This window comes from Diabrotica virgifera, chromosome 7 (genome assembly GCF_917563875.1).
Source record: "Diabrotica virgifera virgifera chromosome 7, PGI_DIABVI_V3a".
In the NCBI taxonomy this organism is placed as follows: domain Eukaryota; kingdom Metazoa; phylum Arthropoda; class Insecta; order Coleoptera; family Chrysomelidae; genus Diabrotica; species Diabrotica virgifera.
Genome location: NC_065449.1, coordinates 206,434,938 through 206,507,026, shown reverse-complemented (window position 1 = coordinate 206,507,026; position 72,089 = coordinate 206,434,938).

Here is a 72,089-nt window from a genome sequence, read left to right as displayed (position 1 = left end):
ATAGGGTGTTCCATTAAAAAAACATAACTTAGGTCTGCCACTGTGTTATCGAACACCCTGTAACATTCTAACTAATTTTTTAATGTGAAGCTCAACGGTGGCTAAAATTTTTATTATTAACTTTTATTGCTATCTATTACTATAGCGAAGCTATTGAGCTTTACCCTACTAATCAATCACCCTGTATAGTCCAATAATATTCAAATCCTGAATTCAAGTTTACTTTCATATAATAGATATTATCATGTCACTTACAACCTCCATTTCAGTAAGTATAGCTTTTATATTATAAAATAAACTGTTTAATCATTTTTTCTTTTAAAATACATAATAATTAGTACCCGTACCTACTTATTAGTAAGTAATTAATTTTTCAAGTTCAATACTCTACAATATGATTTGGTATTGCACTTGAAAAGGAAACAATAAATATTCAAAATGTAATGGTCGGAATTTTTACTTCTGCGAGGATTGTTGCATGTCAAGATTTTGGCCTGTCGGGATTCTGGCGTGTCGGGATTCTGGCGTGTCGGTGTTTTGGCCGTCGGGATATTGGCTGTCGGGATTTTGGCTGTCGGGATTTTGGGCGCCACCAATAGTAGGTATATGTATTACTGTAAAACAAACTCCTAATATTTATGTACTGGGTGTCCCAATAAGAATGGCTCTCGGCCATATCTCAGGAACCGTTTATAATACAGCTTTGAGAAAAAAATATTTATAACAAAAGTTGCCTCGGGAAAAGCCTGGAAATTATTTTCATAATTGTAGGTCCACCACTAGAGGGCGTAATTGAATATCAAATATTTAAAAATCAACATTTTTCAAAATTTACCTAATGAAAGGGCACTGAAAATCCAATCATCGTATTCTTCATAAAATTCTGCGCATATTTGATTTCACAAGTGTAAGTCTACCTTTGCAAATAAGAGGTGGGGGTGAGTGAGAACCTTCTTATGAAAAAATGGCTGTAAGTCCGGTTCTACTAAATCGAATTTTGCTTACTTGGTCTTGCTGAAAACAGCTCTTTTTCGTCAATGTAATAATCTTATTTTCGAAATAGCCTAATAACTAATATGCCAGCTAGTAGGCGTTATTTAATTATTTTCGGAAATCCAGTTTTCTTTGGAGAATATTAAATACAAGTATGCACTTTATCGCATATGTCGATACCTTTTTTCTATCTCGAGATATCTTAAGAAATGTGTAAATTTTAAACAACTGTTAATGTTACCGGTAAACGAAGTTAAGGAAAGTAGTGTGCTATGGAAAAAACAAAGAAACATTTTCCAGATTTAAACGTATATAATTAATTAAAACAACACTATGAAATATAACAAGGAAATAAAAGCAACTACTTACTTAGTGACGACCTAAATGTTCAAATTGTTGTCCATCATTTTCGATGCAAGCATTTACTCTTTCAAAAGTAGATTGAACGGCAGTGTCAATTTTTGCTTTCGCCATGTTTTGAATGACGTTTCGTATTCTCTAGCTAGATTTTATATCATGTTTTCTCGAGTAGTGGTCCTAGCGACAAAAACAAGGTCTTTAATCCGTCCCCATAAATAAAAGTCTAAAACAGTTAAATCTGTTGCTGTTCAATCTACTCTTGAAAGAGTAACATCGGAAAAGATGGGCAACAATTTGAAGATTTAGGCAGTCACTAAGACTAAGTAAGTAGTTGATTTTATTTCTTTGTTATGTGTTATAGTGTTGTTTGTCTTATTGTTGTTTTAATTAATTATATACGTTTACATCTGTAAAATGTTTATTTGTATTTTCCATAGCACACTAATTTTCCTTATCCTCGTTTACAGGTGACAGTAACAGTTATGTTTAAAATTTACAAATTTCTTAAGATATCTCGAGATATAAAAAAGGTATCGACATGCAGTTTTCGGTATTATGTTGCTAATTTGGTCTAATTTTGTAATACAGGATTAAGAATGCATACTTGTATTTAATATTTTCCAAAGAAAACTAGATTTCTGAAAATAATTAAATAACGCCTCCTAGCTTGCATATTACTTATTAGGCTATTTCTAAAATAAGACATTTACATTGACGAAAAAGAGCTGTTTTCAACAAGACCAAGTATGCAAAATTCGATTTAGCAGAACCGGACTTACAGCCATTTTTTTCATAAGAAGGTTCCCACTCACCCCCACCTCTAATTTTTAAAGGTAGACTTAAATTTGTGAAATCAAATATGCGCAGAATTTTATGACGACTACGATGATTGGATTTCCAGTGCCCTTTCATTAGGTAATTTTTGTAAAATTTTGATTTTTTGATTTTTGATATTCAATTACGCCCTCTAGCGGTGGATCTACAATTATGAAAATAATTTCCAGGCTTTTCCCGAGGCAACTTTTGTTATAAATATTTTTTTCTCAAAGCTGTACTATAAACGGTTCCTGAGATATGGCTGAGAGCCATTCTTAATGGGACACCCGGTACATCTACAATTCGAAATTTACGACATTTTCTGAAATTACTGTTTTCTTTGATAATAAAATACGATTTTTTTTTCTGAAAGCCATCTATTATAAACACAAGTCGTACTGTAGCCATTTGGCTTCTTGTATACTATCCGTTCGTTCATGATACCCATTAGAGAATTATGGAACCCTGTACCAGGTTATACAGATCTAGTGGATGGGTATCATATTGATGAAGTCCCTTGATTCTCTCCCAAAAGTATTTGCGGCCTGCAAACTAATATATATAGTATATCTAACCTCGCACTAATGCAAGATATGGTTGACTGTATAGTGTTCTATTATGCTACAGAGTCTGAAGTTTAAGTCTCCATGGAACTGCAGTTTAAGTCTGAAGTTTAAGCCTCCATGAAACAGTCCCATTGTATGCAAGTGTCTCTTGACTGGAGTATGTCCAGACTGTTACGACTGAGCTGATTACTGCTTGTTTTCCAGAGTATTTTAACCCCTTGAATCACAATTACGTCCAATAAATATTTTTCCATGCGTTTCACCAGGTATCTATTCCCAGTAAGAGTTATGTTGCCTTCGGATCCACGCTTTTTCGGATCCTGGATCGACGTATTTTGTAGCTGATGCTTTTCTGGCAAGTTTATCAGCTCGTTCATTGCCGTATATTCCCCCGTGACATAGAACCAATACCAGTGTGACATTGTTAATGTTCCGCCAGTCTGCTGAGTTAATCTCGGCATTCTCCCACTCTAGTCTAGAGTTCTCCTAGTTTATTCTCTAGAGTAGAATATTCTCCTAGTGAAACAGAAATGTTTTTCCACCACTACCGAATATTCCTCCACCCGACTTTTCTGCAGTTTTAGACCCTCTGTCTAGAAGGTATAACCCTGCAATCTAGGTCGAGTGTTTCATTCCTCTCGTGGGCTTATAAGTAGACCGAAACATATAGTGTAAGTACATAAATGAAGAAATACTTTAAGAGAACAGAACAAAGAAACATAACTTCTGTTGCATAGTCACTATCATCACAATCATGGATATTCACAAAAAAAGACTATTCCCTAAAAAGAATATAAAAATAATAATTATCCATAAAAATATAGGTTAAATTTTTTAGTAATAGACATTGTGCCCTAATAATCGATTTCTATATTATTTATTATTGTTAAGAGATTCTTGAGCAATTTCTTCCCATAACCGTGGTAATAGTTCTCCAAGTTCCTGAAGGTTCTGTGGAAAGGGTACATGATCTGTAGTACTTTTTTATAGCATTTTCCAAGCATGTTCAATGGGGAATAAAGTCTGAATAGCTCGAGGGTAATGTCAACTGAGAAATTCCATGCAAATCTCTACCTTTTCGACGAGTGAAGATCTATGTGGTCCAGCTTTATCGTCGATAAAAAACTAGTCTCCAATGGCTGCATGAAAGTTAAAAATAATATGCTCAATAATGTTCCGTCTGTACATCTCACCATTCATAGCATCCTGGCAAAGGTAGAGGTCTGTTCTTTGACCGAAACAAATTCCAGCTCAAACCATAACACCACAACCTCCAAATCGATGAACCATCTGACACGGCTCTTGATTTTTTGGTACCCGTGGTCTTGTCCATCTCCATCTTGTCTTACTCTACGGCTATCTAAAAAATAACAAAATCTGGACTCGTCTGTGAACAATACTGAATGCCTTTACTCTTTCCAATTTAAATCTGCTCTAGCGCAATCTAATCTTTGACGCCGTTATTGTAAGGTCAAGTCAAGGCACCGTAAAAGTGTTCGTGACTTAAAAAAGGCTCCCTTTGCGCAGTTAATGTAACATATCGGTCATCTCAAACCATGATAATTCTATACCGATCTGTTCTTTGCCGTTCAGCAACATATCCGGTGTTCCGAAATCTAGACTCAAGTCTAGAAATAACCCTTTGCGAAACATTGAAAATATTAGCAACTTGTAAAGCACCATTTTGAAGCTTCCCATCAGTTATGTTGGCGCCAACCAGTTTTTATGTACAACTAGGAATATTATTACTACTACTTACTTAATCACTTGGAGTGACCAAATAATGGTGAGACTAAAGAATTCGTTGATATTTTAATTTAATTATTTACTTATTTGAATAAAAAAACTTAAAACAAAAAACTAGTGTAATTGTTAATGTAGATAAGAGCATAATTTTATTGTATTATTAATTACTTAATTCTTAGCTGTACCCCTAACTTATGCATCACAGTTTATTTCATGTAAATTTGGAAAACAGTTCTCACAGTTTTATGTCTCAAATGATTTTTATTAAAGCATCGATCAGATCCATCAACTTTTTAAAAGTTTTTTAACACTTTTATTGTGGTGTTTTCATTCGACCTTTCTGGTCAAACCCGTGACGTGGAATATGCGGGATTACTACTTTTATTTCCTGTCCCATATCCAAGATAAATTTCTATTAAAGGAGAAAGCGTTATTCGTAGGGATAAAGGTAGAAAAAGCTATCAAGATGTGAGAGAAAACGTGTTTGGATAACCATACAACAGATTTCTATTACAGTACGACAAAAGGTGTCACTGACGAAATTTACCGTCCCACAAAGAGAGCAGTAGGTGGTAGAAGCTACGTAAGCATCAGATGTGGATTGAGCCAAAAAGAAAATTAGAGTCAGTGGCTAATTTTGCAATAATGAAATTATTTTAAAGTAAATAAAACAATATTACACAATAAATGTTTTGTATTTTGATAACGATTTCCGAAGTGGAAATCGAAACGTCAAATAAATTTAATATAATATAATTGTAAATATTCGAATAATTGCAAATTTATATTGGAATCAAACAACATCAGTTTTAGTAGATTGTGTGGAATGACAGGCTCTTAATATTAAAAGGCATGGATGTGTCTTGTCACCCCTGCTTTGTAACGTTTACTGCGAAACAATTTTCAGAAATGCACTTTCTGAAAAACAAGAGGGAATAATTGTGAACGGTGAAGTCATCAATAATTTGCGATATGCGAACGATACCTTAGACAAGGAAAGAGAGGGACGAGTAATCCTATGACCAAAAGTGAAGCCGATCTGCCATCAGAGATTTTGATCAGCGACGTATCTTTGGGGTATTGTTATAGATTGAGTATTTAATATGAAAAAATGAAATGTATGAAAAATTTGTGTACGGTGAATGTTTTACTAAGTTGCTCATATTACGTACATATGTTTCAATACGTACATATGTCTTTATTACGAATTTTAGATGAGGATTTATTTTATTTTTTATCACATTTTAACCCTCAACGAATACCCACCACTGGCAACCCATTGTTATATTTGACGTAACCGCCCTGTTTTTGGTGGCAAACAAACTCAAAACTGGCTTCACTTTTTGAACATGTATTAAATGAGTATTACCCGTCCTCTCTCTTTCTTTGTCTAAGAACGATACAGTACTCCTAGCTTCTAGTTAAGTAGATCTGCAAACACTACTTGATAGTGTGGTTGAGAGTTGTAGGGAAGCAGGTCTGGATCTGATCATATGGAAAACCAAAATACTCGTAATAAGCAAGCATATTGAACAAGTTGATAAAATCGTTTACCTTGGACAGCAATTAAATTGTAACGCAGAAAGTTGCGGCGAAATTAGATCTAGGATAGAGCAGGCCAAGGCCGCTTTTAGAAGGATGTCCAAGGTGTTATGTAACAGAGACCTAAAATTGGCATTGAGGATCCGCCTATTTCGCTGCTACGTGTTCTTGGTCTTACTATATGGTGTCGAGTCCTGGACTGTGAATAAATCGATCTAAATCGCCTTGAGGCTTTCAAAATGTGGTACTATAGAAGAATTTTAAAAGTTTCTTGGGTGGAGAAGATTCGAAACTTCACAATACTAGAACATCTCAGCAAGACTACTGAGATTATAAAAGCATCAAGCAGAGAAGCTGGAGTTTCTCGGACATGTAATGAGAGGTCCCAAATATAGGTTGCTACAAATATTATGTAAGGAAACGTAGCAGGCAAACGCAGTCCAGGACGAAGAAGAACCTCATGGTTGAAGAACTTGCGAGACTGGTATTGTGATGATACAAGGATGCTATTTAGGGTGGCAGTGAATAAAATTAAAATAGCTATGATAGTACCCAACGTTCTGAAAGGATATGGTACATGAAAAAGAAGAAATAAACTTCATTTCAAACTAAATTTGAGACTTATTTCCAAATAAAATATGTAGTAAATTGCATAAGAGTCCACAAGAAAATAGCACTCGAACAAAATTAAACTGAGGCTTGCTACATCCAAAATAAAGAAGCAGCAGGCATCATGAAACATAAAAAAACTCAAAAACAAAGATACAAGAGATTTAAAGTTTGAGCTGGATTTGAAATTAAAGAGTTTGGTTGACTAGGTGCTACGTTTTCTCGACTTTGTTTTATAGAATGGAAGCTTGGACATTAAATGCAGCAATGAAAAACTAGAATCATTCGAGCTGTGGGTGTACAGAAGAATTCTGAACATATCGTGGACAGAAGACGTTGCAAACAAAGAGGTTTTAAGAAAGATCAATAAATAAATGGAAATATTAAATACTATCCAAACAAGAAAATTATTATTATCTCGGACATATTACACGAGGGAGAGATACAACTTGCTCCAATTCATTATGCTGGGAATGATTCAAAGAAAAAGAAGCATAGTGAGACCTAAAATATCGTGGCTACGCAACTTGAGAGAATGTTATGGATATACATCAAATAAATTTTTCAGAACAGCCATCTCTAAAGTCCAAATAGCTATGATGATTGACGACCTCCGTCGCTGAGATGGCACTTGAAGAAGAAGATATACAGAAGAAATAAGTTCAATAATAAGAACAATAAGTTCTCTAATATGGAAACTGTGTATGATGTTTAAAAATCATGGATCACCATAGAATCATTTGATGATATGAATAACACTTTTCTTCTCCAAAATGAAGAAACTACAAAGAATGAGAGACCCGTGTTGAGCTGGCCCCCCCACTTGCAAAAATTAAAAAACAAATAGCCCTGATTTATGAGCTATTTATGAGCTCTCATATTCCGCAAACTAAAAATTTTGAGCTCGTTCCACTGAGCAGGAATTTAATACCCTAGTGGGCTGAGTCAGCCCCCCCCCCACTACTTAAAAATAGGAATATTGAATCGGTTTTTGCGGCAGAATTACGAGCTATTTATGAGCACTTGAAATTATATAGTTTCGATTTTTGAGCTCATCCCCTTCACCCCCAAACAACCCTTTAATTGATTTAACTTAAGAGAAAGATGCTGAGAAAACTTAAAATATATCGTATTGCGGATATAATTCATATAGCTTATATATTCTAAGAATAAACTATTAAATCAAGAGCATTTAGATTATTGAGCTACAACCCCTTCGCAAGAAAACCACCCTATCTTCCCGGCTTAAGAGAAAGTTGTACTTAAAATGCATTAAACTAATTATTTGGCGACTACATATCATTTAATAATTTATAAGCTTCCAAATTACGCGCATTTAGATCAGTAAATTGCAATTTATTTTGTATAGTGCAGTCACTGAAGGTAAAAATCAACGATTACCTTCAATTTCGGTGAACCTTCATCGATTTTCACGAAAATTGGTCAGTAGTTAGAGGATACGTCAAGAAACAAAGGTACCACCTTGCGCCTTTACCCTGAGGGTGGATACCGCCCCTTCTCGGGGGTGAAAATTATTTTATAAAAAATAAATGCACAAATCAATAAAAGAACAAATTAAAAGCAAAATTTATTATATAAAGTTAATAAAATAAGTCAATACTTTTTAAGTTATTAAAGATCAAAGATCTTAATTATTTGTGAAAAAAATGCATGTTTTGAAAAGGTTTTTTGTAAATCACTGAAAAACTTTAAGTTTTTACAAAAAAGTTAATAGTAGTTTAATTCGTATAGCTTATATTCTAAGAATAAACTCTTAAATCACGCGTCTTTCGATTATAGAGCTACAACCCCTTCGCAAGAAAACGACCCCATATTCCCGGCTTAAGAGAGAGTTGTTCTTAAAATAATTTAAATTAATTATTTGGCGACTACATATCGTTTAATAATTTATGAGCTTGCAAAATATACGCATCTCAATTATTGAATTGCCATTTTCTTTCTATAGTGCAGTCACTGAAGGTAAAAATCAACTATTACCTTCGATTTCGGTAAATCTCCATTTATTTTCACGAATTGACAATAACAACTTGGGGTTTTAGCCTGGGATATATGTCACCCCTTCTCGGGAATGAAAATTACTTTATTAAAAATAACCCCACAAATCGAGAGAGGGACAAATTGTAAGCAAAATTTGTTATATAATGTGATTAAAATAAATCAATACTTTTTGAGTTATTAAAGATCAAATATTTTAATTTTTGGAAAGAAAATGCATGCTTTAGAGCGATTTTTCATAAATGACTCAAAAACTGTAAGTTTTTACAAAAAAGTTTTCATCACTAAAATTGAAGCTAATAAAAAATATAATAAATTGCTTACTTGAAAAACCCTTTAATGTTAATTTAAAGTAAGTTATTGGTAATTAAATGTATATTTTTTTCCGCGACTGTTCAAATCTAAGGGTTCAAGCTTAAATAACGGGAAAGAGATGCATTTTATAACACTTAAATACTAAATACTTGTCAAAGTACTTAGAAATACCTATGAAAAATAAGATCCAGAAAAAGTTGATAGTATCAAAATCCGCTCACCAATTTTCGTGAAAATGAATGGAGATTTACCGAAATCGAAGGTCATAGTTGATTTTTACCTTCAGTGACTGCACTATAGAAAGAAAATGGCAATTCAATAATTGAGATGCGTATATTTTGCGAGCTCATAAATTATTAAACAATATATAGTCGACAAATAATTAATTTAAATTATTTTAAGTACAACCCTCTCTTAAGCCGGGAATATGGGATGGTTTTCTTGCGAAGGGGTTGTAGTTCAATAATCGAAAGGCGCGTGATTTTAGAGTTTATTCTTAGAATATAAGCTATACGAATTAAACTACTATTAACTTTTTTGTAAAAACTTACAGTTTTTCAGTGATTTACAAAAAACCTCTTCAAACATGCATTTTTTTCACAAATAATTAAAATCTTTGATCTTTAATAACTTAAAAAGTATTGACTTATTTTATTAACTTTATATAATAAATTTTGCTTTTAATTTGTTCTTTTATTGATTTGTGCAGTTATTTTTTATAAAATAATTTTCACCCCCGAGAAGGGGCGGTATCCACCCTCAGGGTAAAGGCGCAAGGTGGTACCTTTGTTTCTTGACGTATCCTCTAACTACTGACCAATTTTCGTGAAAATCGATGAAGGTTCACCGAAATTGAAGGTAATCGTTGATTTTTACCTTCAGTGACTGCACTATACAAAATAAATTGCAATTTACTGATCTAAATGCGCGTAATTTGGAAGCTTATAAATTATTAAATGATATGTAGTCGCCAAATAATTAGTTTAATGCATTTTAAGTACAACTTTCTCTTAAGCCGGGAAGATAGGGTGGTTTTCTTGCGAAGGGGTTGTAGCTCAATAATCTAAATGCTCTTGATTTAATAGTTTATTCTTAGAGTATATAAGCTATATGAATTATATCCGCAATACGATATATTTTAAGTTTTCTCAGCATCTTTCTCTTAAGTTAAATCAATTAAAAGGTTGTTTGGGGGTGAAGGGGATGAGCTCAAAAATCGAAACTATATAATTTCAAGTGCTCATAAATAGCTCGTAATTCTGCCGCAAAAACCGATTCAATATTCCTATTTTTAAATAGTGGGGGGGGCTGACTCAGCCCCCCCCCCCACTAGGGTATTAAATTCCTGCTCAGTGGAACGAGCTCAAAATTTTTAGTTTGCGGAATATGAGAGCTCATAAATAGCTCATAAATCAGGGCTATTTGTTTTTAATTTTTGCAAGTGGGGGGGGGGCAGCTCAACACGGGTGAATGAGAGAGGATGACAGGAGAAATTTTAGAGATGATCGAAAAATGCAGACAGTGTAAAATCAGATGGGACCAAGTAGGGTACCGAAATATACACATCCAAATTCGTAAACAAATTATAGCGACGAAGGAGATCTGGATGGCTATATTTTGCACCCAGGTTGAAGACCTATATAAACTCGGCGACAGTTTTTTTGAAGTTATACTTCTTTAGACACGAGGGTGAATTTTACATTCCCTGGCGCATGCGCACACCGACGCTATCTTATTAGTCGCTCAAACGTCATACGGGATCTTATTGGGTGTTAAAATCATCTGTCAATAATTGTTGGATATTATGGATAAACAAATGTTGTGTATATTAGTTTTTATTGTTGTGATGGCAGAGAAAAAAGCAAGTTTATAATTGTAGTGACTTTTTAAATACATAGTTTTTAAAAGCTACAGGTACGTACTAATTGTAAATGTTTCAGTATCCTAATAAAAAATTACACAGGTACCTAACTATTTGGAAATTTAAAATGAACATACCAAAATAGTATGTAATGCTTTGATTTACATAATTTGAATACCATCAAAATTTCTGTCAATATTCTCCTAATATATTATTTTATGACTCTATGTTTTGTTGTACCTATTTTAACATTTCAATATTCTACAAAAATCAAAATAATTTGGTTAAATTCAGAACTGTCAAAAGTTTAAACCGTTCAGTTCGTCGATCTTCCCACATAATTCATGTGCCTCCGTGGGTAAAAGTGTAAGATGAATGAATTCCAATACTAACTGCGCATAAACGGGTTCGAACCCCAATAGAAACTTTTATTTTTTATTTTTTTTATACATTTTATGATTGTAAGAATATTTATTACATATTTTTTTTTTCAGAAAATACGTATTTAGTTAAAAAAATGTCCGACAATTATTGTTCAGAAATCATTTGTGGCATTTTTCAACGTGTTTGTGTGTGTTTTATTCTTTTATTTTTTAAATTTTTGGTACTGTTTTAATAAAAATTTTTGAAAAGTAGTAAGTATTAAAATTAGTTTAATATTTAAGTAAAATATAAATAAACTGTTTAAAGGATATTCATTTCGTGTAAATTATATAATAGAAGTATAACTTCTTACGTGCGTACAAAGTACACACACATTCTTTTTTTTATAAGAACACACTGGTATAAATAATGATCAAGATGAGCTAATAATGGACTCTCGCGATTTACTTATTATTTGGAAAATGTACACAGCTAATTTGTTCAACGAGTACAGAACACAAAAGCACCACAACTGGGAGACCATTTGTATGATCCAAGTATTTTGAGATAGGAGATGGTTCCCCAGTAGAAAGACGATCAGTGGGCAGACCACTAAAACGATGGAACAACAAAATACTGGACGCACATTGAGAAAACAGACAGAGTCATGTCTATACAAAAAAAAGAGGAAAAAGAACTATTTTGAAAGCTGAGGTTATACGCGCTTTGAAACTATTAAAAAGTGACAAAGTCCCAGGACTAGATGATATTTATGCAGAAACATTTAAGATATTTCTTCTTCTTCTTCTTTTTGTATAGACATGACACTGTCTGTTTTTTCAATGTGCCTCTAGTAAGTTGTCGTTCCATCGGTTTCGTGGTCTTCCCACTGTTCGTCTTCCTATTGCGGAACCGTCTCTTGCTGTCCTGACTATCCTATTTGTTGTCATTCGGCCTATGTGGTCATTTCATTCTATTCTTCTGTTTCCTACCCAGTTATACACCTTAAACCTCCGTCGTATATCTGTACTTCTAGCTCTATCCCATAGAGTCTTATCATCGATTTTTTGAAGGGTTTTCATCTCCGCTGTTTCGAACAATCTTTTTGTCCTCTCTGTGTCGGGTCGTGTTTCTGCCGCTTATGTCATTATTGGTTTGATGACTGTTTTGTAAATTCTGCCTTTCATTTCTTTTCCGATATTTTTATTTCTCCATATTGTGTCATTCAGGCAACCCGCGGCTCTGTTTGCTCTATTCACTTGATCTTCCACTTCTGTTTTGAGCCTTCCGTAGCTAGATAGTGTGATGCCTAGGTATTTAAACTCCATCACTTGTTCTATTATCTGACCTTCCAGCTCCAATTTACATCTTATTGGATCTGCTGTTATAACTAAACGCAACAGCAAGTCACTTACTGTCACTTGCTGTTGCGTTTAGTAAATTTCAATTTCCGACTTATGATCGACTTATTTCGTATGCTTTAAATGATGTCGCACGGATAAAGATACAGGGATTCAACTGTATCTAGGGTAAGAGTGTATGAAATGTTTCGAAATGCTACTAAAGGATAATTATTCAATCCTGATTATCTGACACCTCACCTGACAATGCGATGTACGGTGGACGCCTACGCAGATATGCATGGTACCTTAAGAAGAAGAAGCAGTTAATTTCTTATTTTATTATTACTACGTATATTTATATTGGACAACATATTACTATTACATTCAAGAGTGTAGGCGCAAATATTTTACGGCTATCTCTACTTTTTCTGTCTTTACACGGCAAATTACGTACAGTAAAATTCTCACTGGTATGGATATGTAAACATTACTTGACACTGTCATCATTAACTTTAAAGAGATGGCTTTTGAATGTTCTTAGATAACTGTTATTGTATAATTGCTTAAATTATTAATTCAGTTAATTAATATGATTATTTCATTCATAGGAGATTCTGACCAATAGAAATCTACAGAAATCTAAATTAAATCGATAATTTTTGATAATTTCCCGTCGTCAAGTATATTACGTCAGATGCCCTTCGTTGCTAGGAAAAAATACATTCAGTGACATTAATGACAATGAATGTTTTAAAAATTATAAAAGTAATGACTTTTAACCGTCAAATTAATATTTATAACAACTGTTTGTTTAATTGTACTAATTGGTACTTACATAAATAAATTACAATGAAATTTTGGTTTTGAACAGTTTTATTTATGAAATAATCGCAACAAATTGCACTCTATCTCTAAAATTAATATAGAATTTTTGCCCTCGTGACACTTTAGACATAATTTCACTCGCCTTCGGCTCGTGAAATTAAAACTGTCAAAGTGTCACTCGGAAAAAAATCAATAATTTTAGAGCTCTTGTGCAATTACTACTGATAATTTTTTCACTAACTATGTATTCAGTGATTGTAATAATTTATTATACTGTACAACAAAAACTAATACTCAATCGAGAAAAGAGGAAAAGTGATAAAGTGATTTTTGAACTTGAAGAGAATTTTGAACATCTTTAACAACAAACTACTTGGATTGCAGAATTATATCCTGGTGTGTTCTCTGCTTGGATCTTCCATAAATAATAAACAATAAATTGTTCAGGTCTTAACTTTTTATTAAGTTCAGATCTTAAATCAATTATTTATCAAATAATGTCACTGTCAAATTTAAAATGTCACTGTCAAATATTTGTCATGTCAAATATTTAAAATTGTCACTGTCTTGTCACCATATTATATTCGACTCAGTGCGTTGTATGAAAAAGATAGCGAATGTTCAATTTGGAAAATATCACCACGAATATGGTGTCCATTTTTTTCAAATCCTAAAAAAACTAATAAATATTTTTACAAAATTTATACGCAAAATGAAGGACTGAATTATTATCGAGGGCCGAAAATCCCTTGAATGAGATATTTAAAATTAAAAATCACAGTACATTTTCTCTTAGTTTTTCACCCCTGTAACTTATTAAAATAAACATTATAGAATGTTTTCAGGGACTTTCTGCCCTCGGTAAAAACGTAATCTTTCATTCTGAGTTTAAATTTTTCATTTCTTATTAGTTTTCTCAGGATTCGAAAAAATTGAATCCCATTTAAATAGCATTGGAGCCGAAACTATGTACCGAACCCCTTAAGCGTATTTATTGTTCGTCCGCTATAACTTTTCCCATGCGTCACGTTTCATTTTCAAACAAATTAAGTCAAAACATAAAGTGAAACAAACGTCGATGTGTATATTATGTACATTTTATACTGTATACTACGTACTGCACATATCGGCGTACGTTACACTTTATGTTTCTACTTAATTTGTTTGAAAATGAATCGTGGCGCATGGGAAAAGTTATAGCGGACGAACAATATTAATTTAATGTCATTGGCCTATTTTATTTTTGCTACTTTCTATCTGCATCAAAAATTACTTTCTTTTTCGATATACTTGTGCCCATTTATTGGCTATTTAATTTTTCATCGCTTATTCCATCTCTGCTCGCAAGAATAACACAGCCAGGACCAACATCCACGCGTGTTGCTTCTATTGACAGAGGCGTACACCCAATGAATTTATTATAGGCAATATATCTCAGTATGTTTGGTATTTTTTGTTCGTTGATAGAGATGTCGAATTGCAAGATATTTTATCTATCAGAGCCAAGTTCACGGCAGAAAAAGTGAGCGTGTATGGATTTTGGGAGATCGTTTCTGACGTTGAGGTATAGGGTCTGGAGTAATGAAATATTAAATATTAGAGTTTGAAATAGTATTACATAATATAGTATACAGTGAGAACGTTTGGGTTGGAATAAATTCATTTTCTCAAGAATGTTCGATCTTGGCCATAAATCCCGAAACAAATAGATTTTTATTTTTTAATTATAATTTTTTGGCATATATTAATAGTGACGTCATCTACCTGGTATGATGACGTAATCGATTATTTTTTTAAATGAGAATAGGGGTTGTGTGCTAGCTCATTTGAAAAGTTATTCATTTCTCTATTTAATAAAATCAACATTGACGCAAAAAGAAGTATGTATGTAAGTTATTTAATTCTCAGTGCGATTTAACTCTTCAAACTAACCCCCTACCAATAATAAAATCATTTTTTCGTTTTTATTTTTTTGAGGTAAGATGCAATCAATTTAAAAATTTAAAAAAATTCACACGGATAGTTGAGGTTTTACAAAATATTTTTATTTTTTATAGATCCGTCGGTTAAGTGTACATAACCTCAAATTTTTTTTTTCGAACAAAGCGTGTACCCTTTTTGTAGATGGCTCCAGGTATATTTTTTTATTTTATTTGTGTTCTTTATCATAAACTATGTTTACAATTTTTTTCAGATTTTTCCATGCGGCGTTTTTGGGGAGGGGTTTGGACGTGTTTCACTCAATTTTCAAATGCCCTAAAGTCTAAAGGACTCAGTTACTTCAAATTATATATAAGCTATAACCAGGCCCGCGGTTAGGTCAATTGCCCTAGGCAGTTCTCTAGTAGCCGCCCTTCAAACATGTACCATTTTTGCGAAAAAAATTGCAGAAATTTTTATTTAAAAAAGAATACATTAAAAATGGATTTAAACTACGATGTTTATATATCTATAACAGAAAAAATTGTCATTTCAGTCCGATCACATCAGAGACTTCTTTTCAAAAAAAAAAATTTTTTTCTTGACAAAATCGACAAATTCTTAAAACGTTCTTGCGTCATACTTGATGGGAAATTATTTTTAATTACAAAAATTGAAGAAAAATCTTCTGCGTAAATGGTATATTTATAAAAAAAAAATAAATATACCTTTTACGCAGAAGATTTTTCTTGAATTTTTGTAACTAATGGTCAGCCATCTACAGGAAATTTTTCCTTGTGGATTTTATTTTTAATTCTTGAAATTTTCGAAAATGACCTTTCAGCAGACACGTCGGCAACTGGGGTGCACAAAGCAATGTCAAAATTAGGGAAAATATCTTTCAATCCACTTAGTGCCGTCACTGAAGGTTTCCACCTCCGATATCGTTGAACCTCCATCGAATTTTTATGAAAATTGGTGAGTAGTTAGAGGATACCTCAAGGAAAAAAGGTGTCATGATCCCAACTTGCGCTTTTACCGTGGTGGCGGATGCCACCCCTTCTCAAGAGTGAAAATTATTTTTTTTTTAAATAATCGATAGAGAGACAAATTCTAAGCAAAATTAAACAGAGTTATTAAAGATCAAAGAAAAAAATAACCGAGATAAAAACGTTTAAAGCTTAAATTTTGCTGCGAGAACCATGTAATCGGGGCCATATTTTTAAAAAAGTAAGTTGTTTAGAAGATTAAATTCAACGTTGTTTTAATAACCATTAAAATTGACTTTCTAATGGTTTTAAGATAAACCTGATATCCAAATTTAACCTGATAAACCAAAATTAATGGAGTTATTAAAAAAAAACAGTAACTTTTTTGGAAAAATTTATAAAAGATATATTTTGAAAACAATTTGGTGAATAAATTTTAATGCTCTCAACTTGTTCGGGGGCTCATTTGATAGATATTTCTAAGTACTTTGACAAATGTTTAATAAGGTTATGTTATAAAATGCATCATTTTCCCGTTATTTAAGCTTGAATATTTGGGCACTCGCCGAAAAAAATATATATTCAATTACCTATAATTCACTTTTGGTTAACATTAAAAGGTTTTTCCAGTAAGGAACTTATTTCATTTTTTATTAGCTAATTTTGGTAATAATAACTTTTTTGTAAAATCTTATAGTTTTTGAGTTAATTATGAAAAAGCGGTTAAAAACATGCATTTTTCTCATGAAAAATTAAAATCTTTGATCTTTATTAACTCAAAAAGTTTTGATTTATTTTAATAACTTTATTTAGGTAACAAATTTTGCTTAAAATTTGTCCCTCTATCGAAATCTGGGGATATTTTTAATAAAATAATTTTCACCCCTGAGAAGGGGTAGCATCAAGCATCCTCAGAGTAAAAGCGCAAGTTTACACCATGTCACCTTTGTTCCTTGAGATATCCTCTAACCACTCACCAATTTTCATGCAAATCGATGGAGGTTCAACGAAATCGGAGGTAATAACTCATGTCCACTTTCAGTGACTGCACTAACTCATCTTTAAATATTAAGATATATCAACTGGTGATTTTATTGTGGTATCCAAATGACCCTTTACGTGAATGCATTCATGTATGACCGATGTCTTCTTTATTATGTATCAGATTTTCAGCTTCTTTAATAATTTCTTCATTGCTTAGTTTTGGCAAGTCTGTTAATAACACGAAAACGTTGATAAATAAGTCGATAAGATTCCAAACGTCTATTCAGGTCTCTTATTAGAGTGTCGATTATAATATAGAATGTGTGGATTTTCATCTCATCACTAGCTGAAAAGTTTAGTTCATCATCGTCCCCTCGGCAAATTGAATTTTTCGTTTTCTCTTTCTTATTTCTTTATATGTTTTATTTGGGCACAATTTTTTGGCTTCCTTGCTGTAAAGTAATTTGAAAGAGCTTCTTCATACTCTTTAATGACAGAAGCTAGATCCATAATTTTGTCCATAATCCTCTCATAATGTGCCGCCCTAGGCAACTGCCTACATTGCCTAATGGATAAAGTGGCCCTGGCTATAACAAGCCCTTGATTTGATCTATTTTGACGTTTATAAAATCCCCCAAAATCCTTAAAAAACCCTATTTCTGGTTTTTGTAGATGGCGCATGTTACAGAGAAATCTGGAAAATATGAGAAGCTTTTGAATATATAAAACACACAAAACAAATAAATATACCTGCAGCCATCTCAACCTAAGGGTCATTAAAAAAATATATTTTGTAACCTTAATTTTGCCTGTAAATTTTGGAAATTTTAAGTGGATTGCATCCTAGTTAAAAAAATTAAATTAAAAAATTGACGTTTCTTGGGAAGGATGAGGGGATGGCGGGATAAAATTGTGCTGTCTTATTAATGAATCACATAAAACACGTAAGATATTGAAAAAATTAATTCAGGTTGCATCGATATTAAAAACTTTGAAAACATGGTTTGTGGGATGGGGGGTTTTTGAAGGTCTTAAAAACTGTTACTTAAAATTATAATATAATCCATAAAATAATTAAATATAAAATAATTAAATAAAAAATAATAATATTAAATATAAATATATAAAATAATTACATCTTGATTTGTTCTATTTTGAATTCTATAAAATGGGGAAAATCTCCAAAAATCACAAAAGACCAGTATTTTGTATTACGGATAATTCTGGAAAAAATTAGAAATATAGTTTTTGATAAAGTGCATAAAATAAAAGAAAAATTAAACAAAACGTGCAGCCATCTTAAAAAAAGTTATACGCTTTTTTCGGAGAAAAAAAATCCTTTCAGGGTTATGTACGCTCAACGTATGGGTCTATAAAAAGTAAAAATTTGTGTAAAAAAGATGTTTTGTAAAAATGTCAACTATACGTGTAATTTTTTTGAAATTTTTAAATTGATTGCATTCCCCCCAAAAAAGAATAACCAAATATGACGTTTTTGTGTTAGAGGGAGTTGGGAGAGGGTGACGGTGTAAAGGGTTGCGTTGATCATTTTGGGAGATCGCAACTTACCCGTCCTGGCGCCACCTGATGCGTACATATGGAGAATGCTGAAGGAGGCAGACCGATTGACCGTCTGACATCCCGGAATTACGGACTAGAATTAAAAATTTTTTCGTGTCAGGGGGTATATTTTACATCTGTTTTATCGGGATCGTCGTCGTGAATAATGTTTGCAAGGCTATACAAATTTCAATATTAATTTCAGTACTGTTTATTTTGCCGCACATTGTATAATGTAAGTTTGCTTTTATTTTGTGATCATTTTAGGGAAGTTCTTCTTTTTTCTTTATGTTTATTTAAGCTAATTAAACCTGTATTTAAATAAACCGGTGTTTACCTACAGTGAATCCTCAAATTAATAAACATTACAAAGATAACCTCCCTCTAGGAGCTCTTTCGGCTGTAGCGCACCCTTAAATTTAGTAAAATTTGCCCAAGAAAACCTCCTTGTAACAACTGACCTAGCTATATTAGTCATCTTATCCTTGCGAGGGCAAATGTCAACGAAAAAGACGAATGTATCTGTTAACATAGGACTTAAAGAGCCAGAGTTTGTTTGTGAAAGGATTTCTGAAGCCAAGAATTTGCCTACTTAAGCTGAATTGGGAAAGAGGATGGGATTGTGGAAAGCAACATGGTTAACAGGGTGAAATAACACATAAAAAGAAATATACGAATATAACATCTATTAATATTTACAGGGGAATAATAGGTGGTGATATAATTATTATGGCACAAAATATGTATACATTATTAAATGCATATATATTAAAAGTATATATTATACAGAGTGGGCCAAAGAAAAGAGTCCACCTCGATATTTGACAGTATTTATTAGATTTTAACATAAACATTTAAAAGCCATAGAACACCTTAAAAGAAATAAATCACCTGGTTGCGATGACATCACGGCAGAACTTTTACAGAACATGGTCTCCAATTAATGTGGAGACTGTGCAATCATGTATGGAGAATCGGCAAATGGCCCAGTGATTGGTGTACCGCACTATTTACTCCAATTCATAGGAAAGGCGTAACCACAAAATGTAGTAACTACCGAACCATCTCACTAATTTCACACCAAAGTAAAATTCTGTTGAGAATCATCAAGTGTCGCATGCAGACATACCTGGATAGACAAATACCCTGGATAGACAAATAGAATGGGACGTTTCGGCGTCGCCGTTTCGGCGTGGCCATTTCGGCGTGGCCGTTTGGGCGTAGAGCCGCTTCGGCGTAGGCCGTTTCGGCGTAGGCCGTTTCGGCGTCGGCCATTTCGGCGTCAGAAATTTTATTTTAGTTGACTAAATACCTACATTGAGGTTTATTGGTCAGGCAATTTTTTGGAAAAAAATCTTTTAATATAGTTATTTAAATACATTGGAGTTCATTGGTCACACAATTTTAACATTAATGGTCAAGTAGAAAAATAAACTAAATATATTTCTTTTATAAACATTTTGTTATATTTTATTCTGCAAATACCTATATTGGATTTTTTATTAATGCATATTAATAATAATTGCTGTTCTCTTAATTGTCCCAGAGCTAATTAGATGATAACTGACATTTTTCAACTTTAATTAGACATACATTATATGGTATATAGACGGAGACGGATATTGAAATTAAGAAAATACAGAGACGCAGATGATCGCATTTCACGGCTTGTGGGAAATTTTGATGCAAACGGGGATGTTTTAGAATTTTTAAGAGGACTAGCACATAATTATAATATGTAAGTAGGTACTTTATTTTAATTAATATTTCGTGAATAAGTTTTGTAGGTTAAATATAAATGTCTTGTATGTAAGTATAAATGTTTCAGAATTTTTAATTGGACTAGCACATATCTAATTATAACATGTAAATACTTTATTTTAATTAATATTTCGTGAATAAGTTTTGTAGGTTAAATATAAATGTTTTGTATGTAAATATAAATGTTTCAGGATTTTTAATTGGACTAGCACATATCTAATTATAACATGTAAATAATAACTAAAATAAAATATTCATTTTTCCAAAATCTTGTTTATTCATTTATTTATATATAATATCTACAGCTAGAAGCCAATTACAGATATTACATTAACTATGAGCTAAATAACAAGCACACACACATAAGTATAAAATTGACATATACAAATCTACCATTAATATTAAAATTTTGTGATCAATGGACTCCAATGTATCTATTTAAATAACTATATTAAAAGATTTTTTTCAAAATAATGTCTTACTAATAGACTCCAATGTAGGTATTTAGTCAACTAAAATAAAATCTCTGACGCCGAAATGGCCGACGCCGAAACGGCCTACGCCGAAACGGCTCTACGCCCAAACGGCCACGCCGAAATGGCCACGCCGAAACGGCGACGCCGAAATGTCCTAGACCCACAAATACCACAAGAACAGGCAGGCTTCGTGAAGGGTAAAAGCACAAGGGAGCAAATCCTTAATATGTGACAACTCATTCAGAAAGCACGAGAATTCAAAATTCCGATGATCATCTGCTTTCTGGATTATCAGAAGGCATTTGACTGTGTAGACTGGACAGTTTTGTGGAAAGTTCTACATGAGATGGGGGTTCCTGATCATCTGTCAGCTCTGGTGAAAAGCCTATACGAGAACAGTGAAACCAGAATAAGGATTAAAAACCATAAGTCCGATCCATTTAAAATAGGTAGAGGAGTCCTACAAGGATGTATTCTATCTCTAAGTCTTGTTTAATTTCTGTGGGGAATATATAATGAGAAAAGCACTCGACAAATGGAATGGCGGTATTTCTATCGCAGAAAAGAAGATCTCAAATCTCAGATATGCACATGATACATTATTAACTGCATCCGAAGAAGAAATGTCCAGCCTGCTGCAGCTAGTGGAAGCCGAAAGCAATAGATGTGGTCTTAAGATCAATAAACAAACAAGAATGTGTGTGTACTTTGTACGCACGTAAGAAGTTATACTTCTATATATATGATTTCATCAAAATCAATATATCTACTTTAAACAGTTTTTTTGTATTGTATTTAAATATTAACTTAGTTTTAGAAAGAACTAAAAGAATACCAAAAAAAATATGCATTGTCCGGGATTTGAACGTGGGACCTCCCGATCTCTAGGCGAATGCTCTATCGACGAGCTACCGAGGTTACCCTTACGTACGATTATTTCTCGGCCATAATAATGACAATCGCGGTGACACATAGATAGTTGAATAAACATTTTTAATAATATTTATTACCGTACTCCCAAAGACACAAAAATTATAATAAATATATTTACTAAAACACTAATATATTCTTTTCATCCACACCTTAGTTGCGCTACATAATTTAAAATATTTAGCGACTAACACCATACTGTCGTTGCGCGCATGCGCCGGGAATGTTAAAAATTCACCCTCAATCGCGTCTAAAGAAGTATAACTTCAAAAACAAAAATTATGATAGTAGATTATTCAAATTCACTTCAGATAACAGGAGCCTTAGACCAGTTTGAAGTGGTTAACGAGTTCAATTCTCTAGGATCCTACATCAGTAATACAGGGTCTTGTAAAACAGAAATACGTAGGAGAATAGGCATGGCCAAAAACGCTGTGAGTCGATTATCGAAAATTCTGGAAAGATCGCTCATTCGAAGAACACCAAAATAAGGTTAGTAGGTGCCTTAATTTTGCCCTTTTTAATTACGGATCCGAAACATGGACAATGAAATCGAACGACAGAAAAAGGATTGACGCCGTTGAAATGTGGTGCTGGAGAAGAATGCTTCGGATCTCATGGACGGAACACAGAACAAATCACTCACTCCTCCAAGAGCTTAATATTCAGACTCGACTTTCCTCTATTTGCCTCTCCACCGTCTTAAAATTTTTCGGCCATATTGCAAGAAGAAGTGATGATAATCTTGAGAGACTTATAATTTCGGGAAATGTTGAAGGGCGTAGAAGTAGAGGTCGCTCACCTACTCGATGGACGGATCAACTACAGAAAGCCAGTGGAAAAACATTCTCTGAATCCATGAGGGAAGCTCAGGACAGAAGCTGAAGGAAAGAGATAGTTGCTCATATTATAGGGAATCACGACACTCAGCAATGAGGAAACGACTGAGGAGGAGGAGGAGGAGGATTAGATTTTAAGGAAATGAAGAAACAGGTCGATTTTTGATCTTAGGGGGACACATTTGACGGTACAACCATCTGTCTTTTGTCAACACCCTCCCATTCTACTTCCCCCTCCCCTTATTTTTAAATAGGCAATAGGGGTCGTGTGCTACCTCATTTAAAAGATTATTCAATTTTCTATTCAGTAATAAAAACATTAACATAATTATTTATATAGAGTGTCCAAGAAAAAAATATTTTAATTAAATTAATTGTGACAAAAAGAAGAATGTATGTAATTTATTTAATTCAAAATACATTCTACTGCTGTCATAAAACAGAAAAAATATTTTTGATAAATAAACATTGCTTTTCGCTTAATTTCAATGTTCAAGCTGCCACCCATCTGCCTCTTGGTAGGTCGAATATTGAATTTAAGCTAGAAACAATATTTATTTGTCAAATAAACATTTTTCTCTGTTTTATGGCAGCAGTAGAATATATTTTTTCACAAGAGACACTCAAATAATTTTTCTACATAATCTCCCAACAAATTCAGGCACTTATCATAGCGGTGAACCAGCTTTAAAATACCATTGTCATAAAATTCTGCCGTCTGAGACTTCAACCATGTGTTCAACGCCGTTCTTTAGCTCCGCATAGTCATCAAAGCGCTACATTGCAAGTTAGGCATTCATTGCTACCTGGACTGGTACTCGCTAGGTGCAAGATCCGGACTATACGGCGGACGAGGAAACACCTCCCACTTAAATTGAAGAGACAAGTTCATCAGTCATAATGTCGTGCACATTAGTTCGGCTATTTTTTAATTTAATGCACCTTTGATGCACTCCAGCTTCAGTGATCACATTGTTCCCATAAATAGCACAAATTCGTTGTTTTTATCCAACAAAAAAAAATGTGTGTGTACTTTGTACGCACGTAAGAAGTTATACTTCTATTATATGATTTAAACGAAATTAATACACTTTTTATTTATATTTTGTTTAAATATTAAACTAATTTATACTTACTACTTCTCAAACATTTTTATTAGAACAGTGCCAAAAATTAAAATAATAAAAGAATAAAACACACACAAACACATTAAACAAGCCACAAATGATGTCTGAACATTAATTGTCGAAAAGTTTTTTAACTAAATACGTATTTTCTGAAAATACAATTATATAATAAATATACTTACAATCATAAAATGTATTAAAAAAAACAAAAAAGAAAGTTTCTATTGGGACTCGAACCAGCGCTGATAAGCGCGGTTGGTATTGGAATTCATTCGCCTTCAACGCTTAGCCACCGACACTATGTGTCATTATTTACGAAGATCGAGTAACTAAACGGATTAAACTTGTGATATTTTGAAAATTGATCAAATTATTTTAATTTTGAATTGAAATGATTTAGAATTGAAAAAATACAACAACACATAGAGTAAGAAAACAATATATTAGGTGAATATTGATAGAAATTTTGATGGTAATCAAATTATATAAATAAAAGTATTACATACTATGTATTTTGGCAGATCAAATAGGTAGGTTTATACACATGATACATTAACAATTATTACGTACCTGTTGCTTTTAAAAACTATTTAAAAGTCACTACAATATTATAAACTTTTTTGTTTCTGTCCTCACAACAATAAAACTAATATATTATACATTTGTTTACCTTTACCTTTACCTCCAAACCACAGCTGTCCTACAGCTGCCATATCGGATAATTTTTGACATGTCATTTGAACATCCAATCAGAACAAAGTTATAATGCGCATGCGCCGGGCTGATAGGTTTTAACATATAAAAATTCACCCTCTATCGCCGGTAAAGAAGTATAACTTCAAAAACTGTGTTATAACACCTTACAACTGGCGGGGTTGGCGATTACATTGATACATTTAAAATACCGAAAAGAGACAGTGACTTTGCGCTAGCACCATTGGACAGCTACTGAACGGAGGAACTCCTCGATGCTAAGATGGCCGCGCTAGCCCCGCCCCTAGCGACTACAGATCAAAACATAACGAAATTTCTGGATAGCTCTCGTATTTAGAATCAAAATTCTCATTTTATAGAGACAATAAAATTTTATCGATGCAGCTAGAGAACTCAATAATCACCCTCAATCAAACGTATAAGGTTATAAACAAACCAATTTTTATTGTAAAAGTAATCAATAACTGACTCCAGTTAAGCTGGCAACTTGACGAGACAGGATTATGTCTTGTCAAAAAAAAAATTAAGAACGAAAAAGGATGCCCATGAAGGAAAAACAACTTAAAATAATTTGCTATTTAGACGACGCAGTACTAATCTACAAAATTTGAAGATGATTTACAACGTATGCTGCACCAATTTAATATAACCGTCAAAACATTTAACATGATAATTTTATTCATAGGAGATTCTGCCCAATAGAAAGCTACAGAAATAAAAATTAAAGTGATTATTTTTTAATGATTTTAACTTCCAATCGTATAGTAAGATTTTTGATCACGTGTTTAATTCTGTCTAATCAGATTATTATAATACGGGGAATAATCTACCATAGAAAAAAAAAGAATGCAGGGGTAAGGTAAAAAGAACTAGGGTTGGGGTGTATAAACTTCAACAAGTTTACGTGTCAGAGTTAATATATGCCGATGACCTGGTAATTGTGGCAAAATCAGAAAAATACTTGCAAGTGAATGTGAATGTTTGGAATGAAGCCTTTAAGAAATTTAGGATGAAAATAAATATTGAAAAAACAGAAGCTTTAGTAATATCAAAAACTCAAGAAAATATAAATGTAAAGCTGAATAATGAGACCATTACACAAATAGATGACTTCAAGTATCTAGGATCAACAATGAATGGGCAAGGAAATATAGAACCAGAAATAAACAGCAGGGTAATGAGTGCAACAAAATTATATTATGCACTAAATAAAAGTTTTATTAGAAAGAAAGAAGTAAGCCTGAAAACAAAAATAAAAGTATTTCAAACTGTATACGAGCCGGTGCTACTCTAGGGTAGTGAAACGTGGACAGTGAACGACAACATCCGTAGTAAAATTCAAGCATGCGAAATGCGATATTTACGTGCGGTATTCGGGGTGACCAGACGTGATCGTAAAAGAAATGAAGACATACGTGAAAGGTGCGGTGTTGGAAGGACCTTAGACAGACTTGAAACGAAACAGTTATCGTGGTTCGGATATATGGCGAGAATGAGTGAAGGTAGAACTGTAAAGAGGGTATGGAAAGCGGCATATGACAACAAACGACGAAGAGGCAGGCCAGCAAGAACGTAGAACGCAAATATTGGAAAGGCTTGCGTAAAAAGAAATATTGGGTGGGGAGAAGCAGAAAGACTAGCTACTGACCGAAAGGCATGGAGACGTCTGATTTTTCCACTTACCTCGACACCGTAAGGTACAAGAGGACGGCTTAAGTAAGTAAGTAAGTAAGATTATTCCCAGTACAGCCAAACCCGCTTATTAGAATACCTCTTAAAGAAATATCCCGGTTTAAGGAATAGAAATTTGAGGTCTCGAAACGTTTTTACTAGCGTCCAATGATCGGATATTAGAATATCTCGGTTATAGGAATACTTTTGATTGACACGAAGGCTATTCCAATAAGCAGGTTCGACTGTATTGGGACCGTGCAAGTTCGGCAAAGCGACCTCTATTTCTACGCTCTGTACTTTTATTCGCACTTTTAATTATATTGGCCAATTATATTAGTCCTGGTTGCTGGATAATTGTCAAGACCATAGTCCAAAAAAATAATAAGAAGAAAAAATAAGATGCAGGTTATGTTTAGCAAACGTAAACAATTGTATGTAGTAATTAAAATCAGTTATTAAAATGCAGTACTGCAAGCAAAATACAATTAATTAAATTTACCTTTATATAATAATTGCATATCATATCAATATTATGGAGCAATATATAATTTTTCTGCGTCAATGACAGAAGGTATGAAATATACGTCAATTTGACAATTTCTATTGACAATATGAATTATTTAAGATAGATGCAATATTTCTCCGCGACTCGCGCACGGTCGTTTCTCGTTTCCCTTTCCAAGTACTTGCACACCGCGAATAATAATAATATGATTGGACAGAATTTTGAGAACTATCACATTTGACTTGCATACTATCCGTTCACTTTGACAAGTTGAAAAATGTGTGTCACATTAATTGAGATCAATTTAACTGACTGTTTTTATAAAAAGACTTGAATTTTTTATGTAACTTTTAAAACATAATCTTACGAATATCACACGACAGTAAGAATAAATAAGCCAATAATGCTTCATTTTTCCTCAAATTTTGGGCAGTAGCCACTCGAGCCTTGCGGGCTCTCGTGGCTATTGCCAGGCAACAAATTTTCGAAAAACTGTCGCATTATTGTCAATTTATTCTCACTCTCTTGTGATATTATACCTGATTATTTCATTCATAGGACATTCTGACTAATAGAAAGCTAGATAAATAAAAATAAACTGATTATTTTTTAATGATATTAATTTAAAATCGTATAGTAAGATATTTGATCACGTGTTTAATTCTGTCCAATCAGATTAAAATTATACTAAGAATTATCTACTGTAGAAAATTACCGATAGAATTTTTTTAAGTAGATTGTTTCTGTATAATGGCGACCAGTTTCCTAGTTTTGACAACTGTCACATTTAAGAAAATATCCATAATAAAATCCGCATTAAAAAATAATCTTACGAATATCACACGACAGTAAGAATAAATAAGAAAATAATGCTTCATTTTTACTCAAATTTGTTGTCATTGGGCAATAGCCACTCGAGCCCATCGGGCTCTCGTGTCTATTGCCATACAACAAATTTTCGAAAAACTGTCGCATTATTTTCAATTTATTCTCACTCTCTTGTGATATTATACCCGATAATTTTTGATAATATCCCGTCGTCAAGTATATTACGTCAGATGCCCTTCGTTGCTACGAAAAAATACATTCAGTGACATTAATGACAATTAATGTTTTAAAAATTATAAAAGTGATGACTTTCAACCGTCAAATATTTATAACAACTGTGTGTTTAATTGTACTAATATGTACTTACATAAATAAATTACAATAAAATTTTGGTCTTGAACAGATTTATTCATGAAATAATCGCAACAAATTGCACTCGATCTTTAAAATTATTATCGAATTTTTGTCCTCGTGACACTTTGACATAATTTCAGTCCCCTTCGGGTCGTGAAATTAAAACTGTCAAAGTGTCACTCGGGAAAAATTCGGTAATTTTAGAGCTCTTGTGCACTTACTACTGATAATTTTTGATAACATCCCGTCGTCAAGTATATTACGTCAGATGCCCTTCGTTGCTACGAAAAAATACATTCAGTGATATTAATGACAATTAATGTTTTAAAAATTATAAAAGTGATGACTTTCAACCGTCAAATATTTATAACAACTGTATATTTAATTGTACTAATTTGTACTTACATAAATAAATTACAATAAAATTTTGGTTTTGAACAGTTTTATTTATGAAATAATCGCAGCAAATTGCACTCGATCTCTAAAATTATTATCGAATTGTTTCCCTCGTGACACCTTGACATAATTTCACTCCCCTTCGGGTCGTGAAATTGAAACTGTCAAAATGTCACTCGGGAAAAATTCGATAATTTTAGAGCTCTTGTGCAATTATTACTGATAATTTTCCCAAAAAAAGACAAAATCTGTGGCTATAACAGCAAATCTACTAAGATTAGAACTAGATGGATCGGAGGGGCTTTAGAAATTGGGTTGTACTGATCTATACTGAGAGTCTCTTAGAAGGACATAGTAATTAATTCAGAGGTATTAAGATGAGACGAATGAGTAAAGAGATGGAATACGTATGGTAGAGTGGCAAATAGACGAGATATAAATATTTCTATTCATATATTCTTTGCATATTATTTTATATGTATAAATAAAATTCCAATTATTTATCTTACTTGATTTTTTTCCTTAGATACTAAACGAATAAATCATCTTTCAACGAATTCTTGAGCGAAAAACTATCAGCCGTTTATATGAGGAATCCATCTTAAGACGATGTGAAACAACATGAAGTCAATTTCTGACGTCAATAGAATTATTATCCAAACGTATGTGACGTTATTTGTATGTCAGTTTTTCGTTTCGGAGTTGGCACGTGTGTTTCCTCTTTTCTGTCTCTTTGATAAATTGATACACGTAGAAAACGGTTCAGAAAACTGAAAATCGATTACGGTCGTAATAGACCGCTCTATCGGTGTTTTCCGAACACAAGAATTTAGTCAGGGAAAAAAATCTGAATTTGCAAGATTTTAGATGAGTTCTATTAAAAACCTAAGTGGAAATATTTTAATAATTGTATTTACAGAGCTTTTAATCAAATGCTGAAATCAAAATTACTGTCAAAAAATCTAAATCTAGGAGATATAATGCTATCATAAACCAGTAGTATTATACCGGGTTGTGAGGAATTGGTGACTAATACTAAAGAAACAACAACGACTTGTTACCTTTGAAAACGAAATATTAAGATAAATTGTTAAGTTCAAGCAAGAAGTCCTGTAAGTTCCTATAGATAATTGAAAGATTCGCTTAAACGCAGAAATTATAAACCTCTCTGAATAACCTCTAATAACAAGTAGAAATGAGATCCCGGAGACTTGCATGGGTGGATTTTGCCGTTCACTTTATGGAGAAGTGGTAACGAGAAGCGTTTCCTATTGCCACTGGATACAACCACTAAACCGCTTTGTGCTTACAGTGAGCAGTTGAGGTCATCCAAATGCACCCATTGTTTTGCTTAGGAAGATACATAAAGCTGTCGGTCTCCCTGGGCCAGTATAATTTGTACATAATAAGGAAGAAAGAATTGACCTGAGGCTATGAGGGGACTGACACCAACTTCGAAATCAGATTGAGTAGGTATCTAGGGGTGTTGTTTACCAAAACACTAAACTGGAGACAAGATTTGGTCGCTATCCATAACAAAGTTAGGAGAAAAGTTGGTTTGCTCAACGCTTTACGTCCGTTGGACGCATACGAGAACACTTATATATACATATACAAGACATACATCATGCCCTTGATTGAATATAATGCTAATATATATATGTCTTGCACAATACTTACTTACTTTCCGTCTCCGGAACACCAACAACTTTAAATTCTGTATTTCCAATGGTTGGCCACATAGATGGCCCTGTCATTTGTTATAATTAAGTCTTCCTCTGTGCAGGTCTCTCTCATCTCTGTGCATGATAGTAGATGCCGGCTGGTCTGAACCGCGCCACAGTCGCAGGTATCGTCCTCCTGGTATCCCCATTTTTTCAGGTTACTAGCGCAACGTGAAACGCCGATTCTTAGTCTGTTTAGCGCTTTCCAAGTAGGATACGGTAAATTGTGTCCAGCAGCCATTTCCTCTGAGGAAGGAAAATGTGTCGCGGTAGCTGACGCTTGCCATAGGTGTATTCGGCGCATCTCTGGCGCTTAGGGGATGGATCTTGATGTTTTCAGGAAGCTTTTCCGAGATCTTAGTCTGCTTGGCTGAGTTTGGTGGTCATATAAGGGGTGTCTTCGGTCCATCTCCTGCTTTTTTCGTTCTACCTCTGACGTGACTTTCCTCCTGATAGGTGGTGGAGCAATCCCAGCTATGGGGTATACCTCTTCGATAGGTGTCGGTTTCAGTCAACCCGATATTATACGAACCGTTTCATTTAGAGCCACGTCGACGTTCTTTACGTGAGCAGAGTTTGCCCATACTGGTGCTCCAAACTCCGCGGCCGAAAAACATAATGCTAAGGCAGAAGTGCGGAGAGTGTGTGGTTGTGCTCCTCATTTTGTATTAGTTAGCTTGTGGATGATATTATTTCTGGCACTTACTTTCTTCTTGACATCTTGACAGTGGTATCGGTAAGACAGAGTTCTATCTGACCACGCCATTCCACCTCCAGCGGCCTTCGGGCATGCTTGTTTCTAAGATGGAAAGCACATACCTGTGTTTTTGTGGGATTGGGTTTCAGATGATTTTTATCGTAGTGTAGAGCTAAGTCTCCCAGGACATATGTGAGTTTCACTTCGACTTCATTGAAGGTGCTTCCCTGAGCTGCCACAGCTGTATCATCAGCGTAAATACAGTAGGAAAAATGAAAGAATACCCATGAACGAACATGTAAAACACGCTGTATTTTTCTGTCACCGTGTCACACAAAAAATTGGCCAGCGCAAGTACATGTAAAAATTATTATTACATATACTTGCACTGGACAATTTTCTTTGTGACACGGTGACAGGAAAATACAGCGTGTTTTATATGTTCGTTCATGGGTATTCTTTCATTTTTCCGACCGTAAATTGCCTTGTTTGTTGGTGTATGGGTTGGTCGTTGGTGTATATGTTGTATAGAATCGGCGCGAGGACACTTCCCTGTGGTAGCCCATTTTTTTGGTCCCTCCACCGACTGTTCTTGGAATGGAGCGTTACGTTGAAGCGTCTATTCTGGAGGAGACTTTTACTACGTTGATGGTTAACAGAGCTCTTGCACAGAACTCACAGAACTAACAGAACTCTTGCACAATAGCGACCTGTCATTGTTGAAAAGGAGTAATCTGCGTAAAGTAAATTACAATAAAACCGATTACCTCTCCCTATTACATCAGCTATCGAAGATGTGAACCATATTTGAGAGATTCACCTCACTGTATACGAGTCTTACACTAGAAAGTATCAGAGGCCAAAACTTCAGAATCTAAAACACACTCAAAACTACTTGCTTATCTTTAGGAAATGTGTTCATCAGGTACCGTAAAAGAAAACTACTTTCCTATCTACGAAACTGCTGGCCGCTCCCAGCAACAAACTTGACGATGAAAACATTTATCCCATGGAATACATCTAGGTAAATAGCTTAACAAGCTTTGCAAACGGACAGGGGGATTGGTAATCTGTGATTTTCCGATCCTATTTACACATTTACACCTATCCGTAGAAAAGTTACAGTCACAGCTACCCACAACGCGAAATAAATTTAAATTTCAAAATTGAATTATTAACGTAGTAATTTAATATGTATTCATCTCATTCACATGCAACTCAATCCAAATTAGATAAAAATAACTCTGAAAAGAACCTTTTTGGCACCCAAGCCTTTCTCCTTTGACCACCCTCTGAAGGCGACCTTCTCCGCAGGACCCCAACAAACACCACCGACCACCACAATGACAAAATCAGTATTACCACCCAAAACACACACTACGCCATGAAGTCTCATAGGAAATCCACCATTGAAGTACATTATCATCTTCACGTTCCTAGGTGGGTCTTGGCTGACCCTACAACTTTTCAATTTGTTCGGTCTTCCGTCAACCTAGGGTCAAACGGAATGTTCATTTTCCGAAAATCTGCTTGGATATTATCTCTCCATGACATTGTGGGACGTCCGAAGGTCATTAAAGTACATCCAACTCCAAAAACCATGCTACAATAACAATGATGGTCTAGTGTGAGCATCTTCAAACAGGGTTAATACTTTCAGCTCCGGACCAAGATCAGATATTTGAAAGATGCAATGTCACTGGAACAAACCGAAATCTCCACGGCAAAAATAACATATGGGTGTCCAGAGAAGATTGGTCATAAATTATACCACAGATTCTGGGGTCAAAAATAGGTTGATTGAACCTAACTTACCTTAATACAAATATGTATATAAAAAAGTTACAGCCGTTTGAAGTTAAAAAATGAAAATCAATTTTTTCCAATATATCGAAAACTATTAGAGATTTTTATTGAAAATGGACCTCATAAAAAAGAAATATAGTAAAATTTGTGCACCCCATAAAAAATCTATGGGGATTTTGTTCCCTTAAACCCTCCTAAACTTTTGTGTATGTTCCTATTAAATTTATTATTGTAGTACTATTAGTTAAACACAGTGATTTTAAAACATTTTTGCCTCTTAGAACTTTCTCGAAAAGTCAGTTTTTATCGAGATATTTTGAATATTTGTCAAATCCACCGCATATTCCTGCATGGTTAAATACGATTATAGAGACCATATGAAAATTGATTTATAATTTACATTTTTACGTATATTTTGACCCATATTAAAAAAGAAGCCACATCTCGATAAAAGGTGCCTAATCAAAAAAATACTAAGAGGCAAAAAACTTTTAAAAACACTGTGTTAAACTAATGGCACTCCAATAATAATTTAATTGAAACGTACACAAACATTTGGAGGGTTTAAAGGAACGAAACCCCCATAAAACTTTCTGTAAACATGTTAAAAAGAAGCTGTATCTCGATAAAAACTGGCTTATCGAAAAAATATTAAGAGTTTGGGGGGATTTAAGGGAACAAAACCCCATAAAATTTTTATGGGGTGTACAAATTTCACTGTTGTTTTTTTAAATGTCCCTACCATAAGAATGCCACTTGTCCATTTTCAATAAAAAATCTCGAAGGGTTTTCGTTATATGAAAAAAAATCGATTTTCATATTGTAACTTCAAAGGGCTGTAACTTTTTTTGTGTGCACTATTGTATATAAATAAGTGAGGTTCAATCAACCTATTTTTGATCCCAGAATCTGTGGCATAATTTATGACCAATCTTTTCGGTACCTTGTACCATTGTTATTAATATTATTATTTTATAAACTTACGTGCATAGAAATCGGCCCACTTAAAAATTTGGTCATTTTTGATGTCTAATATTTCCTAAACCTGTTGGCCGATTTGAGTGATTTTTTAAAAATGTTATAGGCTGATTCTTTAACAATACCAGTGTAATAATATTGTTGCTAAACAGGTAAATTTTCATTGTATACCGGGTGTACCAATCAAACTGTGTTTTTTTCTCAAAGTTCGCATCACCCTGTGGAAAATTCTAGCATTTATAAAATACTGAAATTAAAACCCACCTATAGCCTCAGGTTTTCTTAACATTCTGTTTTTTGATTCATTTATTTATGTTGGATAATAAAAACGTTAGGTACTTTAATGCCTGCACATGTTCTTCATCAATACACGGTGTTTCTAAATAAGTGCGACAAACTTTAAGGGACAATTCTGCATGAAAAAATAATGACAGTTGGCTTTACAAACGTATAACCGCAAATGTTTCGTTTTCGAAATACGGGATGTTGAATTTTTCTTACAAACTGACGATTTATTTTATTGCTTTAAAACCGGTTGAGATAAGGAAATTAAATTTGGTGAGTTTTAAGACGTAGTTATTGCACATTTTTTGACATACAACTAAGAATTTAATAGTCACCATTAGGGCGCATACGTGTAATATGACAGATCATATTACCGGTATGCACGCTAATGGTGAATATAAAATTCTTAGTTTTATATAAAAAAATCCGCAATAACGATCTCTTAAAACCTACCAAATTCCATTTGCATATCTCACCTGGCTTTAAAGCAATAAATAAATCGTCAGTTTGTAAGAAAAAATTCAACATCCCTTTACCCCTTACCCCTTACCCCTTACCCCTTAAAGTTTGTCGCACTTATTTAAAAACACCGTGTATTGATGAAGAACATGTCTAGTTGTTAAAGAACCTAACTTTTTTATTACCGAACAGAAACGAATGGATCAAAAAACATAATGTTGAAAACCTGAGGCTATAGTTGGGTTTTAATTTCAGTATTTTATAAATGCTAGAATATTCCAAAGGATGATGCGAACTTTGAGAAAAAACACAGTTTGATTGGTACACCCGGTATACAATGAAAATTTACCTGTTTAGCAACAATATTATTCCAGTGGCATTTTTAAAGAATCATGCTATAACACGTTCAAAATATCACTTAAATCGGCCAACAGATTTAGGAAATATGAGACATCAAAAATGACCAAATTTTTAAGTGGGCCGATTTCTATGCACCTAAGTTTAGTTATAAGGCAAAAAGTAAACTATTTTTACTATTTATAATAGTCAAAATATTAACAATAGAGGTGCTCTCACCTCTTTGGTCTGGCCCACGCCAGGTCCCTTAAGGGTTTGCTCACTACGGAGAGCAATGGATTGTATTCTCGCTCCGACCCTTGCTCCCTGGTATTTATATTCGTGAATTTACGCATTTAAAATAATGTATTTATTTTAAACCCTATTCCACGAACATATGCCTGTTTTGGATTACTTCGACAACGAATATTTTACTGTGCAAAATAAGAAGAACGAAAGTAAATTGGAAATTACATTGTTGTTTATTGGAATAATTATTAGCGCCATTTACTTTCGTACTTCTTATGTTGCACAGTAAAATATTCTTTGTCGAAGTAATCCAAAACAGGCGTATGTTCGTGGAATGGCCCATACATAGCGATCGAAACTATGTATATTATCGATCGCTATGTAAAATAAATACATTATTTTAAATGCGAGAATTCACGAATATAACGAGTATAAATACCAGGGAGCAAGGGTCGGAGCGAGGATACAATCCATTGCTCTCCGTAGTGAGCACAACTTTTTACATCGTCGGGCCCCGGTAAAAGCTACCGGCGGCTGTACCGATTTTTTGACGGACTGTCTGCGAAACTATATTCAGGGGATTGTTTAGTCAGGAGTAATTTTAGAAGATTATAAAAATAATATTTCACACATATTTTTTAATATCTCTCAATTTATTTGCATTTTTCCATCTTTTACAATCTTAAAACTAAATTACCTTTACTACGGCAGCTTAACATTTTTTATATATTATTTCTTATTTTATGTCTGGTACAAGATAATATAGAATATATTATCTACTATACCGAAACTTTAATGGAACAAGCTGCATTTTACTGCTATAATAAAACTAATATATGTTTATTTACTAAATAATATTTTATTAATGGTATGCTAATATGTCAGAATATTACCCTACGTAGATAACTTATTATATTTTACACCTGGAGCCATCATATAAAATTTTAATTGAAGAAAGCTTTTAATTTTGAATTATATTCTGAATTATCTTTGAATTATATTTTAACATTTAACAAGCTAACCTCTTTAACTTATATTGACTCTTAACTGAGCAATGAGCAAAGGTAGAAATGTGCGTGTTTTGTGTTTTATTGGCACTGGTTTTCACAAGCAACTAGCCAGTCAATTTAATAACAATGTTTTAGACCATAACAATTTTTTAGACCATCACAATTTTTTAGACCATAACTTATCACTAACTCAGGGGAGTAATGTGTAGTGTGTGTTACTTTAGTAAAGTTGACTTCATAATCTTTACTAAGAGACCGCTCCCACAAGGATAGAAATTATTTTATTTTATTAAATTTTTAATAAAGAAAAATTTCGGGTCTACCCCAAAATCCCGACAGCCAAAATCCCGACAGTCAAAATCCCGACGGCCAAAATACCGACACGCCAGAATCCCGACAGGCCAAAATCCCGACACGCCAGAATCTCGACAGGTTTGATAAGTTCCTTTTTAACATATAATTACATTTATTTCTGGTTTTTGGTGTAGGGCCATCTGTTTTTTATTTTTTGTTACTAAACAAAAGTATTTACCATTTAATATAAACTGATTTTCTTAATAAAATTTCTAACATGGGTATATTAATTAAATAATTTTTTTGCCAATATATATTCCAATAATATATATGTATAATCAAATCCTGAATTCAAGTTTACTTTCATATTATCATCTCACTTACAACCTTCCATTTCAGTAAGTATAGCTTTGATATTATAAAATAAAGTGTTTAATGATTTTTTTCTTTTAAAATACATAATAATTAGTACCCGTACTTATTAGTAAGTAATAATGTTTCAATTTCAATGCTCTATAATATGATTTGGTTTTGCATTTGAAAAGGAAACAATAAATATTCAAAATGTATTGGTCGGAATTTTTACTTATGCGAGGATTGTTGCATGTCGGGATTTTGGCCTGTCGGGATTCTGGCGTGTCGGGATTCTGGCGTGTCGGTGTTTTGGCTGTCGGGATTTTGGCTGTCGGGATTTTGGCTGTCGGGATTTTGGGCGCCACCGAAAAATTTCCTACCCAGTTGAGATTCGAACTCACAACTTTTAGGTCGAAAGTCAGGCTCTCTTACCACTGAGCCACGGAGGGTGAACAAATGTAGAAAAGATGATAAAAAACAAAATACCAAAATGCTGATTTAGGCCTGGATCCTGCGTAAAAAATATTGATTAATAGCAAGCTAAAAATTTGTTAATAGCTTAACAGTGTCTAGTCGGACAAACTTTGATGTATGGGAACACTGGAACAGGGGAAGATTTAATTGTGGAACAGGTTAAAAATTTGGAACGTCAGACTACGAAAACGTTCCATGTATTTTGTCGGACAGAACTTTCAATTGATTTGTTACCCTTTTATTATACTCTTATGCAAAAATCAGACTAGTATTGACCACCAATATAATTTCTGTCATTTGATATGTTCTACGTGTCGGACTTATTAAAATGTCCAACATATTTGTCGGACAAACATTTTTTCATATATTATATAAAGTTTGCTATTGAATAAACTTGAAAACAACCTGCTAGTTTTCACAATCATAAACTTGTCAGGATGATACGTTCCATAATTAAAATAACGTTCCACAATTAAAAATTACCCTGTTTCAGTGTTGCCATACATAAAAGTTTGTCTGACTAGACACCGTTAAGCTATTAACAAATTTTCAGCATGCTATTAATCAACTCATTTTTGGTACGCGGGATCCAGTTTTATTATTTGTCACATAAAATTGAATGAAAACGCGGCTCAAGGAATTTTCAATTTGAAAAGAAAATACAGTACATCTACAAATTTTATTACATCACAACTAAAATGAACGGAATCTTTTTAGTTACATGTTAGACTGTACTACGACATGTAAGAATTGAAGTAAAATCCTTTTTCGTTGAAATATTGAGCTAAATTTTATGTTCGGATAGATGGAATAAGAAAAGAATTGAAATAGAATTTGCAATGAGCACCTATTTTTCTTATACTATTGTACAGTTATACAATTTTCAACTCACTATTTCGTTTTATGTTCTTTGTGTTTTCTATGCAACATTATAGAAAATTCCTGTATGTTTGTTTTCATTTTTTATTTATTTCTCCTGCTTTAAGAGGCAGATGCCTATTTTATTGTAAGTTTATTGTCGTGTTGATTATTTTTCTTAATTTTTTTTGTAATGTTGTGTTAATGTTATATTTTTGTAGTATACAATGTACTACTGCATCGCGTGAATTATTAATTGTTTAGTTTGACCTTAAATATTTTAGTATAAATTATGTTTTCATGTCCATCAAACCATGTCGTTCATGACATGGAAAGTTTATAGAAATACTGATTTAACTCTACACACATATTGAGTTGCTGTTGGCATTTATTTTATACACTGTTCAACAAGAAGATAAAGTGGATATTAGAAAAATATTTAGACAACGAACGTCAAAGTTCGAAATAAATCAAAGTTAATAACGTTAAATCAAAACTTTATTCTTATACCGTGTTTGGCTGTTAACACAAGATAAAATACTTTCCAATAAAATAAAAAAATAATATAAAATCGTTGAAAAATTCAAGAAAAGTCGGAATAACACAATTGTTTGATTGCCACGTTTATAAACAATTTAATATATTATAGGACCGTCTCTCGCTTTGATAATTCTGTCAGTATGTTTGGGAGTGTTAATTAAATTATCAGTAGTAACTGCACGAGAGCTCTAAAATTATCGATTTGTTTCCAGTGTGACATTTTAACAGTTTTAATTTCACGATCCGCAGAATTCGCTGAGATTATTTTATTAATAAAACTGTCTATTTAAATCATTTTAACTAATATTATATTGATATCTTCACCTGAATATTTGCTAAACCCGTTTCTTGGCGTTCTCTATAAACAAGTTGTAAAACATTAATTGTCACTAATGTCACTGAATGTTCATTGTTTCGTAGCAACGAGTGGAATCTGACGTAATAATTGACGACGGAATATTATCCAAAAATTGTCAGTAGTAATTGCACAAGAGCTCTAAAATTATCGAATTTTTCCCGAGTGACACTTTGACAGTTTTAATGTAACGACCCGAAGGGGAGTGAAATTATGTCAAAGTGTCACGAGGGCAAAAATTCGATAATAATTTTAGAGATCGAGTGCAATTTGTTGCGATTATTTCATGAATAAAACTGTTCAAAACAAAAATTTTATTGTAATTTATTTATGTAAGTACAAATTAGTACAATTAAACACATAGTTGTTATAAATATTTGACGGTTGAAAGTCATCACTTTTATAACTTTTAAAACATTAATTGTCATTAATGTCAGCGAAAGTATTTTTTCGTAGCAACGAAGGGCATCTGACGTAATATACTTGACGACGCGCGACGGGATCTTATCAAAAATTATCGGGTATAATATCACAAGAGAGTGAGAATAACTTGAAAATAATGGGACAGTTTTTCGAAAATTTGTTGTCTGGCAATAGACACGAGTACCCGCAGGGCTCGAGTGGCTATTGTCCAATGACAACAAATTTGAGTAACATTGAAGTATTATTTTCTTAAAAGACTAAGTTTTCACTCTAATGGCATATAGAACAACATAATGCTATTCTACATCCCACCAGAATGAAAACAATGGGAACCTTCTCTGGTTACACTTCCGAGGCTTCTACAATTTGCAAGCCATGCGGATGCTGAGACTAAGGAAGATGAGGGAATTCTACAATTTACAATTCACGTCCCATCTGCTCAGCGCGGTAAAGTTCCAACGAGAATGGTTCCCTTCATACTCCACACAGAGTAAATTTAAATCAAAAATGAATAACCATTTTCAATTTCGTTGCAAAACGAAAACATAGCCGAGCCATATTCTAATCCAATCAGAGAGTGCTGCAAGCATCCCTACCGGTTTCTAAACTTATTAGTCTCTCATCAGGAGGCACATATGTTGCTCTCCCCGATCCAACCAAAACAAACCCCAGCGTGCAGTCCCGGATTGCAACGAACGAAATGGCATAGATGCCCTAGCGGCAACTGCTACCAAAAAGACTAAGTTTTCACTTATTATTTTTTTTACTATTTTTTTTTATTATTTTCTTATTTATTCTTACTGTCGTGTGATATTTGTAAAATTATTTTTTAATACGTATATTATGGATATTTTCTTAAATATGACAGTTGTTAAAACTAGGAAACTGGTTGCCATTAAACAGAAACAATCTACTTAAAAAAATGCTATCGGTAATTTTCTACAGTAGATAATTCTCAGTATAATTTTAATCTGATTGGACAGAATTAAACACGTGATCAAATATCTTACTATACGATTGGAAGTTAAAATCATCAAAAAATAATCAGTTAAATTTTTATTTCTGTAGCTTTCTATTGGTCAGGATCTCCTATCAATGAAATAATCAGGTATAATATCACAAGAGAGTGAGAATAAATTGACAATAATGCGAAAGTTTTTCGAAAATTTGTTGTCTGGCAATAGACACGAGAGCCCGCAGGGCTCGAGTGGCTATTGCCCAATGACAACAAATTTGAGAAAAAATGAAGCATTATTTTCTTATTTATTAGTCTTTATATAAAGACTTTATATAAAAACAGTCAGTGGCATTGATCCCAATTAATGTAACACACATTGTTTAACTTGCCAAAGTGAAAAGCACAGTTTATCAAATATTTAGATGAAGATATTAATAAAATATTAGTGAATTTATTTATAAATACAGTTTTATTAATGAAATAATCTTACCGAAGTAAATCGAGCGCTTTGGCTATTTGTGTTCTCCTCGCGACAATTTGACATTAGATGCAGAACTAAAAGTATATTTTCATTGTTTATATAGGGACAGTCACCAGATGTCCCCACCATTTCTGTCAGGGTCGCAACGTCAAAATGCATAGACAACAAGTTGGATACGATCCTATTCATAACACCCCAACACGCATACATATTAAGAAAAATAAATATATATGGAAGAATTTATTTAGAAATTAAATTAATGATGTCATGCTATTATATATATAATGTATAGTAGCATGACATCATTAATTCAATTTCTAAATATACTCTTCTATATATTTATTTTTTTTAATATAATGTATGCGAGTTGGGGTGTTTGAATATGATCGTATCCAACTTGGTGTCTATGCATTTTGACGTTGCGACCCTGACAGAAATTGTGGGGACCTCTGGTGACTGTCTCAATTTGAATCAAACATATTTACCTATTGGGCTGACCAACTATCTCCTTATATAAACAATGATATTATGGATATTTTCTTAAATGTGACAGTTGTCAAAACTAGAAAACTGGTTGCAATTAAACAGAAACAATCTACTTAAAAAAATTCTCACTGTAATTTTCTACAGTAGAAAATTACCAATGTAACAATAATCTGATTGGACAAAATTAAACACGTGATCAAAAATCTTACTATACGATTGGAAGTTAAAATCATTAAAAAATAATCGTTGTAATTTCTATTTCTGTAGCTTTCTATTGATGAATGAAATAATCAGTAGTAATTACATGAGATCTCTAAAATTATCGATTTGTATCCCGAGTGACACTTTGACAGTTTTAATTTTACGACCCGAAGGGAAGTGAAATTATAAACAAATCGATAATTTTTAAGAGCTCGAATGTAATTCGGTAAGATTATTTCATGAATAAAACTGTTTTTTAAATCATTTTAATTAATATTTTATTGATATCTTCGCCTGAATATTTGCTAAACCTGTTCATGCTGTTCTATTTGACAAGGTGTAAAACATTAATTGTAATTAATGTCAGTGAATGTTCATTTTTGCGTAGCATCGAAGGGCATCTAACGCAATATTTTACGACGGGAAATTATCGAAAAAAATTACCGCTGTAATTTCTATTCTTGTACCTTTCTATTGGTCAGAATCTCTATGAATGAAATAATCAATAACATTTTGAGGTTTCCCAAAATGTTTTCAATTAATTAGCTAATTGTTGGTAAGTTTGAGGTGACTGTAAGAGTCGGTTTGAACGCCCGGGCATTTCCACTCAAATGTACCAGATGCAATTCATGTTCAACGAACAAGGTGGATACACTGTTATTATGATTCCATGTTAATCTATCGATTTGTTCGCAATATCGCGTGGTGGAGATAGCAATTATTATCGTCGATAAAACAAATTTGTAACCTATTGTACCTACCTAGCAAATTGCAATCTTATCTGCTATATTACCAGTGCGTACCTACATTATAGCATACCATCCAGACATAGGCGTAACCAGGATGATCCTAAGGGGGGGTTACAACTACTGGAAAGGGGGGATTACAACTACTGGAAGGTCTCTGAGGGGTATGGTGTTAAGCTTATAGAGCTCAAAGTCCATCCCAATGGGGGGGGGGTTATAACCCCCCTGGTCACGCCTATGAATCCAGATAAAACTTATTCGGCCTACAAAGAGAGTAGTTGAACTCATTAAAGGTTCCTTATATAATTATTCTCTTTCTAATTATCTTATAATTATACAAAAACTAGTTTATCTTTGTTAGAGGCCTACGGAAAGTGCTATAATTTTAAATCGCCACATTTATTCTAAGCATAATATTTGTTGATGTAGATATCTTCCATACCTAGTATGGTCATACGTATCTTTCATATGAGCGGCATATGCAACAGGAATTGCTCATTCAGCTAAATTAAGCTTAGAAAAAAAATCTAAAAAAAACCTTCATTTCTTGGGATTATGGTATACACTGAATAAATAATCGACGTCAATACAATACGCTAAATTGCCTTTTGCTGCAAACAATAATTGTTGTAAATCTTGATCCCATCTATTATGCAAAAAAATCTTGTTCCCTTCTCAGAGATTCGTTTATCTTGGCGCTAACAATTTTGCTTAGTTCTTTGGCAAATCTAAGTAACTATTATTGCAAATAAACAAAGTAACTGTAGTTAAGTAAATTAAACACATGGTGCAGTTTCACTCCCCACGTATACGTATATACTCCTTAAAGCTAGAAAGGGTACTGGTTTAATGTAAAGTACAAGACGAAGGCAACTCTAGAGTTCTTGTATTAATAAACTTTGACGAATATAATCGACTTATTTTGCGCACAAATAATTAAAATTAAATTTATTATCATACTTTCGGAATATTGTTGTTTGTTTTTGTTTGAAGGTCAGTTAATAGTTCAGAAATTGGATAGTGCACAATTTTATGGCTAATTAGAAACTTCTCATACGTTGTACGTTATAATATACGTTATAATATTTAACGTTTAACTTATCTAATTTTTTTCACTACATTCACAGGGCCATAAGTACGATGTTAGGGGCCCCGGGGCAGACGTAATCTAGGGACCCCCTACCGAGGGGTCTGGGGGGTTTACCCCCAGCGGAAAGGGGGATCTGAAAAATGTTTGATATACAGGGTGTCCAGAAACTCTACCGACAAACGAAGACAGGAGATTCCTCAGATAATTTTAAGATAATTTAACCCAATTCACCTAGTCCGAAAATGCTTCCTAAGGTAGCTAGAGCTCTTTGAAGATGGCGTCATGTAATTAGTTTTTCTTAAATACCTCCAGAACGCTTCTATTTAGAAAAACGAAAATTGGTATACATATTTACTTTCCAGAAATGAATCGATTTCATCCATTGCGAATTTCAAGTACAGGCCATAGGCGTCCGTTTTGGGTAGGGCAACGGTTATTTTATCGCCTAACTTTTTTGTCTTTAATTTTTTAGCATTTTTGACTCTGAATTATTTAATTCTGAGTTATTCTAGTACTAAAAGGTCCTCTTAGTTTAAGTCGATAGGATACACCGTTTTTTAGAAAAATCGATTTGAAAATTTTTCGTTCCTTGAATTTAAAAAAAAAAGATTAAAAAAAAAACTATTTAGAAAGATGAAAACTGGTACATTTATTTATATTCCAGAGATTAATCGATTTCATTAATGGCAAATTTACAGTACCGGTCATAGGCGTCCGTTTTGGGTAGGTCAACAGTTCTTTTATAGCATACCTTTATTGTCTTTAATTTTTAAGTATTTTTGACACTAGATTATTCAATTATAAGATATTCGAGTACTAAAAGTTACTCTTGCTTTAAGTTGGTAAAATACACCGTTTTTTTTTAGTTTTTGTAACTTTTTTTTTTCAAATTCCCAAAACTAAAAACTTTCAAATCGATTTTTCTAGAAAACGGTGTATCCTATCGACTTAAAGTAAGAGTACCTTTTAGTACTAGAATACCTCACAATTTATTAATCCAGTATCAGAAATGCTTAAAAGTTAAAGACAAAAAAGTTATGCGATAAAATAACCGTTGCCCTACCCAAAACGTACGCCTATGTCCGGTACTAGAAATTCGCAATGAATGGAATCGATTCATTTCAGGAAAGTAAATATGTATACCAATTTTAGTTTTTCTAAATAGAAGCGTTCTGGAGGTATTTAAGAAAAACTAATTACATGGTGCCATCTTCAAAGAGCTCTAGCTCCCTTAGGAAGCATTTTCGGACTAGGTGAATTGGGTTAAATTGTCATAAAATTATCTGAGGAATCTCCTGTCCTCGTTTGTCGGTAGAGTTTCTGGACACCCTGTATATTGAGAACGCATTTTAATGCATTCCATGACTGAAGCTCCTTACACAAAAAAACTTTGAAATCACCTTATTAAGCTAAATAATTTTGCAAGTATGTGTATGCATTTACGAAATTAAAGAAAAAAATGAACAGATGATAAAACAAAATGAGATAATATAATGAAACAGTAAGAAGAAAATTTCTTGAAACTTCAAAACCTAATGGAAAATATGAAGATATGAAGGTTTATTTAGAGCAAATGCCGGAAGAGGTAAACCAGATTGCTGAGGAGATATAGAGAATTGAATTGAAAATTGAAGGAGCTAGGAAAATGTCAAAAAGAAGTAGACCGTCGGGAAGTTATTTTTATACAGCTCCAATGAGAGCAGAATACAATTTGCGGAGGTATTAAAAAACGACATCCGGTACCTCTCTCTGGCAGTGACACTCTCGAAGGCGATACGCGATTACTGCTGTTAGATTTATTATGCTGTGGTACTGGTGGTACTGATTTTAGTGTGCTCATTCCATCTTACCCTTTCCTTTCTTTTCAATATGTGGTACCATATGGTTCCTTTAACCTACCACGATTTGGTCTCTGGTAAATTGGTTACAACAAAGTAGCTGGAACCAGGGGCCCCGACTCCGGTTGCATTTTAGTTTTTATTTCGCCAAAATAACTAATTTTCTCAGTAACAATTTATATCTTTACGAAAGGTCTCGGAGGCCGCTAGCCTAGCCCGGCCCCCTCTTTCAATGGCATTTTAGGTTTTATTACGCCGAAATAACTAACTTCCTAAGCAGTAATTTAAATTAATTTTCCTCATTAAAATCTATGAACGGCCAACCAAAAGGGGCCTCTGCGGGGCCCTCCTTAGCCGGGGACCCCGGGGCACTGCCCAGGTTGCCCCAATAGTAGTTACGGCCCTGTACATTCAGCTTTTGTATTCTGGATTTTTATCTTTTTTTCGGTCCCGTGATTTTTATACTTAGTGCGATTAACGTTTGGAACCTACTTTGAGCCGTTATCGAAAGACACCTTACCATCTGTATCTGTAGAGTAGGGAGGGCGAGTCAAGTCCCAGCGCACTTATGCTACATTTGATCCATTGTGCATCCTTTCAAGGGGTTGTCGTCCTTAGCTCATTGTCCATCTTGGCATTTCCAGGAAGGTGGACAAATCACCAGGGGACATCTCCTGGAAATTCACCGTCAGGTGAAGGCTCGACAAATGCATACTCTCGTATCGACGATAACTCCAGACATTTACATGGGACATGCTTGACAGTTTCGTCATCTCGTTCATACTTCCTACACAGAGGTGTGTCTACTAGCCCCAGTGTGTGAAGGTGTTTGCTTAGTTGACAATGGTCAGTTAAAAAACTAATTGTCAAATACTTAACGAAAAAGGTACGTAATATTAATAAAAATGTTAATTCAGACAACAAAAGCAATACTTTAAATTTGTCCAATTCTTGGTTTTATTGGAACAACAAAGCGATGTTCATGAATTCATAATTTTTGTTAGTTGATCCAATGTATTACGTTTATTGAATGGATGAAAATCCATTTATTAAAATATAATACTTTCATTATGTATACCATAATATCACTTTATTGATATCACGAACACTGTTCACTGAGTCAACGAACACTATTCATTGAAACAACAACGTCGTTAATTAACCAACGAACTATTACTTATTGGCTTTTGTCATTCGATTAATTATAAAAATATAAATTCGAAAATACATAGTACAAAAATTGGGCTATATTATTTCATAGAAAATTGTTGTCACACTAAATGTCCGTATTCTCTTAAAGAATCACTTTCTCAATAATTTACAGTCCAGTAAATGTTCAATATCCGTAAACCCTAGATTTTATCAAGCCATAACCCTAAGAAATGGTTCGTAATAAAAGAGATTTTCTAAAAAAAGACCTCCTCAACAATATTACTACTATAAAGATATTGTCAACTTAACATCGCCTGTTGCCTATGTTTTTCTCGTTTCCAAATTCATCAGCTTTATCGCGCCTGCCATTTTTTCGATAAAAAAGACATTGCTTCCACCCCGAAACTCTGATAGGGAAAATACTGTGGGGGATTATCGCCCGAAAACTCCAAAAGTCAACAGATATTGTACTCGTTAACATGGTTTTGTAGTTCTGATTTCACGAGAGAATAATTAATGAACAATAAGGGGTGCTCTAAGCGTAGCGATATTCGATGAATATTAAATAGATATTAGTATCAGCTGTTTATACGCCATACCTTATTTATTACAAATGGGAGGTATCAAGCATGATAATAGTCCATTATATGAGCCGCTTCCGTATGAAAAAAATTCTGATTTTTTTTCTTTTCGGATTCCTGTTCAAAAATTTAATCCTTAACTGAGAAGCAGACTTTCAAATCGCACTTTGTCCAGTTTTTACATTTTCCGGAAATGAGAAAAACTGCCACTCCGTTATTAATAAAGTTAAAAAAACGCACAAGGTATGAAAAGATGTACTTTTTTATTATCCTGTTTATAAGTAACAACAGACTATTAGTTCTTTCAAAAAAAATCTTTCAACTTTTTTTGATGGACAAACTGCCATTTGATTGTCTTCAACGGACAAAATGTAGTTTGATTGTCCCTAAATGATTAAAAAAATGAACTAAAGATGCATTTCTGCGTGTTTATTTCTTTCTGCGCATTTCTTTCATCCCTTATTGCTACTTCCTGTATCCACTGAGGTGTCAGCCTGAATGTGATCATAATTATCAATAGACTCATTTCACATGCCAAACTCCATATTACTGATGACGATGATTTTTCGGCTCTAGCTCTTAGACTATTATTTTGCTCTCAAGTGTAGTATCCTGCTGCGTTCCACCGATATTCATATATTTGGTTTTTCCTATGTTGATCTCTAGTCCCCATTTTCTGTATTCCTCTATTAGCTTTCTTGTCACGTAACAGATATCATCGTAGTTTTGTGCTATTAGCACAGATTAACCCAACACAGATGCGAAACTCTGGCGATAACTCTGGTACCGAGTTTTGGTAAACTCCTCCCACTTTGAGTTAACAAAAGGGTAGTCGCTTTGTAGCTCGCTTAGTATGTAGGCTTAAGCTTATTGTCAGTTCCTGAATAACCTCGACAGTACATGCGCTTATTGTAGTGTTAAATTGACGGGCTGATTATTGGGAATTTTTTCTATTTATCAAGTGTGTTTAAATAGTTTTGTTATATTTTTAAAAATGGTTGGATATACGTGTATTTGTGAAGGGTGTTCATTTAAGACGGGTCAAGGAATATCATTTTTTAGATTGCCAAAAGATGAAGTAAGGTATGTAGTGTCATTAATAAATTGATTAAATTTCTAAATACTGATTAAGCGGCATATTACTTATATCATATGAATTATATTAATCTCAAAACTTACATAAAATGGTTATTCAAGGTATGTGTGTTAGAAATAGTTCCAATAGTATTTTTTCAAGAAATATTTTGATGTGTGAAGTGCGAAAAAAATCCTGTCTTGAAAACAGTAAATTTTAGTTACTAGTAAGAATGACGACCTGTTATTGAAGATAGTCAAAATTATATTAAAATATAAAAGAGATATTAACAAGACATTAAATTTTTATTAAAAAACATCTTATCTTATAGGAGTGAGCTATGGTTAAAAGCTACTAAAAGACAAGATTTGTTAGAGGAGGACTTAACTAGATACTTGCTACTAGAATTTTTATGCACATCTTCACGACGAAAACTCTTGTATGACAATGCTTTGCCGTCAGTTTTTACCGAATCTAAAGATATCTGCGCGAATACGTCTGAGGAGCCGTCGAAAAAAGTTCAAATATTGTCATGTAAAAAATTAGGTAAATATCAATAATTTCAATAATAAAAAGAAATGATTTTTCAGATAATAGAATAACGCCTGCGGCGGAAAATTTACAGGTAATATCCTCTAAACAAGTTTCTATCAGCCCCAGTAAGGAAAAAGGTGGACACATTTCTACAAGAATTACAAAATATGTTTCCCAGTTATCACCTTCAGTATCATTACAAACACCAGCATCTTTTATGTGTAACTTGCCACGTGAATCTAAACTGAAATGTAAAATCAGGTTTTTAAAAAGAAAACTTTTGAATAGAAAAATATGTAAAAAATAAAACGGTACAAAACAAGAGTTGGAGCAGTTTAAAAAATTATGTGACTTTCGTAATAAATCATTGGCCGAATTTGTAAAAACTCAGGCACTGTTGCAGAAAAAGTCCCAAAGGCCAGAAGATATTCTCAGGAATACAAACAATTCGCTCTCGCATTATACTTTTTTGGACCCAAAACTTATCACTTTTTGAAAAAAATTCTTTATTGACCAATTAATCGTTGTTTATATAATTAAATTTGATTAGATAATTAAATAACCTGAAACTTGAAAATTATTATATTAACAACACTTTATCTGGTTTTGTTCTCGAAAGCGGTACCTGGAATTCCCAAATTTCTGTCACCAAACGACTGTCACTTTTTTAATACCTAGTTTACTTTCTCTTGTTTTGTTAAGGACAAAACTTTGTTTTGTTTTGTAGCTAGTTTACTTTCTCTTGTTTTGTACCTACCTAGAATTCCCAAATTACCCTATTATATTTATATCATGTTCACTTTCAAGCAACTTTTTATTATTTTTCAATATACACAGAAATTTAATAAATGACCATTTATATATAAATCTTTAACCATTGTCACTTTTCTAACAGTTAGTTAACTTTCTCTTGTTTTGTTAAGGATATACCTAGAATTCCCAAATTACCTATTGTATTTTTATTTCCATTTCGTTTAACCCATAAATTTTTTAAATGACCAATGTTTTGTTAAGTTTTGTTTTGTCTTAATTTTTAGTGTAAATATAGTAAATTTCAAATCAGGTGTAAAAGTAAGTATTATAGACCAAATGAACTATTTTGTAAGTTATCAATTGTATTGGTGCAAACACCGGCACAACAACTGTGCTCCTTAGTTTCAAGGTTACCAATTTTTGTACCGGCATCATAGCATAGCTTTCGCATCTGTGTTGGGTTAATCTGTGCTATTAGTATTTGGTCGTCTTCGAAGCAAAGAGTATAGTGTATGTTCATTTAGTGGGAGTCCCATGTTCATGCATTTCCGTTTCCAATTTTTAAGAGCTTGATCCAAATATATTTTAAAAAGCGTTGGAGAGAGGCAGCATCCTTGTTTGAGCCCTTTATTTGTCAGAAATTCTTCGGTGAGTTTGTTTCTTTGTTTAATTCTCGTGGTCGTGTTGTTATAAAAATGTTTAATTATTTTTATGATTTCTATGTTTATATTTGTATTCTCCATTGCCTCCCATAACTTTGCTAAAGGTACACTGTCATATGCCGTTTTATTTTTCAGATCAAAATATACGAAATGAATCTCTTGGTTAACCGCTGTTTTCTTTTCTTTTACTTAAAAGGAAGTATCCATAGTTTACAAATGTGGTCTAGAGGTAACAAAGAGAGTCACAAACATTCTTAGAGTCAAGTATTTTGAAATATCAAATATTTTTTGGCAATTTTTCGCCTAAGTACGAACAGGGTTATTCACTATATTTTGAACCCCCCAGTAAACTGATTTATTTACAGAATTAGGAAAAAATGTAAAATACAAAAGTTACACGATTTTTATGCAGTTTTAGAAAAATAGTTGTAAAACCATCCGGAGTGTAATTTTTGAGTTTGTTTAAAAAAATTGTTTAAAAAATGTCTGCCCAAAAATTTCTCCTGGTGTCTTTTTGATTTGTTTAAAGGGGACATTTTTTAATAGGAATCCGCAAAGAAACTGTATCAAAATATTTTTCATACAGGAGTGGCCTCACAACATTGACTATAAATAATTGATTGACTTGTTAAAGCCCAGAGCACTAGATAATACAGATATTCAGTTGGTTAATCCAGGTAGCTTTAGTGTAAGTACATAACAGTAGGTACATCGGTGCATACTCAATGAAATAATAATTAACACCTTATACCATATTTAATACCTGAAATACCTCATAGCGCGTAGGCTTTATTTTGTACTTAAAATGGAAATGATCTCACCCATAATGATCCCTTTAAATACACAAGCAAATACTAAAATTCTATATTAAAAGCAGATTACGTCTACATTACGTGACACACAATTTATGCTAAAATGATAAACATTGCAAACAGAGCCCAGGTGAAGCTGCTAATTTATTATTAAGTAACTTGCCTAAACTTGGCACAAGCAAGTAGACGTGTAAAGGCCCCGTCTCACCATCAAATAATTGACAGTTATTTGATCAAACTTGACAGTCAAACTTGACTAGTGACACAAACTATACATACTAACTGTCACTTTGTGTCACTAACTGTCAAGTTTGATCAAATTAACTGTCAATTATTTGATGGTGAGACGGGGCCTTAAGGGATCGCTTTGTTGTTGAGTCAGAATTTTGGAAAATAACAACTGAAGTACGTTAGTTTAATGGGCTAAAGGGCCAGTTTTTCAGTGCTGGAGTAACCTAATTAATTTTCGGCCACCCAAATATTTATGGTAAATCAGTTTTTTAGTAGTACATAGTATGGTAAATCAGAGGAAGTTAAGATAAAATGTGAAGAAAAGAATAAAGCCTTGTTACAATACAGCACGAAACAAACACAACAGGCATACACCCATAACAAACGAATCAGAAACGAAACGAATACTTTAGTGAGGCAAATAAAAAATGAGCACTGGCAGACTTTCTTAAAACAGATGAAACACGACTTCTACGGAACACAAAAAGAAGTATGGAAAATTATCAGAGGGCAAAGAAAGGAGATGAACGAATTAATAAAAGCGAAACACATTCAGAAGGAAACATGAGCAGACTACTTCCGATCTCTATTTGCTAAAGGCGACGATAATGAACCACCAACACCTGAAGTTACAACAAACGAAGAAATAAACATCGAGGAGGGAGAGGTAAAGGAACCATTAAGAAAATTAAAAAATAGGAAATCTCCAGGAGAGGACAGAATATCGAACGAACTTCTAAAGTACGGAGGACAAGATCTAACTAAACAACTATTAAAACTAATACAAAAAATAATAGAATAGAACAGAATACCACAAAAATGGAGATCAAGCATCCTAATACCTCTCTTCAAAAAAGGAGACAAATCGGACCCGGAGAATTACAAAGTGTCCAATGTCAAATATTCAGTATTCATATCCGAAATTGGACAGTATCATTTTATCACCCAGTAGATCGAATGCATTTATTTGTTATTAAACACACACACGTAATTAATTAAATTACATACACATTTGGTCAATTATCAATAATATAATTTGGACATCAGCCAAAAGTTGCTGACATAAGATAAACAATTTACCTTAATTAGATACACAAAATCACGCGGGGCCCGTGTTTACATTGACCCAATTTAAACTTATATAAAACTAAGATCTCTTGTCTAGAAATTCAATTATTATTAATTCATTAACGAGAGTGATTGTCTTCAACGATCATCATTTAAGTCTTTACTCAAAGTACCCCGGGTCAACATCGATAGTGTAAGTCTCATCAATAAACTCTGCTACTATTATTTGGTGTTTCCATCACAACTTAAAGACCACCTACACTGAGCCAACGAAGGGATTTGTTCATGGTCCTTCGAGCCGGATGTATTGTTGAGTCCTCCGAGATTGAGAATCCTTTTTAGTATTAGAAACTAGTTTCGCTAATTCTGCTCCTATCTCCGCTTGCTTAACGTATACACTTTCCATGGTTATTTTTATAAAATTTTAAATTCAGCGGTAAATATATTAAACAATATGAACTGTATTTTTTTACTCCTAGTAGTAAGTCTATTTTCCCTACCTTGTAATATCTTGGATCTGCCAGTATTGCATTTTTCTCGTTATAGTCCGGTAGAATTATATCCTGTTCCGGTAAATTCCTTGTTATCTTCGGTAATACTAGTGCTTCTATTTCCATCTCGAAGTCACTTTCGTAATGAGTTTCGATTAAAAGTTTCATACTCCAATTGGCTGTTTTTTCTCCTGACGAGCCTATCCCGGATATGGTCGCCTGTATGGGCTTCCTTGTTGTTCCTAGCGTCGTCGCAGCTTGTTCCGTTATAAATGCGCATTGTGACCCTTGGTCGATTAATGCTCTCATTATGTGTGAATCTCCTTTCGCATCTCTTATGCGTACAACAGCTGTCGCTAGTAATGCTTCACCTTCCTTACGGCTTGCACAGTTTACTGAATTCTGTCCTCTTTGGTGGTCGTTGATATTCCTATGCCCATTGGTATCTTGTGTATTTTCTCGCCTTCCGTTATTTTGTTCTCTGGCGTTGTATGGATTATTATTTCCTCCTCTGTACCTATTAGCTTGATACCCGTTTCTTCTATTATTCGAATCTCTTCCATTTCTTTCTTGTGTTTGTTCTCCTTTCGTTTAATTGGAGTTTCTTTTGTTGCCTGTGGTTCCTTTCTCATAATGCAACATATGGTGATGGTCTCCGCCACAGTGTCTGCACCTATATTGTACATAACATTGTTTTTCTTTCTTATGTGCTAGGCAGTTTGCACACAATCCTTTTTCTTTTATCATCCTGTTTCGGTCTCTTACATTGAGTTCCTGAAATTCTCTGCAGTTCGGTACTCCGTGATCTCCGTTGCATATCACGCAACGTGTTCTTGGTTTCCTCCCAGATCCTCCTTGCTTCTCTTGTCTTTTTTCTGACTCCAGCAGTTCCAGTGTCTGGAATCTTCGCTGTAAGAATGTTTGTGTCGATTTGTACGTCGGTATCTCTCTACTGTCTCCAACGTGGTTTTCGTACAGCCTCCTGGTTTCATTGTCCCATTTCGTTATGATAATTCGGGCTACCAATGGGCTCCACGCTTCCGTGTCTGTTCCTAACCCTCCTATGGCTTCCAGACTTTCGTGGAAGGTGTCATGTAGTGATTTCAATGCTCTAGCAGAAGATTCCTTTACTTCCTGTGCTAGTAGCATCCTGTCTATCAATTTAAACAATATCATCCTTGGATTCTCATATCTATCTTTTAGCATGTTCCAGGCCACTTCGTAGTTGGCCTCGGATATATTTAAGTGTTGTATCATTCTGTTGGCTTCCCCTCTTAGTTGAGTTTTTAGGTACTGCATTTTTTCTGCGTTTGATAACTGGTCGTTTTCATGTATTACTTTTGTAAACAGATCGTGGAAAGTTCTCCACGTTTCATACCTGCCTTCATACACAGGGATTTTTACCTGCGGTAATGTCACACCGTCCCTCCTCTGTGTGCTTTCTGGCCGTTGCATTCCTGGCCTTATTTTCTTCAAGGTTTCCCTGACTCTCCTCTTTAGTTGATTTATTCTCTCTACTTCTCCATTATCTCCTTACAATTCACGATTTTTATATCCTGACACAGGAATTAACTTATTAAACACAACATTAAAATTAACAACCCAAGTGATAACAAACAAATTGAATGAAATTATAACTTTAGCAGAAGAACAACAAGGTTTTAGGTCGGGAAGGTCATGCACTGACGCTATATTTATAATGAGGCAAGTTCAAGAGAAATCGTTGGAATATAACAAACCGGCATATTTATGTTTCATGGACATTAAGAAAGCATTTGACAGGGTCACATTAAAGGACGTTATCCATTTGTTATACTCGATGGAATACTCTAGGAATGTTATACTCTAGGAATAATTAAAACGATCGAAAACATCTACCAGAACAACACAATAAAAGTAAAAGTGGATGATGAATTAACTTACCCAATTGAAGCCGGCAATGGGATAAGGCAGGGGGTTTCCTTGAGTCCTTTATTGTTCAACCTGATCATGGACGAAATAATAACAAAGTAAGAACTACTATGCGGACGATGCAATACTAATCTCTCAAAGTGAAGATGATTTACAACGTATGCTGCACCAATTCAACATAATTGCCAGAAAATGCATGGTTATAACAGCAGATCCAATAAGATGTAAATTGGAGCTGGAAGGTCAGATAATAGAACAAGTGATGGAGTTTAAATACCTAGGCATCACACTATCTAGCTACGGAAGGCTCGCTCGAAACAGAAGTGGAAGATCAAGTAATTAGAGCAAACAGAGCCGTAGTTTGCCTGAATGACACAATATGAGGAAATAAAAATATCGGAAAAGAAATGAAAGGCAGAATTTACAAAACACTCATCAGACCAATAACGATATACGCGGCAAAAAAACACGACCCGACACAGAGAGGACAAAAAGATTGCTCGAGACAGCGGAGATGAAAACCCTTCGAAAAATCGATGGTAAGACTCTATGGGACAGAGCTAGAAGTACAGATATACGACGGAGATACAAGGTGTATAACATTGATAACTGGGTAAGAAACAGAAGAATAGAATGGAATGACAGCGAGAGACGGTTCCCCAATAGGAAGACGATCAGTGGGAAGACCACGAAAACGATGGAACGACAACTTGTTAGAGGCACATTGAAAAAACAGAGAGAGTCATGTCTATACAAAAAGAAGAAGAAGAATTTGACCAAGATTTTAACCTATACACTTTAGATGGGTTGACTCAGCATTTTGCGGTGTTTATGCGCCTTGCGCATAGGCGCAGTGAATGCATCAGAGTCATAGAATTATATGCCTATGTTCAGAGTATTACCTGACAGTACAGGTTAGTTAGGTTAGAGAACCTCGTTACTATATATAAAATATAATCTACACCATCCAGATTTAGCCATACGGCTCTCTCCCTCTAGTGGAAAAATTTAAGAATCAGAGATACGTACGGTATCAAAATAATTCAGCTCTGGTGGGACACTTTCCATGTTATTGATCCCTAGGCTAGGTGAATTTGTATGCTGGAGTGTCTCCCAAAAATGTTCGCACACATCTGGCCGTCGAGTGTAGTACAGCTTTCTGCATGGTCTTTTAGAGATGTTCATTCAGATCCAGCTCTTTTAAGTTTTCTAGGAGGTTTTCGGAATAATTATAGTAATAGAGAGATTAATAGCAATAGATATTGTCTGGGTACTTTGCATTTTCCATTGTCCTCTTATTTGAATTTCTAGATTTCTGTACTTGGCGATCTTTTCAGTGTATTTAGCACGAAGGTTATTGTTGTTAGGTAGCGCCATACCAATTAGTGTTATTTTTCTCATTAATTTATTAACCCATTTAGCGCCAAAGGTGCGAAAACGCACCATTTTCTTGTAGAATTTTTTTTGACAATTCGTTAATTTTTTTTTAAATCTTTGTATTTTTTAAGTAACCACAAGATATAAGTGTAACTAAATTTAATTTTGTTTAATTTCCAAACTCGTGCTTTCATCACAAAAATATTTTCTAAATGTCCGACATTTTCAATCCTTCGACACAACTTTATTTTTACTGTAGTAATTTTATTGGCATAACACTTTTATGGTCAAATAAATTAAAACATTATTTTTTTAACCTATTTGTACACCAATTGTTATAAAAATACAAAAAAAATATTTTCTGAGTCATCAAATCTCGTGTTTGAAAATAATGGTTCGATAACGAACCATTGGCGGAAGTCGACATATAAATCCTGTCTGATCAGGAATAAGTCAAGGTGATGCACAGGCAGTAATTTGTTGGGATATTTCTTTATTATGTGTAAAAACACGTATCCACTAGGCTTGCGCTCCGAGCTCCTTCAACTGCTCCACATAGTGGACACGCTTGGCGCTCCCCGACTGTGCAATTGTGCGCACTCTGCCTCGGCGCTCCAATCTGTGGACAATTTATATGTAAGGGAGCACATACCGTATCGACTGGAGCAGTTGCAGGGAGCGCGGAGCGCAAGAAGTTCGTGAACATAGTGGATGGTTGGCGCTCTCGGACCATGCAACAGTGTGCGCTCCTCCTCAACGGTCCAATAGGTGGCGGTTTATATGTAGAGGAGCGCATGCATGTAGATGGGAGCAGTTGCAGGGAGCGCGGAGCGCAAGAAGTTTGTGAACATAGTGGATGGTTGGCGCTCCCGGACCGTGAAACAGTGCGCGCTCCGCCTCGGCGTTCCAATTGGTGTCGGTTTATATGTAGAGGAGCGCATACCGTATCGATTGGAGCAGTTGCAGGGAGCGCGGAGTGCAAGAGGTTCGTGAATATATTGGATGGTTGGCGCTCCCGGACCGTGCAACAGTGCGCCAACGACCGTGCGGCAGTGCCTCGGTGGTCCAATATTACGAACGTAGTGGATACGTACCTTTAGAAAGACGGGTAGTCTGGTATTCAGTTTTGTTATAATCTAGGGTGGGGGAGGGGGCTACATAAGGGAGGCTGTGTAGTGTTGTAGACAATAAGTCGATTTGTCGAATTTATGCAACTGGCACAGTGCAAGATACAGGATTGGAAAGTGTAAACTGGAAATATCTAAAATAATTTCTAAAAAAGATAGAGGGCCGTTCGACTTCGTTTTTGAGAAAGAAGCTGAAGAAGGTGTAGGCAATGTTCTAACCATACTATTTTTGTTTATCAAAACTTCCAGGTCCATTTACACTCTAAATGTTTTGAGACTTTTCACAAAAAATAAAATTGTGTATTTCAATTTTTATATCTCATTTCCGCCAAAGGTTCGAAAACGAACCATTTTGTTGTTGTGACACCTGCCATTATCAAAGTGTAAAATAATTTTTTTACGAATGTTTAAGTTTATTTTACTCTAGTTAATCAAATATATTACATATTATTGCAGTATTTCTTTGCTTGGCGGTTAATGGGTTAACTAACACGAGATCTGGTCTATTATGTGCCACTGTTTGGTCTGTTGGTACAGTGCGGTCTTAGTACTACTTGTGGTTGTCATTCTCGAGCATAGCTACTCTGTGAACCGTACTGATAGTATAAGAGAGGTTTTTTTTGAGAAGCCCCAGTTTCATTTTTTCTTTTAAAGAAAGAAAAATGACGACAAAAATATAAAAGAATGAAAGAAATGGTAAATAAATAACAGTATAGTTCACTCAGTATCTGCAAAAATAAGTGAAGGTAAAAAAGTGAGAAAAATAAATCAAATATTAATTAATGAATATTTTGACCATATAAAAATTTTAAGTTAATAAAAAAATACGACTTTTATAGCCCCTCAAAATTATCCAGGCTAAACTAATTAACCATTTTAATTTTTCATATTGGCTTTGGCAGCTTGTTTTGTTTACTCTTATATACGTAAAAAAGGATCAGCGATTTTTAGGAAGAGCTTTCCCATTGCGTGTAAGCAAATTCCGAAAACATTATTTTTACCACATTTTCCGAGAATTTTCATTCCACGCGCCAGAATTTTTTTACTAATTGCACAAACCGATTTTTATAGGAGATTTAATTGCGACCAAATTTTTTATTTTTGTAAATTTTTTCAGATATGATACGGTTTGAGATAGTCAGGATAAATTATTCAAAAAGACAAGAGTTAATTTTTTATTTTTAAAATTTTCCAAATTTTTTTTTAATTTTTCAACTAGTGCATCTTAAAATTTAGTTTTAGACAATACAAAAAATTATGGCGTAACTCACTTAAACCCACTTTAACCCATTATTGGCCAAGCAATGAAAAAATAAGTTAAGTAATAAAATATTTGTTTAAAATGATTGTAGCAGTGCCTACGCCACATTTCTGGATAATTAGTGTGATATTAGTTAATTAAAATCATAAATTCATGTCGGTTCTGCATTATAAATTTGGTAGTAATGGTAGGGGAGCCCAAGCGGGGATTTTTGCAGTTACTCGAGCGCGTCTGATTATCATATGGGGAGAAACCTGGTGCCCTGCAGATGTACCTCTACATATATTGGCTCTTAGAATAGAATAGAATAGAATAGAAATATGCTTTATTGTCATGAAAAATTTAACAAATTTATAGACAAAGCTTACAAGAATCATAAATAAAAACAATAACCAATACAATTTACTAAAATTATACAAATCGTCAATATAAATAAAACATAATAAAGTCAAATAAAAATCTATAACAATCTATTGCAAAATTAAAAAAAAAAATTAAGACAGGGGAGTTCGTTAAGGGGAGTCCGAAAAAAAATCTATCATTAAAAATACTCGAAATTGTCAGATTAAGATAAGGTAAGTTAAGTACATGCAAAAAAGTGTATGTTTAAAAAATCTGACGATTTGAGCGGGGCTTAAGGAAATGGGAGGGTCAAAAATTTCACATAAAAAAGCGAATATTTCGCGAAATGAACGTTAGATCAAAAAGCTAAAAAATACGTGTTCAATATTTTTCAAAAATCTATTGAATGACACCAAACATGACACCCCACGGAGAGGGATGGGGGGTAAATTTAAAATTTTTATTACAAATCTATCGAATGGTGCCAAACAAAACCCCCCACGGAGGTGGGGTGGAGGGTTACTTTAAAAATAGGAGCCTCAAATTTTTATTCCAGATTTGGATTCTTTACGTAAAAATAAGCAACTTTTATTCGAAACATCTTTTCGAACTATGGATAGATGGCGCTATAATCGGAAAAAACGATTGTTGGAAATGGAAAATTAAATTAAAAAATGGCAAGCGCCCACTAAAACGGAAAACTTTACTTAACTTTTTTTTGGTTTTAGGACCTACTCTTCACAACCCAATAGGTCCCCAAAGCGCTCGAGTGACTGCATATTTAGCATACTTTGCTCCCCTACCATAATAAACGAAATCAATAGTCGACGATGAGTAGACGAAATCAATGAATAAGGACGGTACTAATAGTATCATCCCACCAGAAGTACCCACTGTATTATTATTCTAATTCGTTAGTGTGAAGAAGGCGGAACTGGTTTGTTACTAATTGATTTATAAGTACATACTTCTTTTAATTTTTACATTTGATTTGACTAAATTTTTAAAAAAATTACAGCTTTATGATTCACCAAGAATTTATTGGACCTGTGCATTGTGTAGGTGTGATCTGTACATTTTTGTTTTTTTTTTGTATTTTGAATTTTTACAGAAATAAATTTTAAGACCTCTAGGTAAGCATTATTTTTCATTTTCTATTAGATACATACTTAATATTTTTAATTTTAATTTGTGAATTATGAAGAATTAGTGATGAAGTACAGATACACACAACGCAAAAGTCTAGGTATATTTTTATAAATAGACGTATTTTGTTTATCTGTAATCAACTTAAAAAGTAATACAAAATTTGTAGTTTAAATTGTTGTTTAATATGTCAAAAACCATGAATTGCAAAGAAAAACAGAAAATTGGAGCAAAAAAAAAATATTGCAAATCACCCATGTTTCACATACCACCATAAAATGTCAAAATTACGAAATATAAACTTAAAATAAAGTATGGCCATCACGTTGGTTTATGACAGCTCTACATCTACTGTTCATGCTCCGAATCACATTGTTAATGTCTGCTTGATGGAGTTGTGTCCATTGTTCTCTCAGAAGCTCTTTTAATTGAAACTCATTGTAGATATGGCCCATATGTGGAGTAATTCTTCGTTGGAGCATGTCCCATACATGCTCAATGGGATTCAAGTTCGGTGATTGTGCTGGCCACGGCAATACATCAATACCCTCGTTATCCAACCAGTTTGTTACAATATGCGCAACATGTGGACGAGCATTATCATGCATAAAGTAAAAATTTTCTCCAACAGCAGCAGCAAACGGGCGCACAACAGGTTCGAGAATAGTTTCCAAATATTGCTGACTTCTGAGAAAGCCACGTGGGAAAATGAGGTCAGTCCTTCCGTCATCATGATTCCGCCCATGCCATTAATGTACCACCTCTGTATGCATACACTTCTTGAAGATGTCGTAATCGTTCTCCATTTCCGGGTCGTCTTCAAACTCTTGTCCGACGAGAATCTGGATGAAATCCATATCTAGACTCGTCACTAAACAAAACTGTGGCCAAGTCATTGTCAGTCCAATTCTGAAACTCTTGACACCAGGTTAATCTTGCAGTGCGATTGCCTCTAGATAGAGGTGGACATCTCAGTGGTCGCCGACTACGAAGATTGGCTTCATGGAGACGATTCCTCACAGTACTGCGGCTAATTGTTACATTATGTGCAAGCTGTAATTCATTAACCAGCTCGGGTGCAGGGATTGTTGGCTGCCTTCTGGCATTTAAAATTAAATATCGGTCTTGAGCGACGGTTGTCGAGAGACCACGTCCTGTATGCTGCTCGGCTGGACCCCCAGTGTCTCTAAACCGACGCCACAAACGACTTACGACGCTTTGTGAGACACCCAGCTGGTCAGCAACTTGAGTTAGTCGCATACCAGCTTGAAGGAGGCCCACGGCTCTATTCATCTTGTCCAACGTTAGATGTTGTTGTTGCATGGTAAAAAGACAATATCTTTAACTCACCTATTAAGCAAGAATGGTATAAAGTGACTAAAATTAAAAATGAACAAAACATAAAAATGTCGATTTTTTTGTCCCTTATAAAAAACATTCTAAAACACGTATTGCTATCAGTTTTACAATTTTTTTTTGTTAAGAAGTGAGTGTCTGTATCAACAATTATAGTACAAGCAAATTTATATGGTCATGAAATTTCTGTCATTGGTATTGTCAAATTATTAAAATATCCTTAGACTTTTGCGTTGTGTGTATATAAATATTTGACCAGGGCATTAGGAACTCAAAACTCCGGAATAAATCTATTTTTAAATAAAGCACCTATCGATTTACAACTTTTTGCAATGTGTTCGAGATGACATCGCAAATGCATAATTGTCACTGTTCTGGAGTCTCGAGAGTTTTCGGCACTTATTTGATGCAAACAACTAATCGGAATAAGTGAAATGCACCGCATTTCACTCGGAATAAATGAAATTCGGTGGCCCGGATCAGGAGTATGTGACGTAGATGGATATCAAGTGTACCATGCCGGTAATACCGATGCCAATCACTATAATGGAGTTGCAATAGTAGTAGCAAAACACTTAGCTCAATTAGTATTAACTTATATCCCCATATCTGACAGAGTAATGCTAGTAAAATTTAGTTCAAAGCCGTTCATTACCAATGTAATTCAGGTCTATGCCCCAACATCATCCAGTGATGAAGACAAATTAGAAGCATTTTACAAATATCTTACTGATGCTCTAGATCTTGTCAAAGCAGCAGAAAATGCCATAGTCATCGGCCGGAGATTTTAACGCTAAAGTCGGCAAAGGACGCTGTTTGAACATTGTGGGGGATTATGGCTTGGGAAACAGAAACGAACGTGGAGATAGACTTGTTCAGTTCTGTCAGGAACACGATTTCTTCATATCGAATACTCACTTTAAACTACCATCGAGAAGACTCTACAACTGGAAGTCAAATGCAGAATCAGAGGACAAAACTATTAGGAACCAAATCGACTTTATTCTAATAAAAAATCGATTTAGAAACTGCATCAAATCAGTTATAACTTATCCAGGTGCTGATATTGGGTATGATCACAATCCCATAGTAGCTGTAACCCAATTAAAATTAAAAAAGGTGATCAAAAAGAAGTCTGGCAAAAATATCGATACAGCCCAATTACAAGACGAGAATGTTAAGGAATCAGTTCAAAGACAACTGAACGAAAATTTAATTTGGGAAAATATCGGTGAGAATATCGATGAGGGCTTAAATAAAATCGTAACAACAGTAAAAGAAATCTGTGTAAGAAATTTACAAGGCAGGTCAAAGCTAAAAAAGCAGGCTTGGATGACAGAAGACATATTGGATTTGATAGAACAACGACGATTAGCGAAAAACAATGAAACAATTTATAACAGCATACAAAAAAATTCGGCGTAAAATACGAGAAGCAAAGAGTTAACATCTAGCCAAACAGTGTCAAGACATTGAAGAACTTGAAAACAAATATGACACGTTTAACATGTATAAAAAAGTGAAAGAAGCGGCTGGTACCTTCAATAAGAAACAAATTGCATTGCTACAAGATGAACATGGTAAAGTAATATTTGAAGTACAATACAAACTTAAAGAATGGGAAAATTACGTTACAAACCTATTCGAAGACCATAGGAGTAGTTCACCACCCGATATTACTAACTGCAACGGACCCCTAATAACACGCTCTGAGGTAATAAAAGCCATACAATCATCAAAAGATGGCAGAGCGACTGGTCCTAATGAAATTCTAACTGAAATATACAAGTTTATAAATAATAGGAATGTTTTAGAGGCTATAACTTCGTTTTTAAATGCCATTTATACCAGTGGACAACTTCCTAATGGCTGGTGTAATTCACTGTTTATAGCTCTACCTAAGAAGACAACAGCAAAAACCTGTGCTGATTATAGAACCATCAGTTTGTTAAACCATTTATTGAAAATTTTTCTGAAGTTAATACATGGTCGTATCTACAATAAATGCGAGGAATACCTGGATGACACACAGTTTGGTTTCCGTAACGGGTTTGGAACGAGAGAGGCATTGTTTGGAATGAACGTACTTGCTCAAAGATGTCGGGATATATCTGTAGACATATACTGTTGTTTTATTGACTTCCAAAAGGCATTTGATCGTGTTAAGCACTCTATATTGATCGAAGCTCTAAAAGACATAGGCTTGGACGGCAGAGATGGTCGAATAATTGCAAATTTATATTGGAATCAAACAACATCAGTTTTAGTAGATGGTGTGGAATCACAGGCCCTTAATATTAAAAGAGGAGTACGGCAGGGATGCCTCTTGTCACCACTGCTTTTCAACGTTTACTCCGAAAGAATTTTCAGAAAAGCTCTTTCTGAAAAACAAGAAGGAATACTTGTGAACGGTGAAGTCATCAATAATTTGCGATATGCGGACGATACAGTACTCCTAGCTTCTAGTCAAGAAGATCTGCAAACACTACTTGATAGTGTCGTTGAGAGTTGTAGGGAGGCCGGTCTGGATCTGAACATACGGAAAACCAAAATACTCGTAATAAGTAAACAGCAGCATATAAAACTGTCTATATATGTAAATAATACCAAACTTGAGCAAGTTGATAAAATCCTTTACCTTGGACAGCAACTAAATTGTAACGCAGAAAGTCACGGCGAAATTAGATCTAGGATAGAGCAGGCTAGAGCGGCTTTTAGAAGGATGTCCAAGGTGTTATGTAACAGAGACCTAAAATTGGCATTGAGGATCCGCCTACCTCGCTGCTACGTGTTCTCGGTCTTACTTTACGGTGTTGAGTCCTGGACTGTGAATAAAATCGATCTAAATCGCCTTAAGCCTTTCGAAATGTGGTGCTATAGAAGAATTTTAAAAGTTTCCTGGGTGGAGAAGATTCGAAACTCCACAATACTAGAACGTTTCAGCAAGACTACTGAGATCATAAAAAGCATCAAGCATCACTTATTTGGTGCAAAAAGAATAAGCGGGAATTTTTGGGGTTGCTGAACACAAATACACAATCAGAAATTACTTCAGAAGCACCTCTTACCCACAAATCGTGATACAACGACCACCACCTTTGCAGACGATACTGCAATCCTAGCAGTACACAAAAATCCCGTCGAAGCTGCTGCAAAACTCCAGAGAGTATTAAATCAAATAAATACATGGGCACAAAATTGGAGAATTAAATTGAATGAACAAAAATCAAACCATATTTTTTTTTACAAAATGGCACGGTGAATCACCTACAGTAACAATAAATAATAAGGTAATTCCCCCAGTTAACTCTGTAAAATATCTGCGCATGCACTTGGACAGGAGATTAACGTGGAGAACCCATATATGGAACAAACGAAAACAACTGGGCATAAAATTTATTAAGCATTATTGGCTTCTAGGGCCTAAGTCTAAGCTCACGACAAGAAATAAACTGCCAGTCTACAACACAATATTCAAATCAGTCTGGGCATATGGTCTGCAGCTCTGGGGAACAGCATCCAAGTCGAATGTATCCATAATTGAGAGATTCCAGTCCAAGGTGTTACGTTCAATAATCGATGCTCCGTGGTTTGTTACTAACTGGGATATTTACAATGATCTGGAAACCAAAACCGTCAGTGAAGTGATAGTGGAGTTAAGTGCAAAATACATCGTACGTCTTGAAAGCCACGCGAATGTGCTTGCAATTAATTTGTTAGACAACAGTCAGGAAACAAAACGGTTAAAGAGACAGACACCATTAGATTTACCGCACAGACATTAATATTGTTTCAGTAGCTAAGTTAATATATGTAATACAGTAATTTAATATTATCTCTATAGAGATGTGTGGCGCTGGTCACAATCTCTTCTTGTCATTATTTCTCAGATAAAATGTGCCTATTGTTATATGTTATAACAGATTGCCTAATAAACATTAAAAAAAAAAGCACCAAGAAGCCCAAGCTCACCGCTGGGAAAAGAAATGAATCTGAATCTCTGCAGGAATTAATGTTCAGCAAGCGTAATGCCACATTTAATTTAAAGTCTATTTGGAACGTATTTTTGTTGTTTACGATGTTATACGGGGTGTTTCATTGGGAAACGGAAATACTTAAATGGTGAATAGAGGTCACCGAGGCGGTTCTAGATATACTACATTTTTTGCCCTACCGACTTTTATAACTGATTTACAGGGTGTTTTATCGATTTTGCCCATTTCTTTCCTAAGCCATAACTTTAGAACCACCCTCTATATTTTTTTGATATTTGGTACACATATGTCTCATTCAAAACCCAAACGACCGACATACTAACCATAAGAAAAGTCCAGCTCCGGATTAACAAAAAATTATAAAGTATTTGTGACTTTAAAACAACACCCTGTATATTCAAATTTTGAAAACCTGTTTGCATATTTGAAAAGAGCACAAAAAAGTAAGTTACATGGTTCGCTTCAATTTTTCGGCCAGACAATTGTATGACTTTAATTTTGAAATTATATTGAATTTTTTAAGAACTCTGATATTAAAAAGAATATATTGTTAACTTTTAGTTACAAATTATCAAATTTAATAAATAAATACTCATTTTAAATATAATCAATACTTATTTAGCACATTTAAACGACCCAATTACTAATGACAAGAAAATACAGGTCCGGATTAACAAAAAAATATAAAGTAATTGTGACCTTGAAACAACACCCTGTATATTGAAATTTTGTAAATTTGTTTGCGTATTTTAAAAGAGCATAAGAAACTGCGTTAAAAGGTGCATGTCAAATTTTTGCGCAGATAATTTAATTACGGCAATTTTGAAATCATATTGATTAATTCTGTCAAGGTCACAAGAAGCTGCCAGAAAAATGAAGCACAATCTCAATGTAATTAGAAAATCGATTCGAAATCTTTTAAAACGAGCAAGGAAATGCATCGAACAAAATGGCGGACATGTTGAGCAACTGTTATATTTCAAATATTTTTAATTTATGTTAAATTGTTAAATTGTTTAAACGAATTTTTTTTTATTGGATATTTTTTTAATTCTTTACTAAATCATTAATGCCCGGTTGCACCAACATATCTTAAGCTTAAGTCGTGAATATCATAAGAATTAATATAATATAATTATAATATATTACAATAAGAATACCATAATATAATAATAGATAATATAATTGATAATAAGGTAAGAATCTAACATTATGGTGCAACGCAAGTGATACTCAAGGAGCTCCTATTTATAAGTAGATCTTAGCTAAGCTGGAGCTTAAGATCTGTTGGTGCAACCACAACCAGGCATAAAATATCCCAATTCTCGCAATTTTAATTTTTAATGATGTGCATACAGCTACAAGTCCAGAGAATCCATGAAGCCAACGTAGTAAATAAGTATTAAGTATTTTTAAAATAGGTAATGATTCATTAATATTAAATTATTAAAAGGTAATAATACCTGGTTTTTAATTTCACGAGTTCTTTAAAATTTCAAGATAATTTCAAAATTGATGTAAGTAATTAAATCAACGGCGAAAAAATTAAAATGAACCTTTAATCACAGTTTTTTATGCTCTTTTAAAATGCGCAGACAAAATTTCAATATACAGGGTGTTGATTCAAGGTCACAACTACTTTATATTTTTTTGTAAATCTGGACCTGGATTTTACTTGTAATTAGTAATTGGGTCGTTCCAATGTGATAAATAAGTATTGATTATTTTATAATGAGTATTTATTCATTAACTTTAATAATTTATAACTAAAAGTTAATAGTACCTGCTTTTTAATGTCAGAGTTCTTAAAAAATTCAATATAATTTCAAAATCAAAGTCATAAAATTGTCTGGCCGAAAAATTGAATCAATCCATTAAACTTACTTTTTTGTGCTCTTTTCAAATATGCAAACAGATTTTCAAAATTTGAATATACAGGGTGTTGTTTTAAGGTCACAATTACTTTATATTTTTTTGTTATTCCGGACCTGGATTTTTCTCATGGTTAGTATGTCGGTCGTTTGAATTTTGAATGAGACATATGTGTACCAAATATCAAAAAAATATACAGGATGGTTCTAAAGTTACGGCTTAGGAAAGAAATGGGCAAAATCGATAAAACACCCTGTAACTCGGTTATAAAGTCGGTAGGGCAAAAAATGTAGTATATCTAGAACCGGCTCAGTGACCTCTATTCACCGTTAAAGTATTTCCGTTTCCCAATGAAACACCCTGTATAAAGCGGTATAAATTAAAAAAAGGGAAATTTATCAAACTGGTTCATAATTTTCTAATACTTCTGCTTCCCTTGTTCTTCTTCTCACTGTTCTTCTTTCTCTTCTTCATCTTCTAGTTCTTCTTCTTCTTCTTGTTCTTCTTCTTCTCCTTCTTCTTCTTGTTCATCCTGGGTGCAAGTAAATTGTCCCAATAATAACACATCGCATGGCTCCTCGATAGAATCAAATGAATCCTCAATTGTTGGTGATTCAACATTGGAGCACGACCGCTTTTGACAATTAGTGCATGCTGCCGAACAAAACAGTCCAACTTTTTTGCAACCACATTTAGCGCTACATCCCTTTTTACAGTTGCAAAAAATTGTGTTCATGAGTTTTTCCGGCGCAGGGGGGAGTAAAGTTTGAATTGGTTCTAATGAACTGTCGACTAATTTCCATCCCCAGTCTTTTGGATCTAGCTGATAACCAAGCCACACTTGAACTTGGTGATATACCCGAAAAAGATGTTGATGAGCAGCCGCTGAGGTTGGAGGAAGACAAGATAACTGCACTAGTTTTTTGTTTCGAGTACTTTTAAAAAAACATGCATATCGAAACTTATCTAAGCACGTAGTTTTCTTAGGCGCTCCATACATAGAGAGAAGAAAGCTAATTCCGTTGGGAATAACTTCTTGTGGAGTTGAATTAGTTTTTTTAACAACTTCAGCACATTCAAGTAAATATTGTTTTTCAAACATTTTAAAAACAGTCGTTTTATCCCTCCTGAAAAATGCAGATGTCGTATCACAGCCAGTTATTGCGTGTAAAAATAGTATATGATTTTGATATTTTGCAAAAGTAGATAAACTTTTCGATGAATATATTTCCAATTAGTGTTGAGCTTTTCCAGGTTTTAAAAAAAGATAGTTTTTCGATTGGAGTTCTACCAGTGAGTAATACGAGCAAGTCTACATCTTCACCTACAACAATAGTTGCATTTGTCAGCATCATTATTAGCTTGTTTTACCGATATCTTTTCAGCAATAAACTTATCTTTCAGCATTGAAATGAACCGAGATTTTTTGTGAGTATTTGCAAGAAATTTCTGTTGAGGGGTAGATACTGTCATAGATTGATCAAATAAAATATTAGAAGATGAAGATGTTGCTGAAGTTCTACGATGTTGTTCTGCAGCTTTAATATTTCTCGTAAAATCATTATAGCCATCAATACGACAGTAACTCTGGGACCAAATTGACGCCGTACATACTGAACGTATTTATCTAAGATAACGTTGAATGTTTCTTCGCTATCCCACACAATGCGATGTAATAGATATCCTCTATCAATTATGTATGTCGCTTTTATGTTGTTAATATTAATATTTACCTTCTGAAAACAATCGTAATCGCATTGTCTTTCATTATGTTCAAATCCTTCTGAGAAAAGAATAGGTAGGGTGATTAGATTAGCCGACGAACGTGTTTATTCCAACAAAACCCATCTTTACAAATTGAACTAAGGCGCATAAATAAAAAGAAAAGTGAATATTTTGTCATATCAATTTACTATTTTTGTTGGGATTAAGCAGTAAAATGCAAATAATTCTTATTATTTTCGTGTAAAGATTTCTTTGTAAAGTGTATTCTTTGTAAAGATTTTTTTGTTGGCATTGTAATATAATACAGCTTATACATTGCATCCCTCAGTAGACCGCAAGCTGTATAGTAGAAACATTATCATATTTATAATCTTATATTATTATGTGTAATATAAGTTAATTTGACCTATAGAATATTATCGTATATTATGTTTACTTGTATTACAGCTTGAATATACCTGGTGTACTAATACATATTTTATGACGATTAGAAGTCTTTCAACTCTTTGAATCGTTGTATCTCAAAAACAGTAGCTCTTAGGAAAAAAACTATTAAGATATTTTTTATAGATAATTATCTAACCTACATTTTTTGTTAGAGCTAATTTTACGATAAAACTTACCGTTTCGCTGAAAATCGCTAAAAACTATATTTGGTGACCTTTGACCCCGCGTAAATTTTTTAGTACGGGTCGGATTTATGAGAACTTTTTAGATTTCATTTATGATGGTATTTTGAACAATCCTGCCAATTTTCAGCTTGATGGTAATTATTGTAGCCTCACTCCTATTTTTGAGCCTAACTAGACCGGTCTATAACTGTATATACAAAGTTGCATAATGCATTGTAACTTTCTTAAAATTTTAGTTACGTTTTAGGGCTTTAATTTTCTCGGATTTGTGGTTTATGCATTGTCCTAGGAATTCATTAACATATTCTTAGCTGAATATTTGAATTAGTTTTACTTCCTTGAAACTTTTGCACTAAAAATATAATTAGCTCAATACTTAACACAGATAGTTTATGTTTTGACATAAAACAAAATTTACACAAACGTCACTTAACACTGTACCTAAATGGTAGGGGAGCCCAAGCGGGGATTTTTGCAGTTACTCGAGCGCGTCAGATTATCATATGGTGAGAAACCTGGTACCCTGCAGATGTACCTCTACCATATATTGGCTCTTAACACAGGGGAGTTCGTTAAGGGGGGCCCGAAAAAAAAATCTATCCTTAAAAAAACTCGAAATTGTCAGATTAAGATAAGGTAAGTTAAGTACATGCAAAAGAATGTATATTTCAAAAAACCTGACGATTTGAGCCGGACGTAAGGAAATGGGTGAGTCCCAAAATTTCACAAGAAAAAAGCGAATATTTCGCGAAATGAATGACAGATCGAAAAACTAAAAAATACTTACTCAATATTTTTTAAAAATCTATCGAATGATACCAAACACGACTTACCAGGGAGAGGGGTGGGGGGTAAATTTATTATTTTAAATACGACTCCCGCGATATTTCGCGAAATGAACATCAGATCGAAAAACTGTATAATACACTTATTCAATATTTTTAAAAAATCTATCTAATGGCACCAAACACGACCCCCCACGGAGGTGGGGAGGGGGTTACTTTAAAATCTTAAATAGGAGCCTAAATAGAGCTTAAATAGAGCTTTTAAAATCTTGCGTAAAAATAAGTAACTTTTATTCAAAACATTTTTTCGAATTATGGATAGATGGCGTTATAATCGGAAAAAACGATTGTTGGAAATGAAAATTTAAATTAAAAAATGGCAAGCGCCCGCTAAAATGGAAAACTTTACTTCACTTTTTTTGGTTTTAAGACCTACTCTTCACAATCCAATAGGTCCCCATAACGCTCGAGTGACTGCACACTTAAGCAATCAAAAATAAAGATTTTGGTATCTTTTGAATAGTATTGAAAATGCCAGAAGGAACAAAAATCAATTAAGGAGGTGGTAAAAAGTGGAGAACTAAAAAATAAAAAACAGATAAACGATAAAAGATAAAAATCAAAAAAATTCAAAATCTTTTATAGTGTAGACCCACATGCCTGAGACACATACAGTTTTTTTTTCTGCGGTTCTCTATGCTGTTCGATGTATATGCATCAAAAGCTTGCCAACTTTGATATCTTATTCATTTTCAATGTTATCGGACTTTAATACACGTTTTATAACTCCACAAAAAAAAGTTGTAATGTATGGTAACCTAGAAATCAGCATATTCGAGAAAGTTAAGATTGAGTGTCTATATAATTCAAAACAAAAATACAACACAGGGCTGGATTAACATTTGGGAAGCTATTATGGGCCTATTTTTGTAATATTATGTAGGTCAAAGTATTTATGAGTGTTTTGTAATCAATGAGTTTCGGCAAGATGGAATATTTTTGATAATAAAAAATATTTTTAATCTGCTAAGATGGTCATATCATCATTTGTAGCTAATTTGTTATAATATTTTTATTATTCAGGTTAACTATCTCTATGTTCTTCCTAATTATTATTTCCGAGGTAAGGTTAAATATTGTTGAGCAGACACAATCTTGTTCTTCCACATCTGTATTTATTCTAATTTTCTTAGAGGTTTTGCTGATATTATGGTACTATATGATATTAGGTATAACGTATTTTTTTGATTTTTGGTTGCATTTATTTTAATTTAATAGACAATTGTCTTTCTTTTCTCATGCTGTTTAAATTTGTTGTATTGATTTATTGTCTATATCAGAGGAAAGCCATATTTCTTAATACAGTTTCTGCCTAGTTGTGTGTTTCTTATAATAATTTGTCTTTTTTTCGTAAAGCCTATAATTCTTGAACCAGTATCATTCAATATGTTGGGCTTACGCTACTTTCCTGCTATATTTTCATATTTTTTATCCTCTTTACCAACTTTAACATTGCAATCTACATTTCCTGTTAGGTACTCTGAGACAAACGTGTCCTTTTTAAATTTATTTTTTCTGTTAGGATCTTTATTTTGTTCTTCCATTTTCTTATTTCAACTAAATATCAATTTCAACAGAATCAATTATATATTACAGGGGTGGCCAAACTGTGGCTCGCGAACCACATGTGGCTCTTTGAAGGATTGTTTGTGGCTCTCAATAAGTGTTCCTAAATTACTTTTATTTTTCGTGTTTCAAAATGTCTTAAATTACCGACAACGTATTTATATAAAAGCCGTTGCTATTCAATTTGGCCTTAGAATATGTGTGTAATAAATAAAATATCGTCTGAAGTGACATTTGCGAATTGAGGATCAAAACTATTGTTGTCCTTTGTTGATGATCTAGACGCAGTCGCTCATTCTACAAGGGACCTGAGAGAGGTGTTTTCACAACTTGAGGAAGAAACAGATAGTCTGAACCTTCAAATAAATGAAGAGAAGACGAAATACATGCTAGTGACCAAAAATACAAGACCAAGAGTTAGGCAGAACATAACCTTTAGTGACCACAACTTCGAAGTAATAAAAGAGTTCAAATATCTAGGGGCAGTAATCACAGATGACAACCACATATTATAAAAAGAG